The sequence below is a fragment of the Athene cunicularia genome (assembly GCF_003259725.1).
Source record: "Athene cunicularia isolate RWA chromosome 1 unlocalized genomic scaffold, athCun1 chr1_part1, whole genome shotgun sequence".
Classification (NCBI taxonomy): Eukaryota; Metazoa; Chordata; class Aves; order Strigiformes; family Strigidae; genus Athene; species Athene cunicularia.
Window position 1 is genome coordinate 15,976,397 of NW_020799091.1, and position 61,233 is coordinate 16,037,629.

Sequence of the window (61,233 nt, forward strand, 5' to 3'; positions counted from 1 at the left end):
AACTGTATAAATAATCCAGGGTTTCAGCAGAAGAGGAAAATCCTTGGCTGTCCATCAGTTTCTGTAGGGTAGGGATGTGGAAGAGTTCAGAGGGGTAGGCTGCATATTTGCATTACCAAAACTCAAACTAATCAGCACAGTTTAGCACTTATACCTGCCAGCTGTGGCTTTACAGACTGAACAGGTTGGCCCCAGGGTAGTGCAGACCAGTTTTCAAACCCCATGGTTGCTGCAGTCGAAGCTGGACTGGGAGGAAAAGCAAAGTACAGTATTGCTGCAATAAATTAATTATTCATTTTTCCAGCCCATTAAGACAGTGACATTTGGAGATCATGGCTCTGTAGCAACCTTATGATTGTTTGATTAAAATAGCCCTTTAAGAACAAAGAAAGAGGGGTGGAAAGAGCAGAAGAGTAATATGGCATAAAATTATCTTTTTCCTCTTTCACCCTCAAGTTGCAGCAACACAATCCTGTACTGCATTTCAGAAACTGAAACTAAGTCAGACTAGCAGAATCTTTGTCCATTCCTCATTTGCCCAGTCTCTATTCAAAGACATCTTTAAAAAACAAAGCATCCCCCCAGTGGGGATTAGTACAAGAGAGCGAGCAGCAGCAGCCTGAAGAAGGTTCCAACCCCTCTGCCGTAGGCAGGGACACCTTCCACTAGATCAGGTTGCTCAACCTGTCCCCCAACCTGGCCTTGAACACAATTCAGTCTCAGGTCAGAAATAAGGAGTAAGAGGGATGTATTTTTCCAGCTTAGTAGGCTGGTTCTGTCTGCACAGTAACATATGTGTTTCTGTAGAGCAGAAAACCATGTGAACCTTTTGTGCCGGCGGACATTTCGGAGGACTTTGTCCTAAATTCTGAAAATGTGCTATAGCAGTGAAAGCATCTGTTACCAACAAAAAGGATTGTATTTTTCCTTATGTCTCTCACATAATCCAACATAATATTGGGGTCAAGAAACCTTTGCAAAGGCTGTAGCTCTATTATCGGAGGTACCACATGTTGCTGCAGAAAGACAAACTGTGAAGACCAGGTCCTCAACCAGCTGCCCCCAGAGACACAGCACAATCCTGGTGGCCCATGGCAAATGGCCACACTTCCTAAAGAGACAACAGAGGCTAAATTCAGATTATGTCTTGACTCTGCGCTTGGGAGATACAGACATCTGACTTAATGCCATACAGGACATCTCTCTTCCTGTGGGATTTTCAACCTTTTTTCCCCTCTCCCAGGGTTAAATCAGGCAGAAGAGGTCTGGCAGCCCACTGTGGATGGCAGTCTTGGGCATAAGGCAGTGTCAGGCTGGGTCTCAAACCCACCTGCCTGATTTAGCACCAGGATTAGTATGGCAGCTGCCTGGCTGAGGAAGATCCTGTGCTTTCCCGGGAAACTTGTTCACCTTATGTACGTGCTGTGCTGGCTGCACTAACACAGAGCTACTTTGGGGCTCGGTGCTTTCAGGGACAGGGGAGTGCTTGCTTACATCCCCACCACAAATCAATCTCCTCAGCCTAGGAGGAATTTGGAGGCATACCGGTCCAGCTGGTGGCATGCAAGCTGACCCTAAGCAATCAGACAAAGTACTGAGTAACATTCCCTGTGCCAAGGGCTATCACAGGTATTTACACCCATAGGAAATTTTAAAAACCCAGGTAAAAAGAGAATTTGTTGGCTTTATTGATTTCATTGATTTCAGAACAATCTCCTTTAAACCCTGGTCCTGTGCTGGACTGCCAGCACCTGTGTCCTGTGGCAGGGAAGGACCATTGCAAGGCATCAGACCATGAACAGCACAGAAGCTCCTGGCCCCATTCTGCTGCTCCTTGCCCTGTCCCCTCCCTGCTGCAGCAAACGGCCAGCATGGCCATACCAGCAACACAGACACTGGAAGAGCATCAGTCTGAAGGAAGGGCAATAGAGACACAGAGGGAACGGTGAGGAAAGCGCACAGGTGAGCAGTTTGGTGACAAGGGTCAGGGGAAATAAGTAACGAGAAAAAAATGGAGGTTAGTTGTGGTCACAGAGTCACAAAATAATTTGGGTTGGAAGGGACCTTGGGAGCTCACATAGTCCAACTACACTCAAAGTGGAACAAATTTCAAAATCCAACCAAGTGGCTCAGGCCTTTGCCAGGTGAATTTTCAAAATCTCCAAGGACAGAGATTGCACAAGCTCCCTGGGCTGTGTCCCAGGGCTGACACATGTTCAGCTTGTTATCAACCATGAAACCAGCTTCTTTTCTACAGAAATGCCACCTAGCCAGTCAGCCCCTCACTTGTGCCAATGCATGGGGTTGTTCTGCCCCAGGAACTGGCCTTTGCATTTGTATTCGCTAAACTTGACCAGTTCCTGTTGGGCACATCGCTCATGACCTCTTAACACCAGGGAACAAAGCGACTCAATATTGAAGTCAGATGACCTAGGGGTAGTGAGAGCTGTCATTTCAAATTCCACTGCTCTAGAAGTAATTTTTCTTCCACACCTGAAGGTAAGTCCTCCCCTTCCCAAAACATGAAAGAGATTCCCACTGATAGCATCACACCACTTCCCTGGCCATCCCTCTTGGACAGCTAGGCCACAAGCTCAGTCTCTAAAATATTCCAGGAAAATCTAAGATGCAATCCTGCAGACAAGTCCTGTCTCAAGAGTCACTCTCAGACCACTGAGCTAACAAACTCTGCTGGAAGTCCCTCTCTACAAGCTGCTTCATTTTGAGGGAATCCCACCAGTCCTGCCCTTTCTGTCATATTGCATCCCTGCACAGCTAGAAAGTGAATAAATGCCTCTCTCAACCACCTGACACTGATCAGAGACAGAAGCATCACAAGAATAATGACTACTTTCTGTATCTCCATCTGCGCACACCAGCACAGTGATCTTCCCCACAGCACCACGCAGACCAGGTAGCTCCCCAGCGAGCTCAGAAGAGCACAGCTCTACATGCACATTCCTGTGGGTCCTCCTCCTCATATGTGGTTAAACAAAAAACATCAAAGCAAAGCAAATCCACAGAGCCCTCACCCCCATGCCCTTTCCTTCTGTCAGTTTTGAAATATGATGTGCTCTTTTTGGTAAAGCCTTTATTTCACAGACACTCCAGAGCCAAAATATGCTTCCTGGGGCCTTTTGCTTGACCACCTCTGACTCTGATACACAAAAGTTGGTCTAAGGACACCTGACACCGAAGGGAACAATCTGTCCTGTTAGCAAATGTGTGCTGCACCTTGATTCCTAGAAACATGGAAATAGGGAAGATGAAATACCGCACTAAAATTACAATGAGAAAACTTCCAATGCCTTGTAGCCTTGTGGGCCCGAGTGTCTCCACAAGGTACTTGCAGTTCTGCTTTGTGTATTTGCATCACTTAGCAGCTCTTCACCTACTTCCTATCTACATTTCAAAGCTGTGTCCAAGTCTCAGGAGGTGGCCCTTTCTCAAGGCATCCTCCACACAGCTCCACAGGACTAAGCCCCTCTGGTGTGATACTGTAGAAATACTTACCAGCAGACAGGAGATCAAGCTCCTATTGTCTAGAGCTTCTCAGAGCTCTTGACCCCAAACACTCATTTTCATCTAGAAGGACACTCTACCTGTTTATTGCCCCTTGTGTTGAAACCATGCCTCTGAGTCAGAGGGAGTACAGAAGATATGCAGGATTGTAAATTCAGCTCTTGAACTCAGGGACCTACAAGTTTAGCACAGAAGAATTTGAGGGGAATCTGACTTTCTGTGAATCACCCGAGCCACAGAGAGCTGAGGCCATGGCTGTCCCCATAAGAACAAATAACCTGACACAAAGCAGGTGTCTTCAGCCTCTTTGAAGCTCAGATATACCTTGAGCTCTTCTGGATCAAACCATGAATCAGTCATAGCATGGACAGATGCAAGAGATCTGGCTCTGTTCAGTATAGAGGGATGCACCCCAAATCAGCAGCCAGGCCTGATTTGGACCCATCATGTAGGTGCAGTATAAATAGTGTCATTCTGCCCAGGAGATCCTTTATTTTCAACATGAACTACTGCTGGCTTCTCTCTGCATTGGCATTGGACTATCATTCTGTTTGTCAAACCCTCACTAAAATACTGCCCCTTTGAACAAGTCTGCAATGTGTCTGAGACAAGAATGAATTATCCTCAGCTCTAGACATTTTGTTCCTGTACCTCTCAAACTACTCTGAGTACACAAATTAGAAGAAAAGACCTTGACCTAAATATCTGCATCTCTTGTACAGATTAATTGCTTTATCTGCTAAGAGCAGACTGATGGTCTGTAGGATTAAAGGCTGAATACCTGGAAGATTCTTCTGAACTGCACGTTTTCCTAAATCCTCATCCTTCTTCAGTAATAGCTTTTCCAGAAGAAAGAAACTGGAATGCTGTTTGGTAAAACAGCAATGTGTTGATTCCCTGTCTTGACAGTTCATAATTCAGCTGTCACTTACTAAAAGCTTATAATAAACATGTCAATATACTTAATAAAAAATAAGGACAGATTAGGCAAAGCAAAAGCTTGGAAGGGGGTCAAATGACATCTCTTGCCATCTGGACTCAATACAGATCTGCATGGGTCTACAGAAGAACCCTGAGCTTGGGTAATCTCATCTGTCTCAGGCCTCTTTCCTCCTACAAATGATATATCTCATGTATTTTCTTCTCCATCGAGCCATATCAAACAGAGTTTTCAGCATAGCTGAGAGATGGGATCTGCAGCTTAAGACAAAACACATCTAAGGCTGCCTTTGCTGGTGAGGAACACACAATGTAACCAAACCCTGTGTGAAATACAGCTGCAGAGGAGTTGCCAGCTGCACTCATGCTACACAAACACAAAGAGCACATGCCTCAGAAAACGTATAAAATAAGGCAGAAGGAAACGAGGTTCCTGGAATGTGTGGAGGATAACTTCCTCACAGAGCTGGTGAGTGAGCCGACCAGGGAAGGTGCTCTCCTGGACCTGCTGCTTGTGAACAGGGAAGAGCTTGTGGGGAAGGTAAAGGCTGGGGGCTGTCTGGGGTGCAGCGATCATGAGATGATCGAATTTTCAATCTTTGGAGAAACAAAGAGAGGGGTTAGTAAAGCTGCCACCTTAGACTTCCAGAGGGCAAACTTTGACCTGTTCAAAAGAGTGATTAACAAAATCCCTTGGGAGGCTGCCTTGAAAGAAATGGGAGCCCAGGAAGGCTGGACATACTTCAAGAGAGAAGTCTTAAAGTCACAGGAGCAGGCTGTTCCCATGTGCCGGAAAACAAGCAGGCGGGGAAGGAGACCGGCCTGGCTAAACAGGGACCTTTGGCTGGATCTCAAGAACAAAAGGAGAATCTATTGCCTTTGGAAGAGGGGGCAGGTCTCTCATGAAGACTAAAATGATGTAGTGAAGATATGCAGGGAGAACATTAGGAAAGCCAAAGCACAGCTAGAGCTCAACTCGGCTGCAGCTGTTAAAGATAATTTAAAAATGTTTCTATAAATTTGTTAACAGAAAAAGTAGGATTAGGGAAAATCTCCCTGCTTTACTGGATGCAGAGAGAAACATGGTAACTAAGGATGAGGAAAAGGCTGAGGTGCCCAACACCTACTTTGCCTCAGTCTTTAGCAGTGGAACTGGCTGTTCCCTGGACACCAGCCTCATGAGCTGGGAGTTGGGGAGGGGAAGCAGATTGAGGTCAGCACAGTTGAAGAGGAGGTGGTCAGAGACCTGCTGCACCACTTGGATGCACACAAGTTTGTGGGACCAGATGGGTTACACCCAAGGGTGCTGAAAGAGTCCGCAGATGTGCTCGCCAAGCCACTGTCCATGATTGACCTGAAGCCATGGCTAACTGGGGAGGTCCCACTGGACTGGAGGGTGGCAAATGTGACACCCATCTACAAGAGAGTCAGGAAGGATGATCCAGGAAACTATAGACCTCTCAGTCTGACCTCAGTGCCAGGGAAGGTCATGGAGCAGGTCATCTTGGGTGCCATTAGAAGTCATATAATGGACAACCAGGGGATCAGGCCCAGTCAGCATGGGTTTATGAAAGGCAGGTCCTGCCTGACAAACCTGATCTTCTACGACAAAATGACTCAACTATTGGACGAGGGAAAAGTTGTAGATATTATCTACCTGGATTTTTGAAAAGCATTTGACACAGTTTCCCATAGGATTCTCTTAGAAAAACTGGCTGCCCACGGCCTGGATGAGCGAATGGTCTGCTGGGTCAAGCTGGACTGACGGTCCCAGGGAGTGGTGGTCAGAGGAGCTAAATCCAGCTGGCAGCCAGTCACAAATGGTGTTCCTCAGGGCTCAGTGCTGGGACCATTTCTGTTCAACAACTTTATTGATGATCTTGGTAAGGACATAGAGTGTATCATCAGTAAGTTTGCAGATGACACCAAGTTAAGCGGGAATGTCAATCTGCATGAAGATAGTGAGGCTCTACAGAGAGACTTGGATAGATTGGATCGGTGGGCCAACGACAACAGGATGAGCTTCAACAAAGACAAGTGCCAGGTCCTGCACTTGGGCCACAACAACCCCACGCATCACTGCAGGCTTGGAGAGGTGTGGCTGGAGAGCTGTGTGGAACAAAAGGATCTGGGGGTTCCAATTGACAAGCAACTGAACATGAGCCAGCACTGTGCCCAGGTGGCCAACAGCATCCTGGCTTGTATTAGAAATAGTGTGACCAGTAGAAGTAGGGAGGTGATAGTCTCTGTACTCTGCACTAGTGAGGCCACACCTGGAGTGTTGTGTCCTGTTTTGGGCACCTCAATAGGAGAGAGATATCGAGGTGCTGGAGCGAGTGCAGAGAAGAGCAATGAAGCTGGTGAAGGGCTTGGAGAACAAATCGTATGAGGAGTGATTGAAGGAGCTGAGGCTGTTCAGTTTGAGGAGGAGAAGGCTGAGGGGAGACCTCATCACTCTCTACAGGTACCTGAAAGGACATTGTAGAGAGGTTGGTGCTGGTCTCTTCTCACAGGTGATTAGTAACAGAAGAAAGGGGGAACGGCTTTAAACTCCAACAGGGGAGGTTCAGACTGGACATTTTCACAGGAAGAGTGGTCAAAGAGTGGAATAGGCTGCCCAGGGAGGTGGTGGAGTCACCATCCCTGGGTGTGTTTAAGGGTCATTTAGAAGAGATGCTGGTGGATATGGTGTAGGGGAGAACTTTGTAGAACAGGGCTGATGGTTGGACTTGATGATCCCAAGGGTCTTTTCCAACCTGAATGATTCTATGAAACAGGGATACCGAGGGAAGCAAGGAGTCACCTGGCTGTGGGACAGGTTGTAACTATTGGCAGCACACTGCTCCAGTATTTTCTAGGATCGCTGCAAGGGAGAGAAATAAAGGGACAAAATAATATGTACTATTAACCATACAGAATACAAGACAAGAAAGTTAACCAAACTCTGGTTTTGGAGTATGCAGAAATATGGACCCCAGTAACAAGGGAAATTTGTGGGCTGCACATTGAGACTCCTCCCAGATTCATGAAACATGGGAAAAAACAGACTAACCAGCCAGTCCAATGTCTGAAGCATGGCCTGCCATGGGGAAGAGTACTTGGGGTTTTTCTATATATTTTTTTATTTTCATGTTTGATAAACAAGGAATTTACTTAAAAGAAATTTAAAGTTTTTTGTATTGTTTCTTGCACATGGAAATGGCTGGGATTTTTCCACAGGCAGAACTTCACTGAATATATCCACAGATATTTCATCACAGATTTCAATAAAATCATGTTGGAAATTATTGTGCATACTAAAATAAAGATCTTAACAAACTTCACTAAAAATAGAGAAAGAGTTATGAAAAAAAAAAAAAAAACTACACAGAAAAAAAATCCTCAAACAGGCAAGTAGCAAACTTGAGACTTCTGTTGCTCAGTAAAGACCTAAATATTCTCTTAGAACAATCATTTGGAAGCTTCATCAGAAATAGGTTCTCAAGTAGATTTTAATGCTTTGATCAAGGCCTGACATATAAATCTATCTTCCATCACATTAAAATTATTGAAGTTGTTCCAAAACAGGGAAAATTGCCTTTCCTACTGCATTCTCCTCTATACTGACTTTGTACAGCCTTAAGCAGTACAAGAGCTCATCTTCTGCTTTCTCTGCTGAGGCCAGTCTTCCAAACTCTCTGAAGAGAAGCTGTGGTCCCCATGCAGCTTTTCGGGCTCTCAGAGAAGCAACACAGTCAGCATGTTGTCCCTTGACACCTGCTGTCCTAAGCCTCTCCCTGCTAAGCTGAAGTTGAGCACTTCCAGGGAGATCCAGCCCCTCTGAGGTCTGGGGGAGTTTTGTCACTGGCACTGCTGCACCAGGATGTCAGTTTGATGGACCTCTAGAAAGTCAAGAGAAGCCCTCAGTGCTTTGCAGGTTTCATTTTTTGTCTGCCCCCAGGACAACGAATCACATCATTGTGTACTTAGCTTTAAGCCCACAGTGCAACACATCAGCAGACAGGTCAGAGTCAGGTGGGGTGACCTGGTGGTCCCTGGAACTAGGAGGCTGGGAACAAGGGGGACAGTGACCCCCAAAACAAACAGTCACCTCTGGTCGCACCATATGTTTGCCTACATGTGCCCAGAGGTAAACTAAGGATCATATTTGGGCCAGAGCAGAAATTGCCACCTCCCTACTCCTGCATGCTCTGAGGCACTTTGAGGATAGCTGGGAGATGGGGGAGGACTGCTGCAGGAGAGGCATTGGCATTCACAGTACAGGTCATGCCTACATGGAGCTCTGCTTTCCCTTTATCTTCGAGGCTGCAAATGAATAGCCATTTAACCAAATTTGTTATTTAAATAAGGCCAAAAAAGGAACATAATTATTATGAAAACCACTGCACTATGAAACCTGTGACATTTAAATCCAACTGTTGACCTTAAAGAGTTTCAGCTCATTACATTTCCAGGAGGTAAAAAGGGGTGAGCAAGTACTGCAGAGGGCAGCTGTGGTGGCACGTAATTCTACACTATAATGAACTCCTGGATAAACCTCTGCAATACATTTTGTTAACATCTACCTGCTGTCCTCCCTTGTCATTTTCTCCTTCACCAATTGATTCTTCTCTGAGCATCTGAAGAAACTGCCTGACTTCAAACAAAGACATATTTCATAACATTATCAGGTCTCACAGGATGTCAGAGTTCTTTCAACTCTTCCAATGCCTTTGAAGAGCTGATGTGCTCCTGGGACCAGCCTCCAGCTCACAGCCCTCAGGAATGCCAGAAAAAGCCCCTTTGGTAACAAGTTATGTCCTGCATGTTCAACCCACACATCAGCGTTGCCCAAGCTGGGGTTCTCCATGCCAGAACCTCCTTCCAGAACCAGGACCAGATGAGACCCATCACCTTAGAAAGGGAGAGCAACACTTTCTGCTCTCAAACATGGTGAAACGGATGCAAAATGCTGCTGTGACTTAGCTAAAAGCAGTTGGCTGAAAGGAATACCTCGCAGCAGGAATACTGATGGTATTCAAAGGCTGATAGCAATGTCTGACTCTTCTCTCAGACATCACAGGTGCTTCACTGTAGAACTGGTGAAAGAAGGAAATCTGACATCTTCATTTATGCAGCAGTCAAGAAATTATGTTAATCAGCCTTGGCAGTCAAGAAATGGTTAATGCCACACCAGACACTGCCTAATGATGCCTCTGCCGGGGAAGGAGCGAGAAGCAGCAGAGCTCTGGGTGAGCAACGGGGCTCAGAAAGAGATCACTTTGTTACATGAAGTCCACATTCAACTGTTAAGGTTTATGCCTATTTGGTGCATTCAAGCCCTATGTCAGAACAGCACTTAACCCCATGCCCAGCTCAGAGCCAGTGGTAAAACTCCAGGGCAGCACCTGTGAGCTCTCCCCAGTCAAAACAAGAGTACAACGGAGTAACTGAGAACTACTGCAGACCCGATTCCTAATTTGTCACACAAGGTCAAGCCATGGAAACACTCTGGACTGTTCCAAGCAGTACTTGCGTTTCTTGGCAGCATGTTGCATATCCTTATGGAAAATGCACCTACAGGCAAACATAACAGCAGCTGCTGTGTGCTGAGCAGGGATCCAGACACATGGCCATGCAGCAAAAGAGCATAAGAGATGCAATCCTCCTACTTTCTTCTACATTAATGAATCCACAGTAATCAGAAATAATAAGCAGCCCAATTTAGTGAATTATTTACTGCACAGACACCCATCAAAGGCTGTCCCTGCCCGCTGTCACCAGTGACACACAGATGCTGTGTGGCACTGCACCGGGGAGCCATCCAGGCTAGCTCTGGTCCCACAGCCCACCTGGGAACTGGGTGCGCTGCTGTACCCAAACATGGCAATCTCAGTGCTGAATTCAGCTCAGGGGCCTGGATACATAACTGTCATGCAGGGCCCTTCTGAGAACCGGTCCTCAGTGTGAAATGCAACTTTTTGGGAAGTGTCCCAGCGGGGAGAGAACACTTTGGGGTACTCCTGCAAAACACAGTGCAGTCCTAGTAACTGGTAGACAGGTTTCTCAGCATTATGTAATACCAAGCAAAATAAAACAACCCAGGTCTCCCAGCTGATTTGCTTCCCTAAGTGTTCTTAGCTTGAAAGCGTATTACTCAGTGTTGACATTTACTCATGGTAACTCTCAGCATAGCACCTTCCTGTATGTCTTCCCAGAGCCACCCTCTGCCCGTGGCATGTCAGCGGTGAGCAGAAGCCAGGACAAGCAACTTCCCCTCTAGGCCAAAGGAAGAAGAGGAAAATAGGAAACAGCAAAACCAATGATTGATAAGAGACAAACAAGGGTCAAAAGAGGAGCGAAAAGCAGAGTAAGAGAACAGGTACCATCCCTACTGAATATCACACGTGATTATTGCCCACAGGCTACGCTTTAGTGTATGGAACTCCATACTGACTGCAAGAGCCATGATCAGCCCCTCTCACTCCAAGAGTGTGCAGGAGCCCCACTCTGGGTAGGGGCAGGAGGAGGCAATTGTCTGGAAATGGGAAATTAACAGTTTCTACACCATAAATGCTTTAAGATTAGAGGGGTAGCCTGGTCCTGAAATGCAGTCAGGGAATGGACCACATTTCCACCTCTGCCTATGGCATCAACCAGTTTACTTCACTCTTTGGACTGAGTTTCTGCTTTCCATCTTGGACCTTCTTACTTAAACCAAGGCTTAGGAGTGTCAACTGCCTTCCCCTGTGTGCCCGCACACCCAAAGCACTGTTCAGTGAGTTACTGCTGTGATAGGAGTTGCACAATTGGGCAGCCAGTGTTCTTCAATTTCCAGCACTGCATCTCCCCTGACACCAGGGACTGCTCACATCAGCAACGGCCAACAGCCTGACCACAGATGCTATCACGAAGAAAGGAAGGCTCCTCTCCTGCATAAACTCTCCAGCCACCATAGTACCAGAAGAGCCAAACTGCACGCATATGGGAAGTCCAACGCTTCTCAGCTACATAGTATTTACTGAACATGTGCAAATCAACTCCTGAACAACAAAAGAAAGGAAGGCTCATCTGCCATGAATATACCTCCCCATGGCCCAGAGAAATCAGCTAGGGCAGGGCTGCTGCTATGTGGACAACATGTGCAGCTGAAGAATGAGATCTTCTTCACCAAGGGCTCTCTGGAAGCAGATCGCAAGGCAAGGCACACACCAGATGAATTGTGGTAGCAGCAAGCTCCTCTCATTTCCCTCAGATTTTCTCCATTACATGGAGAAAATGGCAGAGCCTAGAAGAAATGGTGACTGGGAGCAGGCTGCCAGCACAGCAGCCTTTAACCTGCAAGTCTGAGGCTGGCAGGAGTAGGCCCAGGGCACACAGCTATTCTCCAAGTCCCCCCACACAACTCAGGATGGGCACCTCAGTTTAGATGCCATTAGTTACAGCAGCAATGACCTGCCTACACCATAGATCTTGCTACAACTACAGGTGATGAATCCATGAAAAGGCCAGTGAGGGCATAGCCTAGCAGTATGGGTTTCCAGAGGCACCAACAGCCACTCACCTGCAAAAGCCAGTCCCTTATATTTTAATGCTGGAAATGCACTGCAGGTGGCACACTCCTTTGACAGCATAAGAGCTGTGTTAAATAAATTGTGCTAGTCATTGCAGGCAATGCCAGCAACAGCTGCTGTGAGTCAGCCAGCCCTGCATCAGTTCCTCTCTACCCCAGTTCCTTGTTCTTCTGAAGCACAACACAAAAAATTTTTTCCACTGCCAACTTTTAGGGGTTGAAACTATCCTGCAGAAAATTTGCACCAATATTGCCTTCACTTTAACATTTTTCCTGTTTTTTTTTTTTTCCAGGGGTATCTGAGCTGTCACCCCACACCATGAGCCCTGGTGCTACAGGCATAGAGCCCTGCACTCACAGGAAGGCAGGTGTTTAGCAGAGCTGGTCAGGGTGTTCCAGCTGGGCCTCAGAGGAGCTTTCAAGCAACACTACAATGAAAAGCCAGAGAAATCTGGGGAGTGACAGCATGAATTGTGGGTGCTTGAGGGTCAAGGAAAAGAAAAAGGGTTGTGGCATTTAGTTTCCCAGCTGCCCTTGAGGAAATCATTATTACCACAACAAAAAGAATAAATTCCACACTGTAAGAGATCTGTGACCCCTGACAGACACCAAAACAGGCAAACTTGAGGCAACGTTTTTCATTCATTCTCTGACCCACAGTTTTATACAGCAAACAGCTATACCTTTCCAGCCCAGACCTCCATTCCAATTAGCTGCGGGCTGCGGAGTGGTCACTACAGCTTCACCAGCATAAACTGAGGTAAGAGAAGGAAGAAACAGTCCCTTTGTCTTTAAAAGCTCAACACTAGCCTTACTTATTTCTGTGGTCAGTATTTCCCCACTTAATTCACAAAAGTAAAATAAACACTCTGCAGAGGTAGTATCTGAGTATGGCCATTATTTTGTTAACATACGCACACATTGTTAATTACTGTTAACTCAATAAACAATCTTTATTCTGATGTTTTAAAAGAGGTAATAGCTGCAGCCTGCATTAAAAATACTTTTCACGCTGTATAAAACAAACAAAACACCACCAATAGTGGAGGAAACACCACAGGTTACAACTTTTCTAGAACCACACACCAATTTCCCTGATCATAGTAACTCTTTTGAACCCTCACACAATCCAGGGATCTGCATGCTGCTTCCAGTTCCCCTTCACAGAACACATGGTAATAGCGGTGGAAAACAGGGCTGAGTTCTTGTGATTCCTTGGAGCCAGCTGCAAACAACACAGCATCAGTGCTTTCCCCTTTCTTTTTAGGGCCACCTTTCAGATTCCAGGGAACCAGCAAATCTTGAGAGTGAAAGGAGGTTCGGTTAGTGTGAACAGGCAGTCTGGAGTCTGTCACTGGCTCTGCATCACAGCCTTTGTCCTTTGAGTCATTAAGGAGTTGGTCAGAACGTGCTGAGTCTTGGCTGCTGCTATCAGGCATTTGATCACTAAGTGGTGTCCTGGCCACGCCAGTACTGATTTTCTCCTCTTTGTCTTTACTACCATTCTTTTCCTTAAGATATTTAGACTTCTGATTTTTATATTCTTGTTCCATTGCCCAGACATAAATGAGTGCCATTCCACCGGGTCTTAGAAGTCGGGCTAGTTCACGGATAGTAGCAAGTCTCCTCTCCTATACAGGAAAAGCAGAAGTGTGAAACTAGTACATAAACAAAAAGACAGGAGAGTGGAATGGCAGTAATTCCTCCTTAGTATCCCAAGATACAATAAAAATCAGAGGAATTTTTTTCCACTATTCATTTTCATTCATAATATAGTCCATCATTATGCACAAGCCATTTTCCCAATCACAACTCTTGCTGAAACACAATGTCTTCACCAAAAGGGTTGTCAAGCATTGGAACGGGCTGCCCAGGGAAGTGGTTGAGTCACCACCCCCAGAGGTATTTAAAAGATGTGTAGATGTGGTGCTTAGGGACATGGTTTAGTGGTGGACTTGGAAGTTTTAGGTTAATGGTTGGACTCCATGACCTTAAAGGTCTTTTTCAGCCTAAATGACTCTATGATTCTCTTTCCATTTGAAAACAGTACTGTGCTGAGCAGGATTTCTTGGACATATCAGCCCAGCTGGAAATGACACACACATCTTCAAGAAGGTTGCTCAGTATCTAAAATTCCAGATTCAAATCTACCACACCTGTTAATACACATCCTAAATTTGCAGCTGAAGGAGTCAGATTTACAGCTTAAATGCAGGTCCTCTGAGCACACAAACAAAGATACATCAAGCCTTCTCCAAAACAGACTTCTTCCTACTTTTTTATATTGGGTTTGGAAACATTCGCTGTATTTCTGATATGGAGACACCAGTGGGCCCCTCCTACGATTACAGCTCTGTGATCTAGAAGCTTGTTACACTCTCACAGAGCCCAGAGATTCAGCAGACTAGTGAGCAGTGTCCCTGTTGTTTGCAATGGACAATGAAGGCATAGATTTGCTCAACCCATCTCAACCCATGAGATCTGCTCAAGATCTGAGCCAGGAAGTAATATCTCTCGACTCCCAAAACAGAGACCCCTTCTCCAGTGTCATTAATTGCAAGCAGATGAAAACAAAACACAAACATCAAGATCAAAGTGCCCAGAGGAGCAGGGGAATCTGACAAGCAGAGAGAAAATGTGAAAAGAAAGAAGCTGCAGCACAACAGCTTAACTCTGCCAACTGCTTACACCAAATGCAAACCTTCAATTTCTCCCCATTTTTATTCTTCTCTTTTGCTTTCATGAGCCCAAACTAGCAGTTTTTTTGTAGTATTAGTAGCTCTGCACAGCAATACAACCGTACAGCGGATTACAGAGAGGGGTGACTTACTGCTGTTGAGAAATGGTGGATTACAGCAATAGAGATGCAGGCGTCACAAGAACCGCTGCGGATTGGTACGGACAGGGCATCACAGACAAAAGCCTGGAAATTTTTTTCTCCACAAATATCCACCAGGTTTTTGCTGCGATCACAGCCAACCTATAACAGAAAGTGTTTCATTAAGCCTTTCATAACAGGATAATTACAAGACTGGAAAATGATTTTCACTTGATGCTTACACTAATAGAGTCATCACAGTCTCCTACTGAGGTGACACATTTTAATTCAAAATAAAAACAAGAGCAAGTGTGAGAAAATAGCCTTAAAGTAAGGGGAATATATGGTTCCCATGTACAAAAAGAAAAACGAAAAAAATCCCAATGCTTACTTAAAAGTAAAGATGGCAGATTGGATATTAGCTCATTATAGCACCCTCATTTTGAAACAGTTTAAGACAGAACAGGTTTCAACCTAAATCTTCCTCAAAACTGGCTCTTTAGGTTATCTTGAAATCAGCAAAATGAGAGATGACCTAACCTCAGTTATTTTCCTTCCAATAGCCATTCGTAACCTGACAATATTTGAAGCAGACAAATACAGAACTCACAAAAACTGAATCTACAAGTGTAAATGACAATTTGGTGACTTGGGTGGCAGCGCCAAAGTATGTCGCACAGCTTCACTAATCACCCAGGTTTCATCACTTCAGTGTAAGAAAGAAAGTTCTCAGTACAGTACTCCTTTGCTCTCAGGATCACAATCCACAAAAATTTAACACAATTTTCCCAGGTTCTGTACAGTCCAAGTGGAGTAACCTCTAGGAACCATTTCAGGACACTTCATAAGATCTTTCGTTTTTCCCCGCTTTGAGACTTGCCAAGTTTCTAGGTCAAAGATAGTAAGAAAAAGCATCTAGAAGAGGTTTTTTTACATGCTTGCATAAAAACAATAAATTCAAACTGATCAAGACCCTTCTGCAAGAACAGAGGTATGCATCACTCTCTTTCATGTCTGCCATGCACACTGAATACTCAAACCAAAGCCCTGCTACCAAGTTATATATCAAACTCAGCTTGTATGAGAATATTAGATTTATTTGTTTTCAATGATCAGCAACAAGTAGGTAGCAGAGAACAGATTCAGAATCCTAAATAATTACTGCTGACAGTGTTTATTGCATTTGATACAGAAAGAGTATTAAACTATCCTTGATGCAACAAGAATAGCAAACAGCTTGCTCTGGTTAATCAACTCAGCAAAGACAACAGTACTGCTAAAATTAAAAATCTCTTTTGCAATGATTAATCAAAATATATTTTTCTTTGGTCATAACTTCATTTTATCAGTTCAAATCATTTTAGCTTTCAGTATGCCATCACAGTTCCAAACCAGGATTTTGTTCCAGTCATATGTCCTGAAAGCTTCCAGGTGAGCTGATTTCTAGTCAGGTCCCTGACTTTTGGTCCAAAGTAAATGACACAGTTGTGAAAATGCCAACCTGACAACCCAAGATAATCTTCCACAAAAACAGTACTATGAGTATGTACATACTGTCCTGCCAATTATCTCTACATGGACCTGAAAAGATCAGTCCTTGCTTTCTTCCTATTTATTCCTTGGACTCATCTCTGTGTTTATTAAAGCACAGAGTGAATAGTGTATTTACAAATAAAAAAAGGAAGAACTTGTTTACTTGGAAGTAAACATAAATGCTCATCATTTCACACTGGAAGCCAACTGAAATCCCTTTAAATTACTCTCATCATGGAATGGATTTAGCTGACAACCTGCATGTTAGATTCCACACCTCATTACCAGTGCCTTCAACTACTTTTACAATTAAGACATTAGCATGCAGTATCTAGTAAAACTCAAAGGACCAAATTCACTGCTGGCAGAAGGAAGGAGAATACTTGCAAATTCCACTGACAACAAGCTTTCCCAGTAAGAATTACTTTGGCCCTGCACGTCTATATTAAATTGCTTTGGCCCTGCACGTCTATAGTAAAACCAGGCTGGATAAATGGAACTCAATCCTCCCCTCCCAAAGTGACCTTGAAAGGACTACACTGTATGTTGATGAAATCCAATGAACTGAGAATGAGAACAAAGGCATGACTGCCAGAATGTGAAGTCCTCATTTGCATCTAAATTATATAAAATAATTATGAAGTCAGGCTTACTTGTATTGCCATACTTATTAAAGTGAATGTACATCCAAAGCAGAAAAATTCTGTTTCACAATGAAAATGGAGACCTTGCAATGGATCACTTTGAAGGCATAGCTGCTCTAAAATAGGTATATCAGGCTAAAACTTTATGTGGTTTTAAATGTAAACATTATAATAGGTTCTATGCATATATGCAGAAATGCTGAACACAGGGAGTCACCACAGATATGCCTGATGCTGAAGATAAGAAAATTTAGCATCCTTACTAGAAATCTCTCTGCAGGGTATTTTAAAATAATTATAAATCACCACACTCCTGCATTTTCTATCTTACAAGAAACATGCATTCATTAAAAAACAAGAATCCACTTACATTTTTAAGAGGGATTTCAGGCACTGATTTTCATTTTATCTGGATAAATACTGCACCCAACTTTTGTTTTAAGCCAGGAAATCTGTATTACTATGGAGGCCTGTAACTCTGCAACTAGAACCCCAAACAAAAAACTTATAAAAGACACAAAAGCATGTTGTCATTCTGGCATAGAACACCCTCTCTTTAGGGCACACTGGGTGATACAAACTTTTAGACTAACAGAAGTATCAAAAAAGATTAAGATAAAAGAGGATAAAGTAAGAGAGAAACAAATGCAACACCTGTTTTGTCCGAGTTTGCAGCAGCTCTGTACTGGCTTCCCAGGAACAGGATAACACAGGCAGATATCCTATTCCACTCCTTTGTGTTCTTAGGCACCTTCACCTCCATTGTTTCAGCCAGGAAGAGCTCAACTAAATTTTACAAAATCTCCTTAATGCAGTGTTTTGGAATAGATAATTAGGGGACAAAAGACACTAAATAAATAGCTTGCTTTGTAATAGTTCTGCAAATCTGCAAGAGATAAATCTTCTTTTAAGCTTAAATAAAGACAGGTAAAGACAGGTTGATGTTGCCCACCATTATATATTTTCTTTCCTTTTTTTTTTTTTTTTTTTTTTTTTTTTTTTTTTTTTTTTAGTTAATTTAAGTATCCGGAAACCTGACTGATTCAGCACATTAGAAACTGATTAAGAAAACTACATCTAATTCTGAAATCCAGCTGCCAAATGGAATTATGTGGCTCCCTGGAGAAACACCTCAGCTATAACTAATAGCATGAGAGCATCAAGGAACGAAATTACATTCCAGTAAACACACACACACATAGAAAAAGAGACACCAGCACAGCCATAGCAAGACAGACAAATCTCCTTGCTCCAGTTGGTCTGAGTCAGACTTTAACATTCCTTTCACGTAGTGTTTTGGTTTTCCATTGCATACAGTCAGAGTGTCTGTGGAAAAGAGTGCTATGTCTGAAATGTGAAGTTCATTTCTCAATGACAATGTGTCAGAACCAAGTTGAGCAATTCAGCATTCATTCTGGTTTTGTGCTGCTGTTACCCCAGTTCCTTCTGAGCTCTCTTCCCAGGCCTCCCTCCCATCATTTTAATGACTCCTATTCAGAGAGAGAAGATGGCAGGAGACATTTCTCTGCCTCACCCTCCAATCACTAAGGTACAGTGATCTTCCTCCGGGTATACCTTTACAATTAGTTTTATCCTTCCTGCTTTTACCTACTACTACTAAGTCTTTTGGATCAGAACTTGTTCTCAATGAACATGGACCCAGCACAACTAAAAGCCACCCACCATTATGCAACTGTATGGCAGCAAATATTCACTCTCCCTCTTCCCCACACCGTGGCAAAAATCAAACTTCTATATAGTTCCCATGGAAGCCAGTTTGGTACAATAATGCAGAAAACAAATGCATATCTCACACAGCAAAAGGGTGTCTTACAAGGTCATGTGAAATACAGGCTATGTTACTGATTACCTTTGAATGACACACACTACAGAAATAGGAATGTCTGTATTAAAGCAAACCATTTGGGCTCCTGTGTTGCCTTTTCTTCCTAGCATCAATATTCTGGCAAGGAATTAGTTGTCTGTAACTGGATTTCCCACCAGTTTATCAGTTCAATTAAGAATGCAAACCACAAAATTGAAAGGCTTCACTGTCTTTGACTCACACCCTAGCCCTGTGAGGATGCTGAACATTCCTGGGGGAATTTACACATTCCCACATACCTGAACAGTGGAAACTGGGAGACAGAGCTAAACTTACAAACACTGATGGGATACATTGCAATGATGTCAGCTGTCTCTGGAATGAAACCCTTGTGATGATGATGGGGGGGGGTTTAAGGCTGAAACGTAGCATTCTGTGAAAATAGAAGCTCTGCTTACAGATATGATTATGTTTGAAAGCATTTAAATATAAACTGTTAAAATATTTCCCCCAAATGAGGTTGGGTGGGGAGGGGATTGTGTAAAAACTACCCTAAAAGCATTTTTTTCTTTTACATTCATTCAAACAATAAGAAAGCTGGGCGAGACAGAAAAAGTAATCTGAAACTTTATTAAATTCAATCTTTCTCCAGTCTTTGTCCTAACTACATCAGATTTGAATTCCATCTCTTGCTCCATCATTCTTAATCTGAATTTGTCATGAAATTGCTGCTTTTTCATTGTGTCAGAATAATGCAGCCATTACAGAATTGTCATTTTCGTTGAGCATAGCTGGACTCATGTGCATTTCATTGTTACACAAGGATACTCAAGTAGATAAGGCTGTATGTAATCATCCAAAGAAACTGAAGCAAATACAATAGCACAGGCCACAGTGGAGACATTTTCAGACAGTGCCTGAAGACTAAAACCTCTAGGAGAGCCACCTTAGCTTTGATCTACCATTACCACTGCTACTTAAAGTAACCTATCTAAAAACGTACAGTAATCTTTAGAGCACATCACTGGCCTTTAGAAAGTGCTTGCCTCAGGTTTTCAGTGTTTGAGTCAAAACACTCCAAGCTACATAGTTCTATTATGAGTGTTCTACCCAACCCCTAAATAACTCCTAATTTCACAGCACTGCTTTATTGCTTCCTTCCCAATGGGGCTTAGGCTAAGAGCTGTAGTTCACTGTGCATAAAAACTTATCAAGAGCCCCAGCAATTGCTGTGAAGGAAAGGCTGCAGCAATTTATTAAGTTTCTGCCTGGATTTTATGCTCCCAAGTCAAAAGGAGCAAATGAGGGCAGAAACTGATGCCCTACATGTAGAGAGAACTCCCCTTATCCCAACAATGCACCTCATATACAAAGCATATTCGTCTCCATGCTCACCTCATGGTAAATAACACAGTATGAGAAACAGCTCTGTATAATCAGACCTTTCTGTTGAGCCCAAGTAAGAAACCAGGAGGACAACACAAAGTGAAAAAGACTTCTCCTTTCTCCCTTAGATAAAAGCAACAGGCTGACTCATCCAACAGTCACCACACCAAGGAGACTGGCTACCAGTGATAATACTGATACATTGCTGACACTTAACTCCTATAGAGCAGTACGGCAAGGGAATATAGGTAAAAATCCCATTAAGGAATATACGAGTACTGATCCTCCATTTATGAATAAATGAGTATTGATTTACCACAAAATCAGGATTCACAAAATAAAAAGCCACTAATGTTGGTCCCTTCCACAATCACAGGAAACAAAGTATTTAAAGTAGTACCTTGCATCCAAAAAATAGCCATTACCAGTTGCTTTAGAGGAAGCTGCACAAAAAAAATCAAGACTGTTCACCATCTAAAAAGCTGACCATAAGAAAAATGTCTTGCCTACCAGCACTTTCCTTCAGGTCAAAGAAAAAGGGTTTGTATTACTTATGAACAGTCACTGTTACTTATTCACCGTCTCACAGAAGAATCTGACCCAATCCTTATGACTGCTGCTCAGTGCTTGGCTTTCTGGCATTTTGTGACCGTAAATTCCATCCAATAAATGGCACCAAATGCGCCCAAAGTATTTTGTTTTCTCATCAGAAAACAGTTTGCTGCAGTTTAACCTGCTCCCAACCTGTCAGGTCCCCTCGGATCACCTCACTGTCCTCACGAGCAGCAAGTACTCCTATCCATGTTAGGTGACTGAAGTGACACCCAGGGATAAACCTTCATCCGTACTGAATGACATACAACAGCCTTTACCTTCGTGTCCAAACCAGTGTAACACCACGCTGTTCCTTTCATCTATAATAATTTAGTTCTCTTAGTCCTTTGAGATACCTTGTCAAAAGTTTAAAAAAAATAAATAAATCTGTACACAAAATATACACCAGTTTTTCTTTAATCACACGTTGGCTGACACATAAAAATAAATACAGTAGAAAGAAGGGACCACATCTATCCTCCTAAGACTCCATGCTGGCTTGCAGATGAAAATAAGCAAATGCAAAGTCTAGAGTCTAACTCCAACCAAGAACAACTAGTTGTCACCAGTGGAAAATAAAACATCAAGGGAAGCCAACTGAATGAAGCAATTCCCATATTCTGTTTTTCAGCTGTCTCAACTGCCTCTTTAAAAGGTTTCCTCCCTTTCACTGCTATTTTTCAGATTTTAGATTTCTCCTGCAGGCACATACGAAATGAGGTAACTCCTAAAGTGACAGAGAAGAGGGGCTGGCTTTCATTTGACTGCCAGTAGATAACATGTGCTTTCTTTCCTTTAGCTGGTTAACTGTGGGCTCCAGAGAATAGACTGATGCTGGCAATTTTTGAACACAGCATCTTGCAGAGATTTCACCTTAAAAGTCTACCAAAACCCTGCACAACAGCAATTTACCAAATTCATTTTAGGACCAGGTGACCTTCATGGTACCCTAATGAACTTTCCTTCTCTCTAGTTAGGTTAGCTGACTTTTCTTACAGGAGTCCGGAGTGCAAGAGTGAAACGTTCTTAATAATTATTTTCAGGCTACAACAGTCAGGCATAAACATGCCTACTTATAAATCAGTTGATTTTGTTCTAGCTTATAAGAACAGTAATGGAAATAAATCCATTACTAATATAGTCAGGGCTGTAAATAACAAATAAGGTTTTATAGCTGAATATAAACAGCAGGACAGAAACTCCTGAAACAGACAAACAAGTCTGACTTTTATTATTAATAATTAATATTTTCCCTTACATAAAAGTTTTCAAGTCTGATGGATTTCAAAGTGTTTCACAGTACAAGCTCATGAAAGAACCAGACAATTCTGGAACAGGGGAGAGCAGATATCATAATGCATACCTCTCAAAGATTTCTTTTGGGTAAAAACCCCATGAAATTTGACCCTTGCAAAAAAGTCTTTGAAATATTTGCAATAGAAACTCTTTCTTGGTTCATATTTGTATGAGCTTCATGTCTCCCTGACAGGAAGGAGAGAAATAAAACTGGGCTAAGTACAGACTGTGAGACAGAGCAGGTGATGAAAACATCAGCAAGAATGATGTCAGAACTGTCTAAAGGTGAAGACAAGGGAGTGAGAGAAAGGCACGAAGTCTGGGCTGAAGACGAGACTCCCCCATGAATTTTATGTTGGCATATTTACTGGGCCTATGCATGGAGTCAAGAGGTGGGACAGCCAAACATGACATCATTCACAAATGAGTCACGCCACCAGGCCAAAGGGAACTACAGAGGATGTATGAAAAGCAGTGCTGCCCACGGAGATTTCAGAGACATGTGCACTGTATTCCCCACCCATCAGCCAAGTGAAAAACTCATTGGAAGCATTCAAACTGCCCAACCATTTTCCCTTTTAATAAGTTTATTGAACAACAAAATAAAAAAGGATAAAGCATCCATTACAATTTCTCAATCCACTGCACCCATTACGGTTGGGTTTTTTTTAATCAACATATTTTGACTTGCAAAGCAAAAGTAGCTTTGGAAAAAAAAAAAAGGGTAATGTACATAGTGAATGGATTGGGAAACATAACACAAATGGTAATTGATCTTGGATCAGCAAACAGCTTTCTGTTCTTGGCACTCTTCCCACAACTGAAGCTCCAACATGCTACAACTGCACAATGAAAAAACACTAGTACCAATGAAAACAAATGACAGTAGCCACTACTTACCATGTACAAATCCTCGTTGATGCCTAGATATTTCCCATTACCACAACCAACATCAGCCACTATCGACCCTTTTGGTAGGGACCTAAGAAACTCTACAATTTGGGGCCATGGGCTATGCCTGGTACTGCTGAAGTGTGTGGCAATCTCTTCATACACCTTGTGCACATATTCTTGCTCCAGCTTCAAGGCCTCCATCTCACTGTGGGGAAATGACGGTTCTATCTGTCTTTGCTGTCCTTTTTGGCTGTCACAGACAGATGGGTAAACTAGATATAGCAACAGATACACAAAAAAATATATGTAAGTAATGCCCTGTTGGTTAAATTTATTTAGCAAAATAAAGTTAAAAGCAAAATATTAAAATGAAAAAAAAGCTTAATTCCTCCTTCACCTTCTAAAAACTGAAATACGGGTCAAACTGCAGAAGTGTTTGATGACCTTAAAATAAGCAACCTACTCACATGTACCAGAGGCCGTTTGCAGTGATCATTCATCCTGCTATGTTAACGTGGTTTATGTTTTCAAAACTGAGACAGTGCCCCTAATACCAAAGATCATGACATCATTGCAATCCAGCCTCTGAAATTCTGTTCTGAGGGCACAAATGGACTTCAATTCCATGTAATCATTGAGACACCTATCTGTACTGCCATAAAGAACTTACATGGCCCTGTCACTGCAGATCTGACTACTTTGCCTTTTCTAATGTATTTATTTTCACAAAATTACAGTCCTCTTCAGATAAAAAACAACCAAAAGAGACGAGAACCTGAAGTAGCTACTTCTATTCTGATACATTATTCCGGCACTTGAGGACCCAATGAAATGCAAGATTCCAGATTACTTGCCTGGCTCTGGAGCAAGTCAAATCACTTTCTGTATAGAGAAACTCCAGCAACCACATAGATGCAACCATTTCAAGCCATATAGTATGCCCAACTCCAAGTCATTCAAGAATGGCTACCAGGACTGCCAAAAGTACCCAAAGGGATAAACCGGTTTGCCAGGAAAAAAACATGTATTAGTGGTAAATAACAATTCTGACTGAAGATCACCTCAAGACACTTACTGCAATTGCAAGGGCTTTTCCTCACTTTCCTGAATGTAAATGATGTCCTTGTTTCCCTCCGATTTAGTGTTAAATCTCCAACATCAGCAGTGATTGTTCCAACCTTCTGCCCAAGCTCAGATGCCTGAATTACATCATATTTTCGGGGTGTAATCCTAAAACAGAGTAACACAAAATAAAATAATAATTCAATTTGCATCAGAAAAAAACCCAATCCATCTTTGTAAGAAGGTAATTCTTATATACTGTGACAAGGATGACTATAACATGCAATCTAACATACTGCTGTTTCTCAGTTTTCAAATTATTCAAAGAAAAAAAGAGGAGCTGACACAAACTAATGTTGTCAATTAAAGTGTTATTTAATTGAAAATAATTACATTTTCCTTCCTTCCCTTCCATAAAGTTTGATTTTTTTATTGTTCTAGGACATTTTAAAAAATATATTTATTTTATATTAAAAATATATTTGTTAAAGATAAAATACACTACTAAAAATGGTGGGTATGGCTATAAAAGCACAGAATTGGCTGAGCTCTACATTAGCAGATTGAAGTTTCCTGTTACAAATGGGCCTCTCCAATGAATTCTGCTTTGCAACAGAATTGCTTTTCCATTCCTTGACAACAGAGGATGCAAAGAATGTAGCACTTGCAAGATCTGCTAAAATACATAAAAGGGAGAAATTCTCCTGTAGATCTTTCTTGATCAAAATCTACCAGCCAAGCAAACTGCGAGCATACCTTTTCTTAAGCTACTTATGGATTTGGCATGGATCTTAATGGAACACAATAACATTTCTGCAAGGACAAAATTTATAAAATGAAAGTGATTTTGAACTTTCTTGGGGTGACAAAAGTTTCAAACAACTTTATGAAAAGGTTTACATTACAAAGAACTACCAAACCCCAAAATTTTTAATAACTCTACAAATAGATCTCTCTCAAAGCTAAGAGGAAACTGAGAAAGTAAAATGCAAAACACAACATGAAAGAAGAGAAACAGCTGCACCCACATGTAGTTTCCCATCACTTGCACATGGGAAAAAGTAGATACTCTTGGAACAAAATGGAAACTCTTCAGGGAAATACATTGCTTAACACTTCAAAGCTGTTACTGTCACACTGAAACGCTTCCTGAACTTAATCATCAAGAAGATTAATGCAGAAATTTCCTAAGGAAAAAAAATCTCTAAGGAATTGGCCTCTCAGTGAAGCCCTTTCAGAACTGCTGACTTCAAAGTACTTGACTCCCAACAGGGCAAACTCTCAGTATAAAACTGACTTCTGTATTGGTTAGTTGAGTTTAACCCTCACAGGCTGAGCCAAAAGCAGAAAAAAAAAAAAAAAAGTGTCTTACATCTTTTAATAAAGCAGAGTATTCAGACTCAGTCTCAAATTTCTACTGGAACTTTTTTGCAGGTCACATGAAACTGGTGACCAGTGCCTGTACTTAACCAAAAATGATCCGAATGCCAAGAAGGCAATCTGATCAGCACTCCTGTACTTTGCTGCATGCCATCTTTCCTACTGCAGGGAAGCTGATCTCTAATCCAGTCACAGGGAAATAGAGTGCAGGTCCTTTCTATCTGGAAATCAGGAAGCAGCACTCTGATGCTCTATCTAGCGGTTGCAAAAAGGAGACACAAAGCAATCCTGAGAATGGAAATCTTCCAGAGCCAGCCATGGGAAGGATGGGATCCAATAAAGAACTGCCTTGTTCACAGCAGATAATGAAGCTATGATGAAATAATCAGATGAGGATGCTCAAGACTCCCTGGACAGAACTTCAAAACCCAAGTTTGCAGATTTTCTATTTGATTTTCTTCTGTACCTGCACTAATAAGTCTTCTTTTTCAAGGTTCTTATTTCCAGGTTTCACTGCAGTGTCAGGAATGGTGTTTTGCAAGGTTACCCAATCAAAAATGAACCTCATCAGAAAAAAAAAAATCACAAATGAACCTCATCAAAACAGCTGTAATATTACTTTCATCTATTAGCCAAAAAGAGCACATATCTTTTGCTCTCCTTAATGACACTTTATAGCTTATTTCTTAACCATATGTTTCTCCTTCAGAGAAAACAGAACAAAACCCCTTTCCATGTGCACTTTGTTAACAGGGTCAAAATGAAGTCTCTAGTGCCCTTGGCATCCAAATAAGACACACTGAAAAGATTTCCAGAATAATTCCAAAACTGAACCTTTTGCTCTCTGATTTAACTTCTGAGGGGTAAATAAAAGGCATCATAAATGACCTTAAATACGTCCTGCCATGATATACGCAAGTAAATTAACTACATTTGTTCACTGGATGATTATTCTCATTAATTACAATAGTATACTCCACTACCATGATGGAAAGCTTACTCCAGTTGAGTATCTTTGACCCACTATTGCTTTTAAAATATACAGAAAAACTATTTTTAGCAAAAATGGACATGCACTGGAACAGGAATAACTTATAAACGAGCAGAAATATCTGCAATCTTAATTTTAAATGTATTTTATGTCATTGGTTCTCAAAAGAGAACCATCACTTGAAGGTACAAGTGAGTTAAGTAATAATCTCATTCCAGTTCTTAGGCAGGTACACTACCCCAACTTGAATGCCTGCTGGCAAGTTCCCAGTGTGCACCCTTCCCTCTCCTGGGAACTTGGCTACCCAGGGCCAGCTTGGAAAGAGCAGAGCTGGTGGCCTTAGAGAAGGCAGTGAAGACAGCCAGAGGCCTCGGCAAGGGCCACCCCTCCTTCCCCTGGGAGCTGCTTTTAAACAGAGGGTGCCCTACTGGGCCTTGCCTCAGCTACAGCCCCTGATGCATCCCCAGCTCTGTCTGTGCACGGCCACTGCTCCACTGAGCCAGGCCTTGACCCCTGGGCTGACATCCCAACCTGGCCTCAGCCCAGCCCCATGGAGCTGCTGGATGCCCAGGGCTGGGGACTGCCCCCTGGCAAGCAAGGTCACCACATGGAAACCACTGTTCTTAGAGTTGTAGATAATCTTTCCAGACAACAACTGACAGTATTTGACAGTATAGAATAAGAAGCTTATAATGCTGGTAACCATGTTTGGTCTTGTATACCAAAAACCAAAGGATTTCACTGCCCTGGACTTCTAGAATGATGCATGTCAGTAGTACCAGCTGCTTTTTACAACAGTTTAATTTAATGAGAGAATATACAGGTGGCATAAGCACTCTATAAAAATTAACAATGTAAAGGTCATTGGGGAATTCATAGTCACCCTTCTTCATAATACAAATTAACCAGTAAAATTAAAAGGCAGAATATCTTCTGCCAATAAAAGGATTTGATGTTTAATTTACACAGAATGTAATTAGTGTCTCCAATTGACTACTGTAACCAGTGATGGCTTGGGTCAAACAAAGGAAGAAACATTTACCATGTGCATTTCTGTCCAATATGAGGGTTTCCATATTCTCCTGAAGTGCACTGCTATCACTCTCAGAGCTCACCAAGGTTTTAGCCTTTTTGCCAGTTTCAGAGCTCCTATTATAAGTATCTCAGCAGTGCATGATTTAAAAAGCCTGTATTTAAATTCTAAAATAAGCAAAGCCTTAAGACATATTTCAATAAATCTCTTTTCCAGGACCCAAAACCAGCTCAGTACAATGCAGCCTTATCACTTAAAGCAGCTGATAAGAGCTCTGGAAGACTCCTCTTTGTTACCCTCATGCCCTCTGTGCAGGGGAAGTCACTCTCTTAAACCAGGCTTTCTCTAAAGACTTTGGCATATGTGAGCCAATAGGAAAAGCTGGGGACTGAAAAGAGAGAAAGAAAATGGTGAAGCTAACTGCACTACAATCAATTCTTCGCCAGCTCAGAGTCACTGAGGACTGTTACACCACAGATATAAATGAGAGCAATTTCCAAGTGAAACTTCACTTGTGACAGCAGCAGGTAACTGCAGCTCAGGGACTGGCAATTACCTTCCTAAAATCCCCAATTTTTTTCAATTTAACCTGAAGAGCATCTGAGCAGAGGAGTGAATTTGTATATTAATTATAAAACCTGACAATTTCTTTCAGAGCAATTTTAAATACAGAATGTCATTAACAAAGCAAATAAACAACATGTATTATTCTTCTATTATCAGCAATGAAGGGACTCTTGCATGTACCCATGTGTCCACAGGTATCTGGATTCTCCCGCCATCACCAATAAACTGCATCGGGGCAGCATAACTGCCACTGTACGGCCATCAGGGTGTTTGAAATCCATCACAATCTAAAAAGAAACAAAACCAGTCACCATGAATGAGCATGACTTACAGAGCTTCATATACATGCCAGGCATTCTCAAGTCCTAGTTTTGTTTGCCTTATCAATGTGATCATCAGAATATTGCCATCAAACAGCTACTTATTTCCTAGGGATGCAAAAGTCTCTAGGAAAAGTCTCTGTCCTTAAGATCTCTCCCTTTCAGCTCTGTGTTCAAAAATCTGAAGCAGTCACCAATATGTGTGCATATATATTAAAATACTAAAAAATGGAAATGCCTATCCATTCACAGCAGATTGAGCTGAGACAATTAATTCAGAGTAGATACATAACATTTAGCTAACCAATATTAGGTGAGAGAAATAATTTCCAACCTGCCCACATTCTTGGAAGTTTGCAGCACAACAAGCACATGCAGTCTCCCAAGATTCTGACTAACATGCCAACTACCAGACCATCCTTTCATTATTTGCCACCTGGCTCCTAGCCATGGCAATATATTGAGGTAATGCTTTCAGCTTTATTCCAATTTCACAGCCCAGATGGCAGTGCTACATTCTGCTTCTTCTCGGGCTAGGAATGTTATCCTTTTACATTTCCCAAGTGAGAGAAACACTTGCTGTGGAAAATAAGGAGCAGGTCATTTAAGCAAGCCAGAAGAGTTACAGAAGACAGAAGGCTTAACAAAAAAGAAAAGTGGTCAAAAACTATTCAAGTCGGTGGTTCCAGCTACACTGGAGAATTAGCATCATGAAAGTGCTGCCACCTGACTTGTAACCTACTAAGTATGCAATTTAAAAGCAGACTTACTACAGTATGCCAGAGCGAAACAAATTAAGCAGTTCTGCTTCTGCATACAGATGCATTTAACAAAGAGAAAATAGTGGTGCAATGATCAGTCATTCAACATAAAAACCCAGCAAGACAAGAGACTGAATAAGCAAGACTTTTAAACACTACAAATTACCACTTACAACATTTACTATTTAATGTTGTGCACACTGGAGCAAGCTACAATGGCATTTACACTTTTAGGAAAAAAATTATTTACGCTGTGGTACCACCCACATAGAGTGACACAGCTTCTCCTGTTGAGCTATCTAAATTTAATTCAAGAAATGACGAGGGTGACAAACAGTAGGGCTGAAAAAGGAAGAGAGATGGGGGGAACAGGAATAAAGCCTACCTATAAGCCCTGATTAATGATTATGAAACACTTCAGTAGCTACACAAGTAGATGAACGGCAGCCACTTGCTGCAGCCACTTGCTAATAACACTCCTTCCCCTGCACTTAGCGATTTCTTCTAGGTATCCTCCAAGAAGCACGGGGTGAAGATGAAAACACAGTGGCTTCACAGATCTGATTGGGAGGCTGTCTCATAAAGCATGACTAGGTGCAAGCCTCTGTAAAAAGATGCAGCTATCTGGCAAGGCAACAAAACCAAAGGATAACTGATCAGGACCAGCAAGTAAGGAAAGGAAAGGCATGAAAAGAACACAAGTGGGGACTGAAGTGGTTGGATGAAATGAGGAAAATAATAGTCTCTGTCTGTCTTTTGCCTCTCTGGCTCACTGCTAAGAGACAGGTGTGAGGGAACAATATAGCAACTGGGTTCTTCAGAAGTATGGCAGAATAAAGTGAACATGAGACTCTGTCCAGATTCCTTCCTGGAGGCTCAGCTACTCCACTGTTCCTCTTTCTGGGTCAGTAGTAGTAACCAAGCTCTGTTCTTGCAGATAATGTTCAAGAGCTGCACTTTCTCCAAGAGTCAGAGGAGACCTATTTGGGGTCTCCTACACTTCCCGTTCCCACCTCCCTCCAGGGCCCGGAAGAGGACCTTGTTCTGGAGCCAGCATGGAGACTCTGTATGAAGCAGCAGGAAACAGTTATTCCAGCTCCCTGCCTCCTTGGCTGCTTTCCCTTCATGCATCTTCAATTCCTTTTACCCCACCAACTGCATGGCCCCAGAGACTCTTCACAGAAGATGCTCTTCAAACCCTGTCCTGTTAACTGTACATTCAATATAGCAGAATTGCAGAGTGTTCTATAACAGACAGCATGTTGAGAATAAGAGGCCACAAAACTATCCCTGGTAACTGGATTTTCAGGCAGAAGTGGCTGGAAAACAGACAGTAAAAGGAGAGCTTGTCCTCTTGACTGAATTTCAGCTATGCTAAGCCAACAAGAAATAATGTAAAACAAAATTTCTGACGGTGCAGAATTTGAGGCTGAAAAGCAGGAGATTATCTATGTAACATCTGGTAAGTCTAGTCCTCACCAGCACAGGATCCTAGTTCTGCCCCTGCTCCCAACTTTTCTGTGGAGGAAAAGCTTCTGTACTATCATACTGTCTGGCTGCTCCCCTTCTAAATGAATTTCATACTTATGACAAGCCTTGATGATTTAGGGTGGAAAATATAAACAAAGGATTAATATACTTGCAAATGGGCTATGACATTAAGCAATTAGCAGTAATTGGAAGAGTCAAAAATCCAAATCCAAAACTGACCTTTGTTTCTGAAGCAGATGGAGATCCTCACATAGACTATATCAAAGTTTTACATTCTTTTCTATTAACAACAAGTTTGATGTTGCAATTCAGACAGATAATCAGATTTAAGGAACCCACTGTGAACATGTGAAGAAAATTAGTGCAATTCCTATGCTTCATTCCTTTATTGAGAATAATTGCACCTGAATGCTTAAAAAACCAAGCAAGAGTACTTCTACCCTTTGTTTAGAGTACAGTAAAGAACATTTAACCCAGAAGGATTTTTGAAGAACTCTGTTCTTATCTCTGACAAGCCTATTACTGACTGAGGTAGATAACATTCCCATACTCACTATATGTGTCTTTATCCTGGCAGAACATTCTAAATTGTCACTGTCACACACACACACACACACAGAAGATTAATGCGTTTGGTCCTCTTTTTAATTTACTAAGGACTCACAATCAATAAAGCAACTCTGCCACTGCTGAATCAATCTGCTTCATGACAGCTTTGCTCCACAGGAGCTATTTCCAATTACTATTTTCGGTTTTACCTATTTTCTTTTTTCTTTTAGATGGCAGAGTCAATAAAGATCAAATTTCCAGCTAGCCCATGGTGCATCATCCAAGGATTACATTCAAAAAATAAAAATAGTGGATGCTTTGATCTTATACAACTTTTACCTTCTTTCTTTGTACTATGGGAAAAGTGTGTCTCTAAATATACCAAAAAACTTAAAAGAAACAAGCAGCTAATAATACCTACTTGGCGTTTTAAATAACTTGTCATGATGCCAGGTTATTTGAGAGTGTTCATGAGGAGGGAGCACACAAAGCAGTAAACAGCTTTCAAGGATGGCTAAACATCAAAGCAAAGGGACACCCACATCACGAACATTGTTCCTGTGGCATAAAATACAGCAAAATGCAAAACCCAGAAAAGAATAAAAAAGAAAGCAAAGAAAGTATGTTTTTCTTAACTCTGCAGGGAATGAGGTCTGCACCGCCTTTCAGTGCGGTTGTACTGCACTTCATGGAAGACCAGAAGGATGGAGGTAAATGACTATCAAATAAGTAATGATCCAAAGGCAAAACAGAAACGATGCAACAGGCCTATATGGACAATGTTGATAAGGATTTTGCCGCTACAGTGTGGAATGACAATGTTGTTTTTCTAAGCTTTATCTCTGATGCAATTTGTATTTGATGTTAATAGACTACCTTAGACGAAACAGACTCTAAAGCTAAAAAAAGTACCATGTGGAATGCTTCTCAAATCTCTGACATTATTTACTGAATTTTCAGAGAGCAAAGACACATTATCAGCCTACGTAGCAGTTTCCCACACGTAAAACAGATGAAAAAGAATGTCTGCTTCAAAGACAGCTGAGAGGTTTAAAGCCCACACATGGAACTTGAACAACACAGTGGGGCTCTACGCAGAGACAAGAGCCTGCTGGCTTACATGGGACTGAGGCGATCAATCAGTAATACACAGTGCCTTTCACTGCAAAAACCATGCTAAATTCCAAAATTTAGAATTCAGAAAATGCTGAATTTGAAGGAGGAAGAGAATAGGATTATCTTCTCAGAATAATCCATGCCATAGGAAATATATCTTATGCAACCTATGCTGATATTTACATGGCATATTATGGTCTCTAACCATACTTCAGAAAATGAGTACAACATGATGATGAAATATTTCAGTACTACTGGTAAAGAAAAATCCAAAAAACCTCTCAACAAATGCACAGGCCTCCCCTTTATCAGAATTACACTAAAGCATACTATCTCTTGTTAATCAGCTTAGGCAGTATGGTGGTGCTAGTCAGATGTTTAATATACTTAATAGGTTTTGTTTCTTCAAAAATTGTATTCAATTTTCTATCTATGCAAGGCATTACTATCTTCCTGAATTTTCTGTGTCATTTTAATTATCTATATATTTCTTCCTCTTAATTGAAGTGTAGCATATGAATGTTTAAAAAACATTTCAATATACAGACAGTACTTCATTCTTTTCCCTCTGGGGTGTGACCGTGTTATGATTTTCCTGATAACCCAAAGGAGGAGAGTTGTATTCACTGAACATCATTCCAGTATCTCTCCTAGCTATTACATATGCCACCAACTATTACATGATATAAACTTCTCTCGTTGACCGTACTCTGTTTACAAGATTCAGGTAGTGCACAAAAAGAGGAAAATTACTGCAATTTCCAAGCTAACTCCTGTTGGATAGAGGAGCTTACAATCCTCTGCAGGCCTTGTCACAGCTAGCTGGAATATATACCACTCTCCTCCTGTATTCAGGGATGCATCTCAAGGTTCACCAACTTCAAGTTATGAGAAGTTATTAGTCATTCCGCTAGCTGGATCCCAACTCCTCATGGTGTCCAACAGGGCAGCTGCTCTGCCCAGCCTTGGCAGAGGTTGGGATGCTGGCAGTGTTTCCGGCACTATCACATCAACTTTTGACTGCTGCTTTTCCCACTTCAAGGACTCTCTCTCCTGCGACAAATTTTTATGCTTCACTCATATGTCTTCTCAAGCTGACTCTTTGTTTCAAAAGCCTCTGTAAATCCAGGGTTACTGTTTAATCTTTCTGACTGAATACCCAGACTAAAAGAAGAACACAATAAACCTAATCAATTAAAGACTACCCATCAAATACGCCAGTTCCTACTAACTCTAAAAATATCAAGTTTCTCTTGCATGTCAGGACATTACCTGTAGCCTTCCCAGATCATTACCTGTGTTAACATTTAGTGTTGAATATTAGACCCCTATATAAAGACTTTCAGTCCCTACAGAAAAAAGCCATAGTTGAATTACCACTGCTTCACCCTCTCTACCACCACAGGTATAAATTTATCATTTACAGAAAATGCTATCCAACAGTGTATGACCTTGATGTCCTTTTGTGAATCCAGAGACAAAAACTCAGTCAAATTCTCAACAACATCCAGTTTATTCAATTTCACTAACATTCCATGCTCATCCTTTAGTATATAGCCTCCCTGGCTCTTAGCTTTTAAGGACACAGAAAACAAGAGGCTAATGCTGTTAAGTCTTCATTTAACTTCTTTTATTGACTTAGCATCCTCTGCAATATTTTCCATTCTTTCAGTCATATGTCGTCCCTCACATCTGTGGGTGCTACTATACTGACATACAAGGAATTGCATCCACCTACACCAGGGCAGAATGTACCCTGCACATATGAAATCACTCATTTTCCTTCCCAAAGGAAAGGAAATTTCCAAGATTTTGTATCCCTTGCTCTCTAATGGAGTACAGTTCAATGGAAGAGTACAAGATGACTCTTATACATCCTGATCCTAGTGGTTTCCAGCGGACTCAATCTGTTCAAGGTATGCCCAGACATTGCAAGAAAGCAGTTCTGCATCCTCAAATAAATCTCCTCAGACTTACACTTAATGTTTTACACTGTGTCCTGAAAACAAATGATCCTTATTTACATGTTTAATGCTGTACCAAATGTCTACAGAGAAACTATTGTACTAGTCCTTACAACACAGATGCAGCTGTTTTATAATTAGTATAACTTTATATGCAAGTATGAACAGGATTCTGGTATGCACATCTTTGTATGTAGTGCTGTGTCATATCTGTAATTCTTCTGCACATTAAAAACTTGAAAGTTCAAGAGATTTTTAATATCTAAGCAGAAAAGGAAACACTTCAAGGTTCAGAAAGAGTATACCACCTTTTAAAACCATTAATCACTTACAAGTATCTGTGGAAACACACACTATAATCAGCACTTTCCATGTTACTGAAGCTGAAAATGCATGTAGCATCCCACCATACCTGTACATTGATCATCCTGCCATCAACCACTGTAACCTTTAATTGCAAGTTTTTTACAACAGCAGCAGTGTAAGGGACTGTGAATAGGGACCTCCACGTAACATAACTGTTCAAACCGAGCTTTGAGTAATACTGCCAAACACAGAATAAAACACCTATGGTAATGAGTCATTTACAGGAAAGAGGACCCGAAATACTTACGTTCAGGGTATACACTCATACCACATGCTAGTGTGGCACAGACCCACCAGTTGTTGCATAATAGCCCAAGTCCTTACAGGTTCTGGGTATTTCAAGGTATGGGCAAAACACGCTGCATGTTCATAATCCTGTGCACTAGAAAATCATCTTCCCTCACTCTCTGCAAACATTATGGTTGTTCATCAGGCCTTATTCTCCTCTGCAGGTCTCAGCTTTCTGCTTGTAATGTTGTACAGGAATCCAAGCTAACTATAAATCACAGGGTAGGAATAGTTAATTCAGCTCAAGATTAAGACATCTACGTTTGGGCACAGATTTTTAAAAATCCTGTTAGGGAACTGAAACCTGTGAAACCAGATACTAGATGTCTAGTTTAGCATGAGCTGAATCACCCCTAGGCTGGTTTCAATCCCCATTCATTACAGAGGAGCTCAGGCATACAGCGCACAACTACCTGTAAACACTAAAACTTCAGTGTCTTAATCCTGGATTGAATACCACTGACAACAAGTTATTAAATAAGGGACCCAAGGATTCAGCAGATGCCTCAACTCCATTTAAAACAGCAGTGCCTTAATTAAAACCTCTCCCTGCACTATTATCACTATAATCTTGCCCACTACACACTGACAAAATAGTATGTAAATAGTCCAGTGCTGAATACCTGTCATTCAGAAGGATGAAATTACAAGTTTACTCAGACTGAGTTTGAAACAAAGGTCAACTAGTCCTTCTCAACTCCGTCTGATAACTGCCCAAGTCCATTACCATAACAGAGAATTGCCAGAATACCAGACAGGCAAACTGTGCCTTCCTGATCTAATTCTTGCATCATACCTCACAAGAGCTGACAAGACACAGTTTTTAATCTATTGCTATAGAAACTACCATATGGCCTGTTTCTTAATCCTCTACATCTTCACTGTAAAAGCAAAATCTACTGAGGAACAAAGATCTGGGCATGAATTTACAGAAATGGCTTAAATACATAAACGTCATTCCCTTGCAGATAAAAGCATGTAATGCTCAAAGCAAAAAAAAACCCACCAAAGAACAAATGAAAGCCATCTTCTTGGTTAATGATGTCTCCTAGGGTCATAAAGTATAATTCAAAACGCAGCATGACACAGAAAGGCTTCTTTAAAATCATTTGAAGAAAACTGTTTCAATTCACACAATTGCTATGTTTCACTCCACAGAATACCACATATCTGACATATATGAATTATTTTAAAGAAGGTAAAACAAACAGGAAAAACTCATCTTGAAGTTTGGATAGGCAGTATTCCAACACTGCTGATTTTCATCACAAGCAATATGATGTCCTTCTTCTCTTATTCCCTCCATCTGCTTCATTAGCCCAATGACTGTCTTCACATAATACAGCAGAAAGTTTCACAAAAGGGCTCTATCAGGGCCTCAGTATCCGGCCCCGAATTCATGATGGCTTGCATGAGCATGCACTGAAGAGAGATCACAGAATGATTACTGTGTATATCAGAAGGGGGGGGGGGGGGGGGGGGGGGCAGGAACAAGAACACCCCACATGAAACTGTCAAGTGTCCAGTTTTCACTGCTTTCAGCTGCACCATCAACCTTGGTTCCTTCCAACCATTCTTCTGTTGCCCCAGCAAACAGACCAGAGCTTCACTTGCATTGCCCCTGCACTGCACCACAAGACTGACCGCCTATTTGCTTCTCTGCTAAGAGCACACCTCTTCCCCAGCCTTGAATCAGAATCTTTCTGTTAAGTGTGTCAGCCTCGCAGGCTTGATGCAGCTCTGGCTCCAGCACACTTTTAACCCCTCTAAATTGCCAGTTCCTCAAACAAAAATTTCCAGAGTCAGCTATACAGAAACAAGAGCTCCATGGAGAAATTCCTCCTGAAACACTCAACATAGCTGGAAAGAAAAACAGAAATAGAACACTGCAGTAAGCAAAATGCTCAGATTTGTAAAGATAGTTTAAATGCAGACACACTTCAAACCCCATTTGCTACACTTACTGGTATTACAAAAGTCCAGTTCAAAGCTTATAGGGTACTTCTGACTATCATTGACTGACTACTTGTCATTTCTACATGAAATTTGCCACAGTCTTAAAATAGGCTCCTATGACAATAGAGATGACATCACTGGCTAATGAAATTAGATTTCTTTATTGAATTCCCGAACTGAATTACAGCTGAAATGCAACAGCTAAAGATAACGACTTTTTAATGCCCCAGAGTTCAGCCTGTTTGCTGTTAATTTGTGGCAGACACCAAGATTCCATTTCAAGCATCAAGTACTGATCTTCTAAAAATTATATGGAGAATAGAAGTAACTTCCATTGATAAACCTCTTGAAAGAAATTAAAAATTCTTTTTAAAAAATAAATTAGTCGCTACTCAAACAACAACACAGAGGTTTCAACTAAAAAAAAAAGAACTTGTATATCAAGAATGACAATTCAAAACCTAACTCAAAAATAATTTCAGCTGTAAAAATATTAATTGAGGTGTAAATTTAAATGCTCTGTTAGTTTTCTTCTATTACAATGATTACATTGTCAACAGGAATAAACAGCAGCTTCATATTTAAACAGTTAATTCATCTCACCACCACTGAAAAGTAGTTCATGTAACATAGTGAAGGGTACATAGAGTAAGTGAAATAGAACAAGAGGAAAAAAAAAAAGTTTTAGTTTAAAAAGAGCAATATGATGCATCATAATTAATTTTTTTTCAAGATTGTTATCTACCTACATTATTTCCTATCACATAAAAACCAATTAGAAATCTCTAGCAATAGCAACGCACTTTTTAGAGGATGTTTGCTTCCATTGAAAAATTCATTATTTGCGTGTCACAGTAAAGCCCTAACAGCCAGGCATTTGAGAACTGGAAATGAAATGATGCTGCCTCAGCATACAAAATAAGCACACTACAGAAACAGCAACTAGCCTAGGGACAACAGGTTCTGTTCAAACAGAATCAAGTTGGTAAAGGAATTATGCAGAAGTTTTACTTCATTATTTAGCAGCTATGACCACAGTCAGAAAATCCTAAGTCCCTATTGCAGACTTCAAACATTTCTGAAAGTGTTTTACTCACAGTAGGACTTCAGTGTGATTGTGAGAAAACTAACTGGAACTATATGACATATTTCACTGCATCATCTCTATGTATTTTTCCATATGATATTGAGTGCATTTAATTTTCAAATTCCTCCTAATTGCAATTTCTTTTGTCTCTTTCCACATTCACCTCAGATGCACTGCTGATGCAACTGCCCAGAGGAGTTCAGAAGACAAGAACATTCTTCCCACATACCTTTCTCAACACTGACAACTCAAAGAAAACAAAGGATGGTTAAAAGAGTAACCAATTGACTGGGAAGAAAGCAAAGTGGTATGAACTGGAGGAGCCACATCTCTGACTTCCTTCTCAACAGCCAAAATGGACCACATGTAAGAAACATAAAACTGCTACACAGAATGGAGTAAGGGAACTTCACACTCTAGCAGACCCAGAAATATCAGCAAGTCACAGAATATTCTGCAGATCAGAGATCCCACAGCAGTCAGACTACAAGCTGTCCTTCCCTCCTCAGTACTGAAGTAGGATTCTAGCCAGTTTAGGACTCATTAGGCCTTGCACAGTGGGGAACAGCTTTATGGAACGTTACAGGAAATGACAAGTTTCTTCCATGGAGAGGAAGGAAGGGTGGTATGAATCCAACAAAAGGGAGACAGGTGACAAAGTTTTGCAGGGCTATTTGACCAGTATTGGCCCATTGGTAGTAAACACCAGACCTTAGAGACTCACCACAGGGACAGCTCATATGAAGAAGCACTTGGAAACTATCATGTCTCACTAATTTGAAATGGGAGAAAAAAAGAAATAATATTTTTACATACAAAACTATAATATACAGGCTCTGTCCTAGCTTAGCTTTGATCTTCTTCCTCCCAACTAGCTGAGGAGGTAGTGGAGAAGGTAAGGTCTCCATGCCGCTGTCTCATTTCTCAACAAATTACTGCCACACAGCTTCCAGAGAAATAATGCAAGTATCACTGTTCTGGGAGAAATTCTGTCCAAATGTTCTTCTTGTAGCACCTCAGTGCAAATCAAGATTGGTTAGTAGATTCCTACAGCACTTGAGAAACAAATGCTCATCTCCATTAGTTGCACACAGTGGGTGCCTTGCTGTTGTTACCTTTGGCTAAAATAGGAGTTAGCCTAGAAACAACCAAGGCCGTGGAAGGAGGCAATGAGGTACTGCAGGACAGGTTCCCTCTGAACAATTTACATGAAAGCTGGGCTTTCAAGATCCTTATAAAGGTTGAAATAACTGATCAGGTGGAAACATCAGCAGGACACATTGATAGCTATGAACAGAATCCTCTAAGCAAATAGAGAAGAGATATCCAACACAAATAAAACTCAGAACAGTGTTTACTGAATATTCACCTTCCTCAAAAGAGACAGGAAGACTAATATAAATATTCCCATGAAGGGCTGCAGGCTTTGCTACCTATCTCAGAGGGCACAATTCAGTGTTCAATTACATCAACAGAAAGTTCTCCATTGATTTTGATGGGTCTTATATCTGATCTAATCAATGACAGTACATTATGTTATGACACGGACGGAAACACGCACAGAGGACATAGTTATACAGAGCAAATGCAAACAGGAGAGACAGATTTATAAAGCCTGGTGCATTTAATTTGTGGTACTCAGGGCACTTCTCAGCTGGAGAAGCTCTTCAGTTTTCAAAAATTAAATACCATTTTAAATGGAACAAACCAACTAAGTTTGGTATACAGTTATAAACAGTCCCTTTGGATTTCCAGCTAAATAATTTCTTCAAGAACTGATAAAATTCATGACTGTAAGAAGGGTACAGCTCAAGAAATGTGTCTAACAGCTGAAAAGCACACTATCAAGCTCCATGAATCCCACCAGACCCACTTGAACAAGCTTCTAAACCCAGTACTAGAATGTCTTCCATTTGGGTTAAGAAATGTTTTGGTTCTGCCAAGCCAATCTCTTTTTAAATATTGATCACTATTACTATTATTTCACCTAGCAGTCATGCTGCTAGCATGGACAAAGGAAAAACTCTGGTATAGCCACCACCAGGGTAATATTTTAAATAGGTAAGATGCCTTCTGCCTTCCCTTAAAAGAAAAATAAAGCAATGTAAATGTAAACAATAAACTAAACTGGATCAGCAACTAACCAAAATAAACAAAATAAGAGTGGGACACAACACAATATCCAGTGCCTGCCTACCTTGTTAGAGCTCATACAAGACATGAAACAGGTGCTAACTGTCAAAGGCTGGGTACAATCTAGACTTTCTAAAGGCTCCTGATAAAATCTCTCAAGCAGCTATTACAGAAACAGCTGCTGCTATACCAGCTACAGGTTTCTGTTTGTTAACCAAGACAGATTGGAAACAGAACAACAGATAAGAAGCAAAAGTGCTGGAAAAATTATCACTTACCAGCCTGAGTAATAGTGGTGTGCTTCATTCTATCAGTTCTAGGACAACCATCAGTCTACATATTTCAAAAGGTCTTCTGGAGTTTTTCTTTGTAATATTGCTCTGGTTTCAAGGCTTGAGAGTCACAGCTTTTCTTTTACAGATCAAGGCACTTAGTATCTGCAGGCTAAGACATGATGAGTATGTGTTCAGACGAACACAAGTTAGGCAGAGATCAAGGATGATCCACACACGGCCCCACTATTCAACCCTGAGCCACAAACCTGACCCAAAACCCTGAAGGTCCCCTTTTGCAGACATTAGGTCAGGGGCTAACCCAGAGCATCACAGCAGTTCTCAGTGTTTATACCAGCCTCCTGCCAGGCCAAGGCACAGGGACAGGAAGCAGAGTAAGGCACTCAAGGAAGAAAAGAGAACGACAAGCCTGGGGATTCCACATCAGGGCTGGATAGCTGGAAAATGGGACAGAACAACATAGATCATAGTAAGGTGCCAACACAACACACCCTTCAAGAAAACTGATGGCATTTCACCCTCTGGCATGGGGCAGTGGGCATCCCCCAGAGTCTTAGGCAGAATGGGGCAGAGCTAATGAGGAGGGACTGCAAGGTGTCACTAGCTATTTACTGAGGGTAAGATCTGAAGCCAGGAAGGGAAAATTCTTTTACGGGTTGGATACGCTCAAAGCGCTACTTAGCACATTATAGAAATGCTCCCTCTGTATTTCTAAAATTCTAATGAATCAAGGCTTACATGACAGCATGTAAAATGGCAAATTAGGAAAAGTGGAAAAACAGAAATCTCAATATTGTTCAAGCTTCTGCTACAAACCTGCAAAAGCAAATTTGACACAGGCTTTAACTAGGATTTTTTGAGACAGCTGCAAACTTGGCCAGTCTCCTAAAATGAAATACTGCAAAATTACGTATCTTTAGAGACACCAAATGGAGGCACTGAAAATAACACCTAACTCAAACCCAGAAAATCCTCAACAGAAAAGACTGTTCCCTGTTTTGCAGTACTTTGTTCAAATTTATGGACACAGGACATAGGGTTTCCCATTAAGCTTAATAACAATCACTCTGAATTAGATTTACCCCATTGCCTTTCTTCTACTATGACAACTTCTGAATTAAAGTTGTATTCAATAACATAACACTGAAACTGGCATTCATTAATATTTTCAATGTATCTGCTACTGTAAAGAAAGAGTGAATGTGCTGTTTTATAAAATGCCATTACAAGCCCACAGGACATTCCGGAAGTCTCACTTTATTCTGCAGTTTCCCAGGAGATCCCAAAGAAATGGGTCAAAACCAGAGAAGTGATTAGCCTGAGACCCTTAATTTTCCTGGAGTATTATGGGACAAGACATATCACATGTCCCATTGCTTTGCCCTCAAACAATTTTGTGGCTTCTGTACTTCTGCCTAGCTTATAAAGTAATAATGAGATTTTTCTCCTTCAAATCAAGTTTAATCTGTCTTGTAAACTCCCCAAAACACAATGTATTGCACTAACTAGAACAAAATTGAGCCACTTGGTTTCTCTCTGCCTCTTGACAAAGCTGTCCCATGTGACTGAGAAAGGAAAGAGAATCTCACATCTACATTTCCACATCATTTCACACAAGCATAAGAAGTTGGATTGTTGTAGGTTATCTGATGCAAGATAAACAGTGTTTGTGAAGAATCATGCCCTTATTTTCTTCTCAAGATTGCTTGTTCATTTATGAACGTATATTTAAAATGAACATATATGCCACGTGTCAATAACTTCCTTTTCCAACATAAATCAAGTTTGTAGAAACAAACTGGACTTAGAATAATTCCTTTAGCAAAATACTACAAAGTGCTTTGCTACTGGATAAACTCATTCACCACTAAGGAAAAGACTGATTCTCAGTAATATGAGTCAGGTTGCAAGGCATCACTGAAGATGGCAGTGACACAAAGTGCAGTTGGAGACATGTCACTAGTGGAGTACCCTAGGGGTTGATACTGGGGCTAACACTGTTTAATGCCTTCACCAATGACAATGGGGCAGACGCACCCTCAGCAAGTTTACAAACAATACAAAACCAGGAGGAGTGGCTCATACACCAGATAGTTGTGCCACCATTAAGGGTGACCTGAACAAGCTGGAGAAGTTCAAAGGGGAGTGCAATGTCCTGCACCTGGTCAGGAATAACCCTGTGCATCACTACATGTGCGGGTTGATCAGTTAGAAAGTAGCTTTGCCAAAAAGAACCTTGGGGTCCTGGTGGACAAGAAGCTGAACATGAGCCACCAGCGTACTCTCACAGAAAAGAAGTCTGGCAGCCTCCTGAGTTACATTAGGAAGAGTACCGCCAGCAGGGTCAAGGGAAGTGAACCTTCCTCTCTACTCAGCACTGGTGAGGATGCATCTAGAATACTGTGTCTAGTACTGGGACTGGACTGGGCTTCCCCCTACAAGAAAGATACAGACTTACTGGAACAAGTCTAGCACAGGGCCATGAAGTTGATTTGGGAGTATCTTTATATGAGGAGATGCTGAGCGAGCTGGGATTGATCAGCTTGGAGAAGAGATGGCTCAGGCTCAGATAAGACAGCTCTTATCAATGTGTATAAATACCTGATGGGAGGGAATGAAGGAGAGCCAGACTCTTCCTAGTAGTGTCCACCAACAGGACAAGAGACAATGTGCACAATTTAAAACCCATGTGATTCCATCTGAACACAAGAAAACAGCTTTTTTTTACTGTGTCAGGGGTCAAACACTGGAACAGCTTGACCAGAGGGGTTCTGGAATCTCCAGCTGCAGAGATATACAAAACACAACTGGACACAGTCTTGGACAACCTGCTTAAGCTGTCCCTGCTCGAGCAGGTCCCCTCCAATCTAAACAATGCTGTGGTTCTGTGATGATGATATAAGAAGTCTGAGAATCTATGCTGACAACTAAAGCATGAGGCTAGGAAGGCACTTGTGTTTAGTCCACTGCTCTGTTGCCACAGACTTCTTTTTCATAAGCCAAAGCATATATTTTGGTTACTAGTTATTAGAATCTGCCTGGCTCAGATTTTGGAAGGAAAAGCATACAAACAAATGAAAGAAAAGCTTTCCATGATTTAGTATACAAAAAACTATATGAGGCATTCTGCTTTCTTTTCTTCCTCTAAAGTGCCTGGTTTGCCAACTTCTGAAATAGAATATGGAACCAGCACCAGCTGGGCTGCCAGGTTATTTCTTTATGGCACTTCTTATTTAAATGTGTGCATTTACTGTTGAGGAGAATAAAGAAAGGACAAGACATAAGACTTTGTTTATGTATTTTTTCCATTTCTTCACAGTCTAATCAGGTGAAAAAAAAAATAGTCATACTACAGAGAGAAGAATAGAGAGAATAGACAGATACCAAAGTTTGTTGCTGTATGTGCAACTCCAATTATTTATCAGAGTGTGTAAATTTTGTACATGGTAAGCTTTAATGGGAATAGACTAGGAGGCTTCACTCCTAAAGGAGCTAACTCACTTATTCCTGCAACTGATATTTACATTTGAAAATTAGATGAAAAGTAAAGTCCACAAAAAAAACCCCCACACATTAAAATAAATCATAAAAAGTTGTAAAAGTACCAGAAATAAAAGCCATTAAATAATGTAGCATTTCATCAGCAACTGGCTTGTTTTACTACACGTGTGCTTCGATTATCTGCACCTGAAAAGTGTATTAATGGCCCATTAGGAAAAGGTACTGAAACTTGGGAGCTATCTAAAATCTGTATCCAATACCTATGCCTGAAACATCTAGAAATGGCCCAAGTCTGGCTGTTTCCCTGATTGAAATGTACTCATTCCAATTTTTAACAGCATCATAATGCTCCAGGCAGTCCACTTCCCAGAAAGGTTTGTATTTCTCAGGTGATTAAAATCACTCTGCTTTTGGCCATCTCTGAAACTACCACAAAGGTATGCTGTAATATAATTGTCTACAAATGCACTGTCTGTGGTGCCTCATCAATGAGGTAACAGAGCATCTGTGCCAGAGTCAGCCTTTTAATTGCAATGGAAAAAGTAAGAAAGCCTGGGACTGCAGACTGAGGCAGAATATGTAAAATTACAGCACCAATGTAGTTTTTATAAAGTAAACTAAATTAACTTTTTTTTATTTAGAAGATCAACATAGGAACAGCTGTAAGTTGGGGTCATCTATTGTTGCTGTGCTGCTCTGAATGCTCAGCATTAGAAAAGTTAAACTTAGGGTGGTTAAACTGCACAGATGATCAATTACAGCCTTATCTGCATGAAAGAAAACTGCATGAAAGAAATTGATTTTCCCATGTGCTACCTACCATAGAGGTGTTGGCATTGTTAAAAGACAACACTGCAGTTGAACAGAGGAGAATACACTATCTCTGAGACAATGCTAAGTGCAGAAGCCATGTGAGGAAGACAACACTAGACTGGGAGATTCCAAAACAGAAGCAGCAAGAACTCTACTGTGACTGTGCATACCACCCTCACAGACGTTCCTACTCTAGAGAGGATACTTTTGTGAATGGTGGACAAACACATCCATGGTCAAGCTGAAAGGACTGGCAACACTGACAGCCCCATTTTCAAGCAACCAGTAACACAGATGTGCCACTGCCACAGATGTTAATGAAAAAGCTATCCTTCCTTAGACTCACCCCTAGTCCCAGGAGCTCCACATCCACTACACAACTTGCAAGAAAAGTGGAAGTTGATACCAAAGCCCAGACTAAAGATTCAAAAAAAGTCAGTGCTCAGAATATTCAGACCTGTTCTCTCTCTGCCTAAAGAGTATGGCAAACCCAAAGCAATAATTAAAGTTGTTGTTTTGTAACAGGAAAATGCTATCAATAATGCAGGTACAACTCCACAAGCACACACATCTGTGTCATCTGCACACCACTGCCAGAAAAAAACAAGCAGCAGATCAGATCATTCTCATCCAGCATTCACAACTTTTCAGTGGTAAGATTCAAAAGACAAACCTTTATTACCCACTGCTATAACCTGTTTTTAGCCTTGTTAAGCTTCTAGTAATCCAGTACCATGGGAATATACAGCAATAAATGTAACTCCCCTGTCACAAAAAGCCCAAGCAATGGAAGAAGGCCTTGCAGGTGTGTAGAATACCCTCTCAAGAAATACACAGAAGATGGGAAGGTGTGGTGGGTAGACCCTGAATGGATGCCAGGTGCCCACCAAAGCTGCTCCATCACTCCCCTCCTCAACTGGACAGGGGAGAGAAAAATAAAATAAAAAGCTCATGGGTCAACATAAGGACAGGGAGATCACTCACCAGCTACCATCACAGGCAAAACAGACTTGACTGTTCAATTTATTACCTATCAAATCAGAGTAGAATAATGAGAAATAAACCCAAATCTTAAAAACACCTTCCCTCCACCCCTCCCTTCATCCCATGCTCAGCTTTGCTCACAATTTCTCTATCTCCTCCCCCTCAGCAGCACAAGGGTAACAGGGAATGGGGGTTGTGTAAATTCACCACACATTATCTCTGCTGCTCCTTTCTCCTCAGGGAGAGGACTCCTCACACTCTTCTCCTGCTCCAGCATGGGGTCTCTTCCCTGGGAGACAGACCTACATAAACTTCTCCAACATGGGTCCTTCCCATGGGCTGCAGCTCTTCACAAACAACTCCAGCGTGGGTCCCTTTCACAGGGTGCAGGCCTTCAGGCACAGGCTGCTCCAGTGTGGGTCCCCCACAGGGTCACAAGTCCTGCCAGAAAACCTGCTCCAGCGTGGGCTCCTCTCTCAGTGGGTTCACAGGTCCTGCCAGGAGCCTGCTCCAGCATGGGCTTCCCACAGGGCCACAGCTTCCTTTAGGCATCCACCTGCTCCAGAGTGGGGTCCTCCCTGGGCTGCAGGTGGAGATCTGCTCCATCGTGGACCTCCACAGGCTGTAGGGCACAGCTGCTTCACCATGGTCTGCACCACGGGCTGCAAAGGAATCTCTGCTCTGGTGCCTGGTGCACTTCCTCCCCCTCCTTCTTCACTGACCTTGGTGTCTGCAGAGCTGTTGCTCTCATATATTCTCACTCTTCTCTTCACCTGCAATTGCCGTTGCACAGTTGGGGGTTCCCCCCCCGGCTTCTTAAATATGTTATCCCAGAGGCGCTACCACCATCACTAATGGGCTCCACCTTGGCCAGCAGCAGGTCCATCTTGGAGCCAGCTGGCATTGGCTCCACCAGACACACAGGAAGCTTCTAGCACTTTCTCACAGAAACCACCCCTGTAGCCCCCTCCTACCAAAACCTTGCCACAAACTCAACACAGAAGACCAAGTAGCAAAGACTTGCTGGAGTAGTGCTTAAGGTAGAGAAGGTAAAACATGGATGGGAACAAATGCAGCAGATGAATCCAAATAGAGTTAAAAGTAAAGACACTAATTAAAACACTGAGACTAGATGATACAGACTGTTTTCAGCCCTACTCTTGATATGATGCATGACCTCAAATTAGTCCACTGTTCTTCCACTTCTCTTTCCCCCTCTTTGTCTACAAGGGATCAGAGTCTACCTCTGCCTGCACCACAACCAGCTCAGACTTTGACTGGACCTTCTACAGGTAAATACATCTACATTAGACTCCTGTAAATGTACTGAATATAAAAACAATGGGAGGCTTATGCAGACCAAAGGGAACAGGGGATGACACAGGGAAAAATAGAAGTAGAAACATAAACAGAAGTGACAAGCTTTCTAAGACGAATACAAAATGAAGGAAGGTCGATGAAGAACTGGATGCTAAGATTTAAAAATCTTCCAGTGACAACATCTCATTAAAGTTACTTATTCAATTATCAATTGACATTACCTTACATGTTTGATTTTTAACTCAGATGAGTGAGAACAGATAACATGGAAAATCAAATTAATTTGTATTAACAATACAAAAATGAAACTTCTCAGTAAAGCATCATCAAGACACATACAAACATTAAATTTACCTCAGATCCTAAACTGAGAGAGGTTATTTCATCCTCAAAAGCAGAATGTGTATCAATATGAGGAGGAATTCCTGCATAAGAAAAAGCAAAAAAGTCAGTATAATAGAGTGCCATCTCTGTTAACAAGCTCTATTTCCATGCATGTCCATATAGAAAACTGGAATGTACAGTTGAAGAAACAAAATTTGTCATAAACAAGGGAGTTGCCTTCCAAAAGAATTCATGACAATTGTCTGATTTATATGCCCAGTTTAAATGCACACAGTTAACCTAAGTGTCCTGCATAATCAGTGGAAATATCCAGAAGACAGTTTGGGGCACCCAAAGGCCTCACCCTCTGAAGATTCCAAATGCTCTCCTTGCTGCAGACAGCACCTGAAATCACTACATTCTCCTCTAAAGGCAGTTTAGCCCTTAGCACTACCAGTTATGGTACATTAGGTGATTTTAGGCCTTAGTTCATCCATGGTCATGTATTTCTCCCTCACTTTCTTCACAGAGAAGGAAACATCCCAAATACTCCCTCTATTGCTAAGCAAATGACTGTGCTAGGGGGGTCTCAGCCTCAGAATTAGGGCCTACTACCATGACCACAGGCCCTGTCAGGGTCAAACTCTGCCTCTGCTTTGCAGTTCCCAGGAGAACTCCACAAACCATTGCTAGGCTAACCCCTGGGTAGAACATCTGTCAGTGTGTGTATGAGTAAACACACATAAGTGAGAATTACCAAAGGGACAGTAATTTTTATGGGTTAAAATCTTTCTTTCAGATCTGCTAATTGGAAAGAAACTGCCATTTCCCACAGCTTGTACCACACATTTTAACACCAAGTGCTGAAACAGCAGCATGCATGCTACAGCAAGATCTCACCCTGTGGTGGGGAACTGTAGGCAGCAGTGAAGCAAGGCCAGCACACAGCTTGGGAGAACTACACCTTCCTTTGACACTCTAGCAGGCTCAGACAGATAAGAGTAGCTCCTACATGATCCAAACCAAAACAGTTCTATTTGCTTATTAAAAATTCTACCCATGTTCATTTTGGACACTACTGAATTCCTGAGCTGAAAATATTTTCTCCCAACAGTGTCAGTCAGTCCTATTAAGCACCGTTATTATATGCCAGATTTTACCTCTAGATGTAAATATTCTGAATTCCATTAGTTTCAGTGAAAGCAATACAAGTGTTTTATAAGGTCAACATTTAATCTGAGAGAAAATCAGCAAGTCTTGAAAATCAAGGACACATTATCTGTTTGTGCTTGCTCATAACTTTGCTTCAGTATAAAGCACTGAAACTCTGCCTTCAGATGCGCACTGAAGTCAGTGCAATTCACCATGCAACAGAAGAGCATTTACTGCTCTTTTCAGCATCACCCAGACAATTCAATCAAGACTACAATGACCAATCTACCTGTTGTTCATACTCCATATATGCAGCACACGGCAAGAGACAGTCACCTAAGCATTCAAAAGTAGAAGGTAACTTTCAAGTATAAATCTACAACTTAAAACTTTAATTATTAGGACCCTGAATGAATAAAGTGCTCTCAAAAGGGAATTCATTTAATGTGTCTTAAGGGTGGCCCCTACAGCTTAGATACCCAAAGTCATCAGTCACTTTTTAAAATCTCAAGTGTAATTTTCCAATCTTTCTTAGAACACAGATTCTAAAGGTATTAATCTGACTGCACTCTGTGCTCATTCATATCCCAACAATTTGCACTTAAAGAGTATTTTGCTTTGAGTTTTTTGGTTTTTCTTTTTTTTTTTTTTAAAAAAAAAAAAAGCAGCATCTACAATTCTAACTAGTCTCCTCTGGTGACCCAGCCAGAAGTACATGACTGTATCAATTTAACAGATCATCAGATACATAAACAAATAGGATCAGCTTTTCAGACCCTTGTTTGGCAGACACTGTATTAGCTGACAGACATTAATTCTGAAAGAAAAGCTGTTGTCCTTTCTTCCGAAGGACAAACGAGATATCCACTCTAGAAAGCAAGCCAGATACTTAGCCTTGATGACTGACCTTAGCAAAAAGCACAGCATGTCATTTATTCTCTAGAGGTGTGATTAGAAGCAAATTTCTCTTCGGATGTCTCCAGTTTGGGAAAGATTACAGAAATAGAGTAGTTTCTTACTCCTGAGATATGGGAGCACTGCTTGCATCATACTTAAAAGTCTATATATCATATATACTAATGTTGTATCACATGTACTAACAGCAAGAGCAGTTTCCTGCAGACTGTATGCACAGTACAGAGAACAATAAGAGTTTGGAGTGAAAAAATGCACTTCACTACAAAAACAAATGTGACTATTTATTCCTGTATCTTTTTATGGTTAGTTTCCATGTTAAGGCCTTGGGCTCTGAAACACCATCAATCTCCGTAACAGTGGTATCAAAAACTGTACTTCTAAACAAAGTTCCCAGGTTCAGAAAGCAGTATGAAGACTTCAGTTTTGATTCAAGGTATCTCTGGTCACAGAGGAAATACACCAAGCATGTGCTTAAACCCTGTTCCTATACCATGTCACATTTAGATGATACTCCTCCCTCCTGATTTTCAGTTAAGTTGTACAGCTTTGTCTGGGATAGAGTTAATTTTCTTCACAGTAGCTTGTGTGGTGCTATGCTTTGGATTTGTGGTGAAAACGGTGTTGATAATACAGGGATATTTTAGTTACACAGCATCAAGGTCCTTTCTGGTTCTCACGCTTCCCTGTCAGACTCTGTTGGGGGTGCACAAGAAGTGTGGAGGGGACACAGCTGCGACAGCTATCGAAGGGATGTTCCATACCATATGACATCACATTCAGCAGTAAAACTAGGGGTGAAGTTTATTGCAGATGTCATTACTCAAGGACTGGTTGGGCAATGGTTGGCTGGTACTAAGCAATTGTTTTGGGGGTATTTTTGTATCACTTATTTTTTATTTCTTTTTTCTAAAAAAAACCCAAAAACCCACAAAAAAACCCACCTTATTAAACTGTCTTTATCTCAACCCATGAGTATTCTCACTTTTATCTTTCTGATTCTTCTCCCTAGCTCAATGAGGAGGAGCGAGCAAGTGTGGTGCTTAGTTGCCTACCAGGGTTAAATCACAATGTAAGGTAAAGAGCTCAGAATTTTCGAAGGATAAACACTTACCTTGTCCAGGTTCATATTGATTTATAGTCAGTTGATCTGGTTTATGTTGGATATATCCCTGCTTCAAGCACTTCTCCAAGAATAGGTCACAAATTTCAGGAAGACCTAGTCAATAGAAACAAAACTGTAAGCAAGATAGGATATCTTTTTACATTTTTATCTTCTTTATTTACAATAAGCATAATAACTGGACAAAATACATATCTACAAAGCTGTTTCTGTGTAAGTCCATCTGCAGTAATGATCACTCTGCATTTTCTCTAACACACACATCAGAATTGGGGGCCTGACGTGCAAGCTCAATTTATTTATAACATCTACCAATTAGAAAGGCTATTTCTCCAAGGCCTCCACATTCAGAACTGGATCACTCCTTACAAATGCAAACTGCACTATCTCTATGCATAAATAAAAGCATATCAAAGCAGAGGCAAAGTTTCCACCAACTACAGTAAAAAAGTTGCACTCAAGTGCAAAATTATTATGCAAAGTCAGAAGCTGTGCAGAGAGCTCTCCAAAAAACTCACTCCCTAAAAATCTGTTACCGAATTAGATTAAGTATCAAGCCCCAAAAAATCTGCTGAAGTTCAACTGGTCTTGAAATAAGAATGAATGATTACAGTCCTTCACTGAATTTTTAGTGTGCTATTTTACCTGAGGACTTCATTGTAAAATTGTTGGAGGCAACACCCACAAACATGTCAGTAATAGTCCCGTGAATCTATTGACTTTTATTTTCTATTTGCTCTCCCCCAATGAAATGTTTATGCTTTTCTCACACAAAACAGTTTAGCTATGAGACTAGAGAACAGCTCAAATATCAATGATTTTATAGCTTCATTTGTTAAAACAGCAATATAACCAGAATCCTTTGGTTGGAAGCTACATCCAACCCAGTACACATACGTCACCTTAAACACTTTCAAGTTGAATAGGAATTTAACTCCCCTATTTTACTATTTTTAAATCTAAGACTATAAGATGACTCACTCACTTTGCTCTGACTCACAGCTCTCAACTCCAAATAAGTTATTCAAACCTTCTCAAAATTGCTTTTGGTCCAAAGGAAATTTTATTTTGGTGTGAATCCAGCAAGCTTGAAGCTAGTCAAGATAAATACACACAAGATATATCACAACCCCCCAAACAAATATGTAATTTGTAACACAATTATTTTATGAAACAAAAGCTAAAAAAGAAAGACAATTACAGCCCCAAAAGCCTGATCTGACTGGACCTCAATGGAGGGCTGCACGTGATTGGAAAACAAGCTTCAAGCACTCACAAGAATTCAAAAGCACTGTTCAGTGTGTGCTTAAGATACAGTGAAAGCTCTCCTTTCATGAAAATCTCACCTCTCCCTTAATTAGAATCTCACATCCATTTCTCAGTGAGGCTGTGAGGCTTAAAGGCTTACATAATGCTTCAAACATCAGTGCAAAATAAGTATGATTTAACAGGGAAGTTCTTACCTCCAGGCAAAGGCTTGTCTTTATCAACATTGTTGTTATCATAGCAGAACTCATATCCAAAATGTTTTACTCTTCTATGCTTTAAAGTCTTCTGGGCTGTGAAAACACACAAATTTGAAGTAAGATTAGACTACATAAAAAGAGCGTAGGTAATTTTCTGTGCTTCCCTATTCCATTTGACCCGTTAACATTAACTGTTAAAACAATGTATGTGACCCTTGTCCTTCATTGCACGCACTTCTGCCTTATTACCTTTTGTATTTCATCAAGTATCACATTCACTGCTGTCTGAACTCAAACTGATGGTGTTTCTATATATGCAAGTAGAGAGTAACAATTTTCTTGAGCCATGTTTAATGCATCTTTATTCTTGCCCTGATCTCTGAACTTGCACTTGACTGATATCCAGTGGATACACCAGGATCATTCACTTTCACCAGTCACCAAGTTACATGTTAGCTAAGGTCAATATAACCTTTTGTGTTGTTCCAAGGAACAAAATTTACACAGAAACCTTGAAGTGAATTCCAAGAACAATTAATTTATTGAGATATTTAACTCCACAGAGCCCAAGTGAAGGCACAAAAACATCCAGAATGTGTGTCTCACTGACTATTTAAGAGGAGACACATCTCCTCAGCTGGACATCAAATTACAAGGGTAACCTTCACAGAACAGTCTTGTGCTTGGCAAAAGACATCTAAAAAAAAAACCTTACTTGCTTTGGAATGCAGGAACATTATTCAAGTATATCCATACCAGAATACCAATACGCTTGCACCCAGGAGTTCATCACCTGCAATGTAAGAACTAATTTCTAAAATGCTAAGAACAAATACACAATGATTTCAAACCACACATTTACCAAGATATAGACTTCTTTTCAACTAAAACTGTAGGAAAAAACAGCATAAAAGTATGGGAGGTCTGATTTTCTATGGTTCTGCCCACCATTCTGAATATCTTCATCTGCTGTCCAGTCAAGACTTTCCAACATCCTCCTTTCTTCCTCTGGAGAAATAATATTTTCAATGACCATTATGCCTGGAGGCAAGCTTGTAGGAGCAGCATTCTCCCAGAAAACTAAGGTGTATGGAAAAAGAGAATATTGTCACTGTTTAGAAAAAACAAAACCATGGGTACCCTATTCCATCTGACCAGTTAAAGCTATGTATGAGAATACAGTACAGCTGTAGAAATATTTACTTTAATGATAGAACAAAGCCCTCATTGGGGTCTTATTTGGTTAATGAATGATCCCCTTTTTGGCATGACAAAACAGGATAAAGCCCAAGTTTTGCATTATGCAAAACACATTCTAAAAATTTTACTGCATAACACCAACAAGACTCCACACTATTCAAACGTAAAACCACTTGTGATTTTCCTGTCAAAATAATGGTAAAAATAATTTCCCAATCACTTCCAGATTCTACCTGCATTTCATCTTAATATTCTAGAACTCTAGTGATTTACCAGGTGTACTCTGTCCAGAGAAGCAATCTGCAATCAAATATGGAGGAGTATAATGCTATAACCTAGGTGAACACAAAATGTTGGTGATGGAGGGACATTCAGTTTGCTATCCTAACAGCTTAAAAAAAAGCTATTAACAGGCAGAATGTATAGACCAACACCAGAAATCCTTTTCACTAAACACTCTAAAAGCTCACAGAAATAGCAACAGTTCTTGTATTAAATAGCTTATAGCCAGCCATAAAAAAAGCCTGGTGAGAATCAGGGGGAAAAAAAAAGCCAGAAATCATACTGTGCCTATTTTCTGCCCTGGGGTTGAGATACAGATCGCAAGACTAAGCTCACACAAGAAATCCAATGAACTGTCCAGAGATTTCTTGGGTCCCAATTTAGCTCCTTAATCACAAAACCTTCAGGTGCAGTACTGAATGGTCTGGAAACTATCTAAATGCTTTTTCCTTTTGCCTCCAAGTAAAGGAGTTCAAATTAGAGTATTCCATCATGAAATATAAGGAGCAAACATTATTTTATGTCCTGAATCTTCAATTCTGACTTTCATCCTCTGTGTCTTCTTACAAAGACTAGTGTGCTTTTAGCTATATTTACAACCTAGGAAGTAAAAGCAAAAGGAATCAGTATACAGGAAGTTGAATATATAGGAGAGCAGAAAAGTTATACCTTTTTCCACAAAATTAATATATAGAACTATGTTTTGGCCAAAGTCTTCCAGTGTTACTTCTTTTCCATTAAGGGCATCAAAGGCTTTCTTGGCTTCTTCTGTTGTCCCATATTTCACAAATGAATATGGTTTATTTGGTGGCATTAAGAGTGTTTCCACCAATCCATATTCTTCTACCATCCTGAGCAGTTGGTGCCTACTCATCCCATTACCGAGACCAGCATTGGCAATAACCAGGCTCTAATTAAAGAGGAATTTGAAAAAAATGGAGAATTAGTGATTACGGTTTGTTCATTTAAAACTAACACTCTATCAAGAGAGCAGCTCTATAAAGAAAGATTAAGCCCATGAGTACTCCTTTAGCTATTTCACACAAGATATTTACATTTCAATGAGCTTGGTCTATGAGCCTAAGGCAACCTTTGTTTGCCCAGCACATATTCTGGCAGAAAGACTTACAACCTCTATCATAGATACCTCCTCTATTAATGCATGTAGTTACTATTACAAGAGTGTTTAAGTTTTGAACCAGCATGTGTGTGTCAAGTGTACTGCAGGCAATCAGTGACACCGGCACACAAAATTCTGGACATTTCAAAAATGGACTTTTTCCAGAGACCTGTTGCCACTAACAAAAACAAACAGAAAAACTTCTGAAGACCATGATTTTTTTTTTCAAGAAAAGTTTTCTCATCTTTGTCAAGGAGTCTCTCCAAGCATAGAAAGGCTGATATTCCCAGTTCCACTTCATGTTACGCATACACCTAGTTCACCAAAAAAGCAGCAGCCTCTAGAAACAGAGCATCTAGTTCTGCTCCAGCACTCTTACCTGATAATTCTCCCTCTTGTTTTTATAAGCAAAAGGGATTTATGTCCCATCCTTAGTTAACACAGATTACTTCATGCACAATGCCTAAGTGCTTAATTCTACACTTCGATAGTGATTTATGTCCAACATTATCAGGAGTGGGCAGTTTGTGAGGACTGTTGCTGGTTTGTCAAATATTAGAACAAACAACAAAATAGAACTTTTCAAAGGACTATTATTCAAGAAATATCATTTGGAAATACACAGGCATTTTCAATATAAATTAACAAGTTCTTTTGACATCTAAATAGCTATATGCCATAACTGCTAATCATGGTGGTTGAAGGAAGTTTAAGTCCCTTTTTAAGGCCAAATGAGGATGCAGTCTTGAAGTTTTGATTGAGCTCTAGTGACTCCAAAGAGCTAGCAACAATTTACTCAGATTGACTCTATGTAATACCTTTCCAGAAAGCTTTCAGACAATCTTTTCCTTAAAGTCTATAAATGTTCTGTGACCTTTTTTGAAGACAGCTGGTAAAGCATTCAATTGTTTCAAATGACAGCATTTCACTTCTCTAGAAGACAGAAAATTAGATTTAAAACTGAAGAAAAGGATTATTAAACCGAAAATTTATATAGTGAGTATTGCTATGATTATGCCTATCGTGATGACTCTGGTAACACTTGTTCTTAGCACTGCATGAGGCTGTCCATTACTGATCACATTTTTCAAAGGTGACCACACTATTATTATTGTTATTTTCTCGAATGTTATTAATGGAGATGCCCATGTCTGTAGAGAAGATGCAGATTCAAACCAGTGCTTCCACTGACTATAGGCAATTCATCTACAAAGACCATCAGTACACAACAGCAGCATGTACAGCAACTGATCATGTTTTCCTGACAGAGCAATTTCAACATAGACTCTTGCACAAAGCCTGAAAGCATTTTCTGTATTCTTGACACAGGTTTATCACCAGCACTACAGTTCTGTTTCATACATCACTTATTCAAATGTTCTATCATCGATGAGGGTCTTGCTGAATCTCAAGGTTACTCTTTGGGTATCTTAGATGGATAATTTGGTATCTGGGCCAGTGTCAGAGGGGACAAGTCCCAGATTATGGACCCATTTCCAAGCAACACTAGAAAAACACAGTCCCTGCTCCAAAGTGCTTACAGTAGATACAAGATTTCTGGGTCATTTTAGCATGTGTCCACATGGTGTGAAATCCAAGTGAAGACTAAGCCAAATTTTGTTATTAAAAAGTATAAAAATCTAACCGATACTTCCATATTTGAATGGAAAGAATTTGCAGGATCAAGATGAAAAAGGCTAGAGTAAATGATACTGCTCTACATTGTTTCAAGACATTAGCATCTCCCCACAACTGACAGAGGGAAATTATAAACTCTTTCTCTAACTTGTTCACTTTGTGTCTGCATGTTCCTGTCACTTTCTTCTACACAGTATCTGAGAGGTGACCCTCTGATCTGCTGTAACTCTACTGTGACAATAAAGTGGCTTATGGTTAAAATTCACTGAGCATCATAAGAAAGCAGAATTCCCTCCTATCTTGTGCCCTTTTGTGCAAGGGAAGATAAAGTTATCCCCTTTTCAACAGCTGCAAGTCAGTCAAATCAGTTCAACTCCCACAGAACCACACAGCCTAAATCAATTTAGGTGAAGAAAACAATGTGGAAAAGATTTCTAAGACAGACGTGTTTTTAACAGAGAGTTTAGACAAGACAAATTATACTTGATAGAGAAAAACAGAGCAAGGAAAGATAGGAAAGAATAAAACCAGAGTAGGAAAAAAAAAATCACAGAGAAGAAAAGAAGTTTCTTGACTTCAACAAGGTAACATTACCCATGCTTCCTCTTCCTCCCCAACCCAAGGAACTACTGTTTCAGATTTCAAAAAAACTTATCCAAAGGCCATCAAAGCCTCTCCACAGACTTTAAACTGATGAAGTACAGTTCTGCTTTGAAATCAAAGAGGCATAGAAAACCCTCAGTCTCAGGAAGTGCATTTTGGAGGAGAATTGCATTTTCGACAAAGCATATGTGTGAATACATAGAAAACAGGTAAGCAGCATTTTCATTCTACCATCAAAATCAGAACTACCAGTCACCTGTGTGGCATGGGAGATGCACTCAATGCCCTCATGTCTCATCAATGTATGCTGAGCTCTGACCTGCTTCCTCAATACCTTCTTCTTCAGTTTATGGATTTTTAAATGATCTTTGCTGGTTTTAACTTCCATGTTGGTGATCTGGGAAGAAGAGTAACAACACATAGTAAGTGTCCTACTTAAAAAATTAAATACTTCAGTCTGCTCTAGAAAGATAGCCTCCCCACCTCATATGTCATCTCTAGGATCATAATAGGACTTCAGATAATTCCAGACTTTATTAATTATTTGGGGCTGACAAAATTGAGTCTGCAAAGTACGTTCTTCCTCAGTCAATAGCATGGTTTTCCCCATCTCTGGAGTTCTTAATAAAACACAGTTTAATAACCCTCCCAAAATTAAAGCTTTATAAAGATTTCCGAGATTTTAATTTTCCAGATCTCTTCCTCTTTACTTCTTTATTTCCAGTATCACTATACCTGTTTGCAGTTTTTAACCTGTCTGCCCCTCCTGTTTTCACAAAGTAGGTTCAGTTAATGTCCTTCTCTCTACAGTCTCTCCAGAGCAGAATAAGAGAAAAAAATATATGTGGAACTGCCATGAGATTTGTATTGTAATGTTTTATCTCAGTAAGTTATTCATGCCTCACCGAATGCCTGAGTTGGAGATGAACTGTTCCCATTCAGCTACTTTTTCCTAATTGCCACTTTCAAGTGAATATGACATTTGGCAAAAAATGGGGCTTTTGAGAGTAGAAAAATGTGTTCAATACTTAGATGTGCAAGAATTAGAAAAACAGGATGCTCCACACGTCATTTAGCACATCTCCTGAGGGCAAACTTCAGGCAAATCACATTCCTGTCATGAGAAGGAACGAAAAACTGTGTACAGATATTAACTATTGAATTTAGTGGTAACACAGCATTTACCTACCAGTGAGTCACTTAAGGGTCACTGGCCTTCTCCAGGTTTTGTTGACATCTTTTGCCACTTTTGGTCTACTGCTATATTGAGACCATGCAGTACCTTCCTACGTCCCTCTGAGCCTACTTCATTTCCCTTCCCACCCTCAAACCCAAGGGAAGAGTCCAGTCCTCACATAAGACTATGACAATGCTCCCAGACACTGATGTAGATAGATTTTGTCTTTCTCTTTTTCTCTCCCTATAGCATAATCCCTTACCCATATTTTAGGGGTTTCCTAACAGTACACTGGACAACCTAACTGCAGTTCCTTTTCCATTCTTTCATTATCATTGATCTGGTAACAATCTTTCCACCTCATCTCTTCACCTCAAGAAATGTTTTTGTTTCTGGGGGATTTTTTTTAAGAAAATAAAAAAAAAAAACAAAAACAATAAACAAAACCAAAACCCCCCGAACAACTATGCCAATCATCTCTTATGTATTTATTTAAACGTGTCAACTGCTCCAAGTTATGTACCTTCTGGCTTGCAAGACTGCATAGCTACTTCCCCATACCTAAACTGCAGACACAATCATGATAATATGTTGATGTACCACAGGAAAACTATGAAGGTAAAAAAAAAAAAAATTCACCTTAATATTTGATGCAACTTTGTATTGAATGACTCGGCAAGTTTTTCTTTTAAACAAATGCAAATATGCTAGCAAAAGTGTTGGAAAAATATTAAAGAGTTGCATAGGATCTGTAGGTATATATTCCCTGTGGCTGCTGCAGCATTACCATCAACATGCACAACTATTAATTGCACTGAAACAGAAAAATCTTTAAAGGGAATCAGAATCACAAAAGAACCCCATGGAAATAACAGATTCTAATATTCCAAAAAGGAGCAGAATAAATGCTGCCAAGAGTCAGTCTTTTGCCACTCCTTACTATTTGTTAGTTCTTCCTCCTACACTTGCTCTTCCGCTCCCAAATCCAATTTTACAGCAGTCTCAAATGAATTAAAATACTTGTCAAAGAAAATTAATTGGCAACAACAATTTCAAGAAAACCTAGCAAGTAACTGGCATAGTAGACTCCAACAATTCTAACCTGAAATGGTTTCAGACGCCTGCTGTCAAGTTGAGATGGTGTATGCATGGCCATAACAGTTTGAACCTGAACCTCCTGGCCTCCTGCATTTTAAGCAAGCATTATTCAAGTCTTTACACATATCCTAACCACATAAAGATCACATTTACATCTGAGACTGACAAAAAACCTAATAAATTACTCAGCACCAAGATCCATCCTACTGCCATCAGATTCTTGCCAGTTCCTAGGGCCTCTTGCTCAGAGCTAATTCAAGCGTAACCATGCTAATGTGCAATGGAGGCAAAATGTATGAGAAGGAAATCTCACAAGTGACAAAACTCTAACAGGGTACAGTTTCAGAAAAAGGAGTAGACTACTGAAATAATTATTTCATGCGACTTCAGAAACATAAAGTCTAGAGGCTGAAAAGATCAAGTCCAAAAGGCTTGGACTAACCAACTTTATTTGCCATACGCAGGTGAAGAGGCCAATAGGTTTACAGACCGCCCATGTACAGGTTCTTCCTTTCAGGGGAGGGGGACAAGCAGTCTCAAACTACGTCACAGGAAAGTACAGGAGAGACATAGCTTTGATTTGGTGAGGTGGGGTTACAGAAAGAGAGTAAAAATATGGGATATGTTTACTCTTTGGAACTGTGCAAATCTGGTTCAGATGGAAAAGCACGGAGGCTATATAGATGACCCATACCAGTCAGACAACTGTCATGCAGCATCTGCAGAACCAACCTAGCCAGAAGAAAAGATTATCGCACTGAAAGGCTCAGGCCTCTCCCATAACATGTACACCTCTATGCACTGGAAGACTTAATCTGGTCTCAGGGGAAAGCAGCTCTGAGTTTAGGCCCTCACAAACTCCCACATGCTCCAGGCAAAAGGCAGTAAGTCATGGCCCAATATTTGGCAAACTAGCACAGAAACTGAAGTTGGAAGACTACTTTCCATTCTTTCGTAATCTGTGAACTAAACAGAACAAGGTACAGATGAGGTGTGACTGCTACCTAAACAACGGAATTTAAGACTGGCAGAGATGCCCTACCCCACACTGCCCGGCCTTTCACCTGCTGCTCAAGAAGCTGAAGGCCTTCCCTATGTGCTGTGACATGCTTGACAGCATCAACCAGATGCCTCCAGCCACTGAAGGCATCGCAAACAGCACTACCTCCATTGCTGAGACAGCAGAACCTTCCCTTAGTCTCTGTCTGAACTGGGCCTTTAACTCTCTTGGCCTTGTCTGCTGCATCATTACCCAAGGCTCAATTCTGCAGGCATATAAAACAACGTCTGCCTTGAGTTACGAGTTAAGGAATCTCACTCAACTGTACATAAGCAGAAAGCTTTATTTGGTAGCATCTCACACTCCCTTTATAATGGCAACATGACTACAGAAGAAAAAGCATGCAGCAGTGGATTATTCAGTACTATTACCACCTCCATTCACAAGTATTTTAAAAAGTAGCTCTTGAAAATACATTGAAACAATCTCCCCTTGCAATGCTAGCTCAGGTCACACAAGTGGCCGGAAGTTATTACAAGGATTCATGTAAAGCTTTAACATATAGGGGGAACATAATTTGCAGAAGCCACTTCTGAAAAATTAAAGCGTATCGTTACTGGAGTGGAGCTACGGCAACCGTCAGCAGATGGAGCACCACGCTCAGTTATGAAGTTTGTCAGTTTATTATTCAGTTTTGGCTTTCTTTTGTGTCGCAGACACTAAACATAAATGTATACAAACACTGTATACACACATCAAAACCTGTGGAAAAAACGAAATTCAGGCGCCCTGACAGGGTGATTTAAGAGATGCAGCACTGACCAGACTCTCCAGTACATCCCTGCGGCTATCCCCACTCCATCTCTGCCAGTGACAGTCAGTACTGAAACCCCTTAAATTCACGGGCGCTGGGCACTCACTGAAAATAATAACGATAACAACAACAGGAATGTGTGCATGCTGTTCTGCTCCGAGTAAACACGGGGGAGGCTGTAAATGCTGGGAGGCGGGCGCAGGGGTTGACTCGGCCTTTTCCCCCTCACACCACCGCGCCCTGGCAGGGCATGGGCCGGGCCCAGGCCGCCGCGGACTCGGCTCCCCCGCCACGGCGGCGGGGAAGGGAGGGAAGCCCGCAGTAAGGATGATCCCTTAAATCA

The 61,233-nt window shown here is 41.0% G+C and overlaps 1 protein-coding gene across 6 annotated transcripts; it reads right to left on the reverse strand.

Moving 5' to 3' along the window:
• Nucleotides 1-12,947: 12,947 nt before the first annotated feature.
• On the reverse strand, nucleotides 12,948-60,070 carry ALKBH8 (alkB homolog 8, tRNA methyltransferase). 6 transcript variants are annotated; one of them, XM_026855559.1, is made up of 14 exons: nucleotides 59,771-60,070; nucleotides 58,919-58,979; nucleotides 58,456-58,588; nucleotides 57,058-57,198; nucleotides 54,110-54,350; nucleotides 52,907-53,038; nucleotides 51,956-52,051; nucleotides 50,484-50,588; nucleotides 47,333-47,403; nucleotides 28,217-28,323; nucleotides 24,079-24,233; nucleotides 23,010-23,275; nucleotides 14,844-14,993; nucleotides 12,948-13,644 (listed from the first exon to the last, which is right to left on the reverse strand). In XM_026855559.1, exons 4-14 carry the CDS (start codon nucleotides 57,187-57,189, stop codon nucleotides 13,075-13,077), a joined length of 2,025 nt encoding a protein of 674 aa, XP_026711360.1. In that variant the 5' UTR covers nucleotides 57,190-57,198; nucleotides 58,456-58,588; nucleotides 58,919-58,979; nucleotides 59,771-60,070; the 3' UTR covers nucleotides 12,948-13,074. The 6 variants fall into 6 exon arrangements, with proteins under 6 accessions (XP_026711360.1, XP_026711353.1, XP_026711345.1 ...); XM_026855552.1 differs by lacking the exons at nucleotides 58,919-58,979; nucleotides 59,771-60,070 and adding an exon at nucleotides 59,053-59,192; XM_026855544.1 differs by lacking the exons at nucleotides 58,456-58,588; nucleotides 58,919-58,979; nucleotides 59,771-60,070 and adding an exon at nucleotides 59,053-59,193.
• Nucleotides 60,071-61,233: the final 1,163 nt, after the last annotated feature.

Coding starts and splice junctions, on each gene's coding strand:
- ALKBH8 (XM_026855535.1), bottom strand. CDS start 57,739: ATGGGAACAGTTCATCTCCAACTCAGGCATTCG. Junction 28,324..47,332: donor CTCTCAGTTTAGGATCTGAG/GTAAATTTAATG, acceptor GTTTCTTTTTAG/ATTGTGATGGATTTCAAACA. Junction 13,645..14,843: donor TCCACCATTTCTCAACAGCA/GTAAGTCACCCC, acceptor TTTCCTGTATAG/GAGAGGAGACTTGCTACTAT.